Below are 62,215 nucleotides of genomic sequence, written 5' to 3'. Positions count from 1 at the left end.
AAGCAATCGCTATGGTACCGTTTTTAATGTGTTTAGGCGCTTTAAAAATAAGTACAACATACTGGTGACTAAATTTAAATTAAGAGTAACGTTTACTAGTCAGTAGCAAAAAGTGATCATTAAAGTATTTTATTTAAAAACGTACTTTTACAAGTTAAATTAAGGATAACATCTAAATTTAAAAAACTGTAATGTCCTTCTTAAGGGAAAATGTAGACTGGATTACGGAAGTCTTTCTTCTTGCATTTATATGCCGTGCATAGGCGGTGCCTCGGCCTACCTAACAGGAACAATAATTTTTTTTAGAGCAGGAAAATATCTTAACATTATTTTCTGCTTTATTTATTCAATGACCAAAGAAATACGATATGGTACAACCTTGTTCCTGACTGGTCTGGGTTTTATTGACAAATTTGGACTTTTTCATTAGCAAGGAGTACAAGGCGAATAACTGGTTTGCCTCCTTCAAACGAATTTTGAAGATGCGATTTTTAAAAAGTTTTCTCTCTTACCACTCTTTTTATCTCATTCTGTTTCCAACTACCCATCTATTTCCTACATCAAACCATGGAAGATTTTATACCTCCTTTCAACATGAAATATAATTTCCGACCTTGCTAACTAATTTGAAATGACCTAGAAATTGTGTCGCTACTGGTTTGTGGTTGGTTATACACAAAATATTTTACTTAGGAAATAAATTGGTTTGGTATCAATATCTTTGGTAATTGAAAACCAGACGAATCATTTCACTTTATTTAGCTTATACCTCACTTCTCCCTATTCTCCCTAGCTCTTTCTCACTCTCTCTCACTCTCTCTCTCCCCCTCATTCTCTCTCTCTTTCTCTCTCTTTCTCTCTCTCTCTCTATCTATCTATCTATCTATCTCTCTCTTCGTCTTTCTCTCACACCTATACTTAATACCCGATGCTCTAACCACTTGAGCTATCGTAGTCGTGGGATCGAATCCCACTCGTGACCCTAATTTTTCATATCAACCATGATCATCAACTTTACATAAAAATTATAAATTAATTTGTAATTAAAAATATTAAGAGTTGCCACTTTTTTGTCTCCCAGTGTATAATACAGACAGAGCATATTGATAGAGTATCGATTTAATATTTGAGCCCAGTAGTAAACAGTCTTATACTTTACAAATTAAAAGCCTCAGTTTGAAAAGTAGCCTTTTTTATTATTAGATAAATATAACTGTAAATAATTTTCGCTTTATACAAGAAGCTAACTTTTCGGTGAAACGGTTGATACACATAATTATTGCTAAGACTTTCCCAATAATAATTTATTAAATTTTTATTTAAGTAAATTATTACCCATAATAATTTATGGGTTGTGACAATTTTGACTTTGGAGTCGATAAGCCCGAATCAAGAATCGAATCTCGATGGAAATAAAAAGTGAAAAAACTTTCAGGATCTAATCTTCCGCTTTGAAAGGTACGTGTTCCGAAGTTTGATAATCAATTTTATAATATGTTAAGTTATACGACAGCATTATAATTACTTTAATTAAACTTACTATATCAATAATGTGAGAATATTGATTAATTAAAACTGAACTAAAGGCATGTAAGTAGGTAATTTGTACTCCAAGAAAACATAAAAATGAGAATCATAGCAATTTTAAAAATTTTCTATACAGTAATCATATAGTAGAATATAATTATGCACAAGCATTGTTTTGTTTAGTTAAAACTTATTTTACATCATTTGTTTTCATCTACAATTATATATGTTTTAAATATAATCAGCAATTGGATTTAAATTTTTGATGGTGAAGTTATGGGCATTAAAGGGAAAGCTACCCATTGCTAGCCACTCTGGCTTAATAATATGTTATTTATCATTTAAGATATGTCTTATCCACGTTCTTTTCGGTCCTCTAGGCGTTAATCGTACTTGTGTGCGCATGTGATCTTGTAATTTACTGTGCAAACATCTGTATTATATTCATTCATATTTGCTGTATTATATTGCTCATAATTGACCATATTAGTTATTCCAATTAATTATTTTTTTTATCAAAGGTTTTTGGTTGAGATGAATAATTGGTGTCACGAGCGGGATCCGTACCCACGACCATCGGCTCAATAAGCCGCTGTTCTAACCACTTTTTAGCTATCGTGACTTACAACCTCACGTCACACATAAAATATGATGAAAAAATAGTTCGTATGTGAATATCTCTGTGTAATATGACATTGTTTACCTAAGAAAGAGCAGAAAACAATTAGTTGGAAAATCTAAAATTTAAAATATTAAATTCACTATTTTTTTTGGTCCGCTTGACCAATTAATAACATTCAATTAATTAATGTTTTAAGTTGAGATAAAAAAGTCAGTGTCACGAGCGGGATTCGAACCCACGACCTTCGGCTTGATACGCCGCTACTCAACCACTTGGGCTATCGTGACTTCGATCCCCTCGGGCACTAACTTCCCATCTCAAACCCACCTTTTGAATTTTCCCTCCTTTTTGCCATTTTTCAAATGTCGTGTTATCGGATTTGATTCTCGGCGACAAATGAAATGGCCTCGGAGAACTATAGAGAAGTATACTTGATTTTAATTCATTAAAATCATCCGAGGCCATTTTCATTGCCTGAGGGGATCGAAGTCACAATAGCTCAAGTGGTAGAGCAGCGGCTTATCAAGCCGAAGGTCGTGGGCTCGTATCCCGCTCGTGACACTGACCTTTTTATCTCAACTTAAAACCTTAACTAATTTATTGAAAACATTGTAATCTTTGAATACGTAAATATTTGGCTGAACCACAAGCTTGGCACACGTACATGCAAGTAGATTTGTAAGCCAAATAGATGTGTATTTCGAAAGTTTTGATTTTAATGATTATTTCGGTCTGTTTAGTAAGTAATGAAGCATTTTAAATCGTTTTTATGTGTATGTTTTTTAATCATGTCTGCGAAAGTTAGTCTTCTATCAAATTTAAGTCCTCATTAGGTAAATTTGTCAGATTGAGGATCAGGTCATTGTATATACAGTGAAAAAGTGTTATGCTGTTACTTTAAGGTGTTAAACGTTATTTTCCAAATATTGCACCGTTTTTCAATTGTTGGTATTTGGATTTGTAACATAAGTGAAGCTTGTGTAAAAGAGAGACGACTATTTAATATGGAGCTGGCCTCTGTATGTGGCGGTAACTGCATTCTCATTTGTTGGCATATCAAAAATTAAAACTGTATAGAGAGAAGAAAAGAAAAGTTAAAAAAAGACAGTGGGCTTGAGTGTAAATATTATCTGCTTTGGATTATATACTAAGATGAAGTCTTTGTAAGACCTTGTTGTTCGCAGTCATTAATCATTCCGTCGGCAGTGGCTTAATTTTTTTTTTAATATTTGTTTTACGTCGGCGGTTGAGAATAAAATTAATTCGACTTTATGTTCATTTATTTATTTTTACTTGTAACATGTTGAAAAATGTAGGAACACACCCACTCCTTTTTTTAATACAAAAATGTCAAGCAATATAACAAAAAAACAACAACGATGAATTAATCGTCGTTATTAACCAAGCATAAAGTTCAACTGCTTAAAAATAAACGAGGAATAAAATGAATATCTTGTCGGGGGTATTTTTTGGTTGTTATTGATATGATAATTATGAATGTTATTTATTGTAAATTTAAACTCTTATTCACAAATTACAGTTTTCCCTTATAATCTAGCGCCTTTTTACTTTAAAATAATATTCTCATTAAACAGTTTAATGTGCACGCATTTGTTACGGTCTTTGATAACTGAATTTTGTTTTTGTTAAAAAAAATTTGTTCTTTGTTATCTCAAAAAGTTAAAAATTCTTGTCTTACTTAAAGGAGTTTCTTACGCAAGATAAGTTTACCAAGTTTAACGAAGAACTTTATTTCTTTTGTTTCATTTTTTTTGTCTAAGGGAAACTTTTGTTTAATTGAAAAAAAAATTGCGTGTAATCATTTAAAAGGTCACTGGTTACATTTTGTATAAACATGTATTTTCACTGTTTCAAATAACGCATTCTTTTGTTTTTCCTAGAGCAAATTAAATTAAACTTTAAAAAAATCAACTAATTCTTACCAAAACAATCGTTTAAATTTGCACTGAAGAAAAAGTTCTGCAAAAATTGTGTGTTAAAATTAAATAAAAACGTCAATAATACAATTTTTTCGTAGATTTTTTAAACCTTATGCGTATATAAAAAATTCAACTTTTTAATATAATGTATTTTCGGATAAATTAGTACTGCTGCTAAAGATTTCAGCCTTTGAACAATATGAAAATATTAAGTTTGTTAAAAGGAATTCTAGCAAAGCATTAATTACCTGGATACATTAACTTGCCGTTTTCCCTAATTTGTGTTATTTTTATAGACGTAAGCATCGTTATTTCATCATATTCAGACCCTTTGCTGATCTCGGATAAAATCATCATTAAGGCGACCTGGTGATAATCGATATATATATTTTTAAACGAATCATTGATCGTGAAGGAAAAATTTATTTTTATTAAGATTTGGCAATCTCATCACGCAAGGAAAACTTAAAGTTAAACGTAGGGAATAGTATTTTATTTACGATTTTCAATTACCTTCCAATCACGCCGGTATCTGCCAAATTCTCCTAACCTAAGTCGATTTTTATTAATTTTTCAATGTGCCATCATTAAATATAAAGTAATTATGAATTACCTAGTTAACGATGGTAATTGGAGAGGGATATAAAAGTTTGGGGTATCAAAAACAGTTTTTGCAACATATGTTGCCCTGGGGCAATAGTGGAATTTAGTGAAACGATTTCAGTTCACATAATTTGTCATTGAATTGTGATTGCTTTTTCTTGTTATAATTTTAGTGTTTCAAAGGCCGAGTGGTACTGAAACTCAAAACAATAATTGTTTGATTAAAAAATATATCTTTTTCTAAGCATATAATAAAATCTACTGGAAAGAAAAATTAATTTTTGTATTTATTTATTTGTTAATCTATGTTTTGTAACATAAAAATGAACCAAGCTTGATCAACAATAAGGATGGGAAGACAGATAGAAAGAAGAAAATATGCAATATTTACATTATATTGCAAAATTAACTTCTTCCACTTCATGATAGTTCATGATCTCGATCCAAAATTTTGTCTTAGTATAACAAAGTGTGGTCAGTTCAAAAACAAAAGTTTGAAATTAGAAAAAGAGAAGTTTCGAATAAAGTGGCAATTCCCCAATAATTTTCATTTAAAGAATTTTGCTATTTCTTGGACGCCATAACTTGTTTATCATCATAAATTTTACGCATTCCGTACAACGCACGTAATAGTTACGTGAGATCAGATCTTATCTATTATGCCCTCACGCCTAAGTTGTTTTTTTTAATTTTTTTAAAAGTCTTCTTACTTCTATAGGAAGAGAACTGTATAAATGATTTTGAAAAAAATGAATTTTGCACACAATAATTTTCGTGCTGGAAAAAAAAAATTGAAGCCTAAATTTATACTAACGCACAACAAGCGTCTTGTACTCACAACTTTAACGCAATTTAAGTTATTTGACAAACTATTATGTATGATTAATCCTTTAATATGAGCATTTTCAATTTTTTGACAAATAGTCACACGATAAAAACAGTAGGTCCCGTAAAACAATCAATTCCTACAAAATAAGTACCTAAGCATCAAGAGATTTCAAGGTTTCACATCGTTTATTGTCAACAGATTTCAGAAGAGAGAAAAATGAAATAATTAATAATTAATCCAGAATCCATAAGATCCAAAATTCGAATAATAGCTAAATCCTCCCCCCAAAAAATGAATATCGTGTGAAGAAAATTTTTTTTTTAAAATGAAATTTGAAGTACATTACAAGTAGCTTTAAGTAGGTAACATGTAACAATGACCAAGGTAATACGTACATATTAATTAACATCAATTCTACATTAGTACATACATATTAAAAACAAGAATGCAAAAAAATTCTCATTGGTTTTACTCCAATGATTCTAAAATATTGCCTGTTTAATTAATACTTGTGTCATCATTTTCATCATCATCAGCACTTCCTAGGAGAGTTAGCGCCCATTGTCCTTTCAGTCGGAGAGGAGGGTTCGAGAGAATTCGTCCGGATGCGAGGTTTCTGACGTGCTGATTTACCTTGGTTAGGAGGGTATTGTGAATGTTGCGGTAACGGAACGGATTTCATCTTGACGAAAAGGAATAATTAAGTCTGTATGTGTAGCTAGTTTACATAAAATGGAGTATCTAGTATTTTTCGTAGGATTAAGGGCAGGTTGAATGCTTCGCATGTTGGAATGTTTGGCTGAACCCCACATTTCCAGTCCGTAAGTCCATACCGGCTTAACTATGGTTTTGTAAAGCGGCCTTTTATTTTTGAGAGATAATTTAGAACGTTTCTCGAGAAGTCGTGCAAGAACTCTAAATAGTGTCATAACCTCCTGACGTTTCAGTCGCGTGTGAGCATTCCGCGTCAGGCGTTTGTCGATGTATAGGCCGAGGTACCGCACCTTGTCCGCAAATGGAAGGGGAATATTATTTAAGAAAACAGGAGGGGGAGATCTTTTTTCAGAGAGTGAAGGTAATGTGGGTAGATTTGTCTTAGTTATATTTTTTCTTTTCACAGCAAAACTGTAGTAGAGTTGCAGGTTTCGACATACAAATATATTTATATTTTTTTATAGAAATAATTTTATTCATTTTGTTCTCTATTTATTTTGTATTACTATATTCTAACATTAACTAATGTCAAATAATGCAGTACACATTCATTTAATTAGACCTCATTGTTTGGCATTTTCTTTCTGTTGTCACTTTGTATCTACTTAATTTCTCACATTCTTATTTTTACTTATTTTTATGTTATTCAGTGTTTTCATTTCATCTTTTTCGCCAATTTTTCTGTTTCATTCCTTTTCTCACTCTTTTTCCTTCGGATTGTAAGAAAAGGCAATATGACCTAAATCTGTGAATATAATAGATAAAGCGTTTCAATTCAATTCTAATTTTCACTTGCTTTCAGTTTAGTTTGCATAAATAGTTTTAGTTGCACACATAATACAAAGAATTTCTCTCTCTCCCTCTCACTCTCTCTCTCTCTCTCTCTCTCTCTCTCTCTCTATCTATCTATCTATCTATCTATCTATCTATCTATCTATCTATCTCTTTCTATCTTTCTGTGTGTTTCTCTCTGTACCCCTATAATTTTCTTTTATCCTGTTTCTCATTTATTTTGGCACTCACTCACACTTTCTTGTTTTTTCTCTTAATCCCCCTATTTTTTAATTCTTTTCTTTTTCTTTTCTTATTTATTTTCTCACTCAATCTCATTCTCTCTCTCCTCTCTCTCTCTCTCTCTCTCTCTCTCTCTATATATATCTCNATATATATATATGTATGTATATATATATATCTTTATCTCTTTATCACTATAATTTTCGTCTTTATTTATTTTTTCTCTCTCTCTCTGTTTTTGTCACTTTATCCCTATAATTTTCTTCTATCCTTTTTTACTTCTTATTTCTTTTCTCCTTCACACTCCTACTATCTCTCTTCTTTTGTTCTACCCATCTCCCTCTTTATCTCTCTTTTACTATCAGTCTCTCTCACTTCCTCACGAACTTTCAGAATATAACATTTTCATAATTCAACTCAAAATTTTGTTTATATTGACTTCTCTGTTCTTCAAGATTGTTGTCAGCATATTACGTAAGCACGTCAGGTGCTCAGAAGAAGTGGGAGACAGATATTTTTTCCCACCGCCTCAAATATTTTTCAAGCCTCCTTTCAACGACATGGGTTCAATCGTCGGCGCAATCTCATTGTACAAAAATGAAATTCCAGACAGTCGTTTCGGCAATTGCCTCAATCCCGGCTTCCCAATCAGTTTATGGAACTAGGACCGATCTTTGTTTCGCAAGAATAATTCGGGAAGGGCCGTTAAGTCCATTCGGGATAAGCGTCCTTGACATTCATCTTTTGCATGAAAAAGGAAATTTACACTAATGGTTTTACGTAGGCACTGTACCGCCCCTAATTTAAAATGCTATTAATGTTTTTTTGAGAACTCCACTATCAAAAAAGGCCTTGGACCTTGGGCATTCGCGTTCTCATCTTTACACATCTCGCCAATATAAAACTAGTACAAGCTGAGAGTACCGAATTAAAATGTAGCACACAGCATCACAGTGTTGGTTTCAAACGTGACATATCATCATCATCACCGTTTCTTTATTTGGTGAAATATTTAACCTTTTAATTTAATCTTTTGTACATCTCCCCGAATTACAAAAACGGGGAGTTGTGGGAAGGGGAACCAGCCCGCTAACTGTTAATAAACACGGCGAAATTCTAGCAACTGAGGGTTATCCAGTGGCATTTGATTTCTTACAATCAATCCGGTTGTCATTTTTAAAATTGCTCATGAAAGAGTTGCCAATTACTTTTGGTCAATCAAAATAGAGCTGTCGGTAACTGTTGAAATGAATTTCATCGTGGTACTTAAAAAAAATTATTGTAAAAACATTGACTATCACTCAATCTTCGAAGAAAAATCTATACATTTTAACAATACAATTTCAAAATCCCCGATTTAATTAAAATATTTTAACGAAAGCCTGAGTAATGAACAAATTTTTATGAGGGTTCGCAGCAGGTCATATCTACGCTGGGTTGTCGATGTTTTTGAAAAAAACATCCATTTTTAAGTACCTAGGGTTCGAATGCAGGTCCAAGGATTCGAACCCGGGAACTTTACCTTACAGTGATGAGCCCCGTGTCAACGCCTGAGCCGATGCCTTCTAATTGTGATGGTAAAATGTAACGCACACATAAAAACCTTTTAAAGGCTGACTTCGAAAATATGCAAATTTTCAAGAGGTTTTGATAGAAGGATAGGACTCAGACTTTTGGGTAAATTGTAACCTACTTAAAGTACTTCAATCAGTATTGTGTTTATTATTATCCTAAAAGGCAGAGAATATTTTTCCTATTCCAAGAAGTCTACAAAACCAGTACATTACATACATTTTTACGTACAATACATTTTTAAAATTATTTATTTGAAATAAAAACAAATAAGTACATTACCTATTAATCAAAAAACTTGAACTGATGTACTGACTTTTTAATTATTTTTATCAGCTTATGCTTAATTATACAATTACTCAATTAATTATACACAATTTTTTCGAAATTAAAAATTTGTGAAACAGGCGGGATTTGAACCCACGACTTTCGGCTAAATAAGCCGCTATCTACCACTTGAGCTATCGTGACTTCAATCCGCTTGGACACTAACTTTCCATCTCAATCCCACCTTTCGAACTTTCCCTCCTTTTTGCCATTTTTTGCCATTTATCTCAACTAAAACCTTAATTAAAGATTAATTGATTGAAAATAATTTACTTGGTATAGCGGACCACGAAGCCTAATAAATGTTATCATAATCTATCTTTCTTCATGCTGCCAATTATTTCTGTATTCTATCTTTCTTTATTTATTTGACTATTTCTCTTCCTAACTTGTTTATGTTAAGGAACATCTTTTGTCACAAATCGTGGCTTCATATAGGAACAATTTTCTATTAACGATTGTATTACTTTAGCGGGACTGTGTACGATTCACAGGTGTGATTCTTGATTAATACTAAATTTTAATTATGTTATCAGCTTATGCTTAATTATATAATTACTCAATTAATTATACACAATTTTTTTCGAAATGAATGGGAAGTTTGTGGCATGGGCGATGGAAGCCGGTAGCTCAAGTGATAGAGCAGCGGTGAATTTAGTCGAAAGTCGTGGGTTCTAATCCCGCCTGTGACACCAATTTTTCATTTCGAAAAAATGTGCTAATTAGCTTTAAAATATAAATAATAATTTTTACAATTAAAATATGAACAAATATTTTATTTTACAACAGAGTTTATTTTTTGTTTTCAACTAATTGTAAAAACTCACCTAAAACACAACTAACAACTTTCTATGATCTATGTAACAGTGATGGCTTGGCAAAAACATTTTTACACTACAAAGTAGGGACAATATACCAGGGCTAATAACAAATTTTCTCGATGGAAGTGGAGACAGGATGTTGACGGATATCCCAACATTGAAAGAGACAGTGTACTTTGAAAAGTATGTAATGTTGACCCAAATCAATCAGAGTGTTTCTATCTCAGAACTATTACGGCATGTCCATAGGCCTACTTCTATTCAGTATTTGCGAACGATAAATTGTGAACTAAAGAAAACTTATTAAGGAGCTTCCAAAGAATACTGTCTTCTAGAAGATGAGAGTTGGGAAAACACCCTTGCAGATACAGTGATTTCTCAATCATCCTTTCAATTGAAAGAATTATTTGTATTCACCGTTAAACCATCTTTCGCTACAACGATTAAGGACAAACGTATGAATATGTGTGGGTTAGATTTGCGGGAATGTTTCTCACACGGACGATTATCCGTCGGATTATCAAAAACCGGAAGTGCAGATACTCAATTTCTTTTGATTTCAGTCGGAAACAAAAGACAATATTCAGGAGCATGTAAAAATAACAAGAATGCAAGTCAATAAATAAAATTTCTGTTCATATAACGAGTTTGCAATTATTCTAACTATATTATCCGAGCGAAGCTTAGTTTTATACATACAGGGTGAATTTAACTTCTGCTACTCACAAATTTTTATTGTTATTTTTTTATTAGAGCGCTTTTGTGAAAAATCCCTACAGCAAATTTTTACTTTTTGTCTAGTTACTCACGAAACAAGAAGTATTGATCTATTTCTCCTCGATAACTGGGCGTAGAAGGAACTTATTTATTTCAAATGGCATGATTTCACTTTAGAATTTAGCGTTATAAAAGGTATATTACATTGATGATTATTTACCATTTAAAACAATTTACTAATTTATAAACAAATCATCATTATATTTATGATATAAAGATAGCTAACAGAATAGATTATCAATTGGCAAAATATTTATTCTAAACCAAAAGTATCCATTCTTGATAGTATAAACTCTGGAGTAATATATTAATTTTCTCTTGTCCGAAAATGTACATGGTAAATAAAAACATTTCTTACCTGTTACGCCGAAAGCAGCGGAAATACAATATTGAAAACAAAGAAGAAAGTGCAGGATATACGAAGCATGTTCTTAAATACCAGCATAGAGCAATTTGGAAAAAAATAGGGTAAGAGCACCACTACAGGACAAATATTTAATTTACCTCTTAACTGGTAGATGAATCCGTGCGAAAATATGGGACCAAGTAACTGAAAACTATTTGAAATTTCAAAAAAAAAATTCTGCACTTTCGGTGCATTTTTATTTAATTGATAGTTTCACAATGATTGAGGTAAAAAGTCACTGTATCACGAAGCAGGGGATGTGGACCAAAACTTGAACTTGTTTGACATTTTAGTAGCACTTATCAGTATTTGTTTAAATTCAAGAAAATTATCTATTCTTATAATAATAAAAAACTGGGAAGTTGGGCCGACAAACAGCTGAGGTCATCGCCGGGCCTCTACGTGTTTTTCTTCTTTTTCTATACTTTCGAGCATATTTTGTTTTAAACTGCAGCCATTTGAGCGTCTCGATCTAGTTACTGACTCTCTGATTTCAAATATATACTACGTTGATATCCTAGAATGCTAGCCTCCCCCAGTGTACTCGATTATCCTCGGGGCGAGGTTATAAGCAACCCCTCCCTTTCACGCTAATAAATTACATTTACTCTCCAGACGTCATACACTCACCCCAAAGTACTCGATATTCCTCGGGGTGAGGTTGAACCCTCTCCACTCTCACTAAAATAACTTACTTTTACACTCCAAACATCACACACTCACCCCAGAGTACTCTATATTCCTCGGGGCGGGGTTAAATCACCCCTTCCTTATATATATTATTTGTTAGGCTCGTATTTGTTGTTTTCGCCTTGGGCTGACCCCATGCAGTTTTTTTGAAAACAAACAAAATGCAAAACGTTTTTATAGGTTGTATAACATTATAATATTTGTAAAAAGTATTCACTTTAAATAATAATGATTAATAAAAGCAATTAAAGGGCCAAACGTCTATTACAAAAATATCTCCCAAATAAAAAATTTGAAAATAAAATATTAAAAGTTGATAGTATAATAATTGCAATAATTAAACTGTGAAAAAGACGAGCAAAAAAATAAGAAACTTTATATTTTAAAAACTTACTGTTTTGTTGTAGTTCCTTTGTGGTTTGTTACACGGTTGTAGTTTTTCCATTCATTTTTTCTATTTAAAAAATGGTTCTATTAAAATATTAGTAATATTTATGTAAAATTTGGAAAACTAATTCCTGTCATCCAGGAAGATTGTCCTGGGCTTTGTACCCAGAACAAAAGTGGGTATACGTTCTAACCTCTGCCACACGGTCCTCCTCCTCTGAAAAAAATTGGCAAGTTAAATTAACAAAAAAAAAGATATAAGTTATTATGTAAAACTAGTAGATAAACGCTTGTGTCATGAACTTCCAGTCTGGCCATCAGTAAGCCCATGAAGCACTTAAAGAAGAAATGAAAACATGTCGTTCGTCGAACGCTCCCCCATTGTTGGAATAACATAAATGTCGGAACTTGTACATTTGGATGTTATTCACATAAAGGCCGAAAAAGAAGCTCAATTTTTCACGCTCGGTTTGAACAGATATAAATAGCTTTCGAAGACTGAAGTATTACTGTACACAGAAGCAAATGGAGATAAGCAAAAGAAAATAGGAGAGTATTTGGTAGAGTAAGAGAGTGAGTGAGGAATTGAATGAACCAGCAATTTTACGCAAAGCGATTATTCAAATAAACTCTATTTGTTTTTGTGCATAATTATATTCATAAACAAATTAAAGGCTTTCTTGGAAATACATCTAATCCTAGGAATACATTGAACTAGATTGTAGAGGAATGTAGTTTTGATATTGTGAAACGATTTATGTTTTAACTAATATTTTTTTCCTTATTTGTGTTCAGTTTTATTTGTATTTTGTTCATCTTATTTTTAATATTAGATTATTAATATTATGGAACGAACTTTTCCTCTCAGCTTGTTATTCGTTTGACCATTTTACAGGGTTAGATAAAAGAAACATACAGTTTGAATTGAAAAAATTATTTTTTATTTTTTATTTTTTATTTTCGACTAGTCCTATCTTGCGAATTTCGTAAAATATAAATATAATTTTGACAATGATTTTTCTGTCAAAACGAAAAATTATCTGAAATAAACAAGGAAAACTGTGAGTCGCTTTTTGTTAAACAGGATGATTTGATTGAACTTGAATATCTCTCATGGAACAAATAATATTACTAAACCAATAAAGAAAACCAGTTCGATCACTTTGCCCGGACATCCTGTATATAGTAATATGAAAGTTAAAAATTACGCAACCACTATTAATCTCGATGCTTTTTATTTTTTGTCCTTAGCCTCTTTATTTATACGCACAGTAATATTATTTGTTCCATGAGAGATATTCAAAATTAATCATATCTTTATGTAAGGTATTGGTTGAAATGAAAAATTTAGTGTCCCGAGTGGGATTCGAACCCACGACCTTCGGCTAAACGCCGCTGCTGTACCAATTGAGCTCTCGTGACTTCGATCCACTCGGACACCAATTTCCCATCTCATCCTCCCGTTGCAATTTTCCCTCCTTTTTGCCATTTTTCAATAGCTCAAGTGGTATTGCAGCGGCGTGTTTAGCCGAGGGTCTTGGGTTCGAATCCTGCTCGTGATTAATTAACTGAAAGTTGTAATTTGATAAATCGGACCAAGAAATATAATAGAATTAATCATTTCATTCTGTTTAACAAAAAGCGATTCACAGATTTCCTTGGTTTATTTCAGACAATTTTTCTTTTTGACATAAAACATATAAAGAGGAGATTACGATTTGAACTTTTATTCTCCTCTAAAACATTAGGCAGAAAACCAGTTCGATCACTTTGCCCGGACATTCGGTATACTATAGTAATTTCAACCATCTTTTTAAACTCCCCGTCAAAAATAGCGCCACCCCTGTTAATCTCGTTGCTTTTTAGTTTTTGTCCTTAACTAGAAATTAAGAAAGAAAAATAAGAAATATCCTACTTTTGCGTCATTGTAATTTTTTTTTCTTAGGAAATAATATATCATGTACGATAATGATACATAATAATAAACTAAAGTAATAAAAATTGTAAGATAAGGCTGAATGTACACTGTGTACATTTTTTCTGAAAAAATGTCCTCAGATAAATAATGGAAGTTCTTTACAACGTCTCTAACATCACTATCCAAAAAGACATAAATATTCCTTTTGCCAACGAACGGATCCGATCCAGCTTCCAAATGTTCCAGCGCAATCTCTTGATTTATCCTATCCCGACTACCCAAACCGTTTCTCATCTCGAAAACCTGCACGTCTCCTTAAACGATGATGACCTCTTCACCACTAATCATTCACATTGAGTTCCAGCGATGGCTGGTTTCTTTAACATGTTTCCTCTGGGTGTCAGTCTTGTGATCGGGAGAAAATAAATTATGCAATGTATGTAATATACATCAACATGTACAGGATACAAATAAAGTATTTAAAAAAAGAGGATATAATAAGCCATTGGAATCGGTGCAAAAATATAACCCCTTATAATACGTTTTCATTGTTGTTCTGTTTTGCTGATTTTACTTGTCTAAATACAAACAGTGAATGTTTCTTCACTGTTGTGTCATTTAGGCTGATAATCGAACTGGATTGGGAATTGGTTTAATTTGCGTCATTTTATATACGAAAAAATCATTGTTATATATTTTTATTTGTAAAAAATTCATACATTGTAAACCAAAACTCTGATATTCATTAAGCAAAGGTCAATTTTCTTAATAAGTAATTCTGTTTTAGAAAAACAAAAAGTAGGAATATATATTTAAAAGATACATTGCGCTGGATCAAAAATAATACAGGATTTGAAAAGGCACTCAAAATTATTTTTTATTTTTATAAAGCAAAGAAAATTTATTCGAAATATTTTCCATCACAATCTATACATATTTGCCAACGTGTAATAAGGACTTTTATTCCGCTGACATAAAAATCTCTATTTCGACCCAAAATAAAACCTTGGAAGGCGTTTTCAGCTTCACCTCTCTAAAAATTTTATCCCTCAAGAAGTGGTCAAAATACATAGAAAATTGGAAGTCTGTAGGCGAGAGGTCGGGTGCATGGAGGGTGGAATAAGGTTTCTTTGTTAAGTTCTTGGCAATATTTCCCTGCTGTGATAGTTTCACCACATTTAAGGAAATTATAGTGAACAACCCTTGCAGTACACCACCAAACAGTAACCATAATCTTTTTTGCAGATTTCGGGAAGAGTTTTGGCTCTTCATCCTTGTCTAACCTCTGACCTGTACGCCTCCTGTTATCGTAAAGAATTCATTTCTCATTGCACGTGATGATTCATTGAGAAATGGATCATTTTGGTGGCGGAATTAAACGGACGAGCAAATTTTAAAGCGTCGATTTCTTTGGACTTCGGTTATTTCGTGCGGTATCCACTTGTCGAGCTTCTTTATTTTACCAATTCGCTCTTGATGGAGCACAACGGTTGAGCGGTCAACAGCTCTTCCGGAATTTCCCGTGTTCTCTGAGGTAAATTTTTTTCAATCAACGTTGGTTGTCGTCCACAGTGGAAGGCTACCGCAACCTTCCCTCTCTACGAGATCGAAATCTCCAAGACGAAATCTCTGATACCATCGCTGCACCGTGCATTCGCTCATGCTTCACTCATCCTACAACTGTATTGATGCTACGTGCGGTTTGGGCTTCGCCCACGGTGAAATTCGTGCAAATAAATTCGACGAAAATGGTGTTTAGACAGCTCTAATTTAGCAGGTGCTCACTCTTATAACGTTCAATATAAAATAAAATGTTTCGTACAAAAGATATCAGTTAAATATATTTATTACAATCCATAAATTAGATTTAGCTTTGTTTCCATGGCAATCACCTGCGAAAATAAAACATATTTTCAACACCTGCATTAATTTTGCACCAAACCAAAATTAAAATAAAAATAATCTATCTATTGCGTCTATAGTAGGATTTGAATTATACATGGAAATTAAAAGGGAAGTAAATTTGAATTTTATTTCAATCTCACACTAATAGTAGAAAAGCCCCCAAAAAAGGAACTTGTATTTATTTATTTTCCGTAATAACTTGGTATAAATTATTCAGAAATCGTGAGATGCGGCCTAGAGTGATGTAGGTTTTAGAAAAACATTTTCTTTATCGTGCCAACGTTTCGATCTTTATTGATATCATCTTCAGGGCTCAAAGTGTTTTTTCTGCGTAAGTGTCGTGTTGATAGTGCCAGTGAGATATTGATCACTTTCAACACGACACGCAAGAATGGCACACTTACGCAGAAAACAAACATTTTGAGCCCTGAAGATGATCTCAATAAAGATCGAAACGTTGGCACGATAAAGAAAATGTTTTTCTGAAACCTACATCACACCAGACCGCACCTCACGATTTCTGAATAATTATCGACTAATCGTCACTAATCACCACACACTTGGTATAAATATTAATAGTTGATTAAATACATAAACATATCGATAATAATGTCTTTTAATTTTATCGATTGTTAGATCTCATAGCCATCGTTCCTTCAACTTAATTGCAAGCATTATGGCCACCCCACTTCGAAATTGCGAGCATTCCGTTTCATCGAACTCACAATATATAGAATTCGTGACAATAAAAGATGTGATTTGATACCCCGTAATAGGAAAGAAAGTTTGAGTTTCCTTGTTCGACAAATATCGCTATTACAGCCAAGGGGAAGAGAGGATCGAAAAAAAGTGATGACCATCATCGAGTTATGAGCAATTATTATATATATTTAATATCCTCGAAATCCGCTAACATCATTTCTCTATTTCATAAATCAATACCTCAAGTTGATTTGCATTACCGACGTTGATAAACATCGGAGTAATATTTCAGTAAGATAGGCCGACTAATAAGACTAGGGGGTTGAGGTAGTTACATATATGATTGTAAAATGAGGCAGATCAAATTTCACGAGATAACTTTATTTTGCGTTGAGAAAAATTTTCAACACACCCTGGAATAGCATACTTGATGGCATATTGTGCAATGGAACAATTTGTGTTTGTTTAACAACTGAATAAATGGTAAAAGAATGAATGTCGTACAATAGTTTTTCTTTATTTTTGTGTTGATTGTTAATCAAATAAGAGGAAATTAGTATGAATACTCGCGAAGAGAGAAACTTGACAGTTCATTATTAGCACACAGCAGGACATTATGTTTCCACGTCAAGGTATCAACTTTCAACTACCCTATTTGTTATTAACATAATGAAACAATACGCCATTTTCGTAATTACTTTTACGAAAGGAATTGTAACGTTCGTGTAATAGAAGCCGCACTTTATAGTTGGAATAAAGGTCAGTCAAAGGCAAGATCGCGTATCCGGTAACTGGGGACCTTGGTCTTTCATCATCAAAAAGATATCTGGGAGAAGAAACCTCAATTTACTGCCTTATCATTAATGATTGTCCCTTCTCTCGTTGGATTTTTTCATCTCTACGCTTCCGTTTTCGACTCGCGTCATGAATCCAGAGAGAATTTGTAGCTTTTGAGTTTATTAAGGGCTTTATTCACCTGCCCGTAAAGTAAACGGCCAAAATACAGATTGGAGGAGGATGCGTATTCAATGTAAAAGTAATAACAATATACTAGAGAAATAATTTGAAACAAATTGTTAAAAAATTAACAACGACTTACCTAATTTTGATACTTAATGTGAAAATCAATTCAGAAAAAATTTAAAAGTTGTTTTGAATAGCAATTAAAGAATTGTTATACGTACATATATACCACGGTTTTCAAAACTTTTTAGCAAGCGGATCTCATTCACAAAACAATCCAGGGCGGACCCCTCGCACTTAAGTATTTAAAATTAGATACTTAATATATGTAGCAAATTAAAATTTTAAATATCACCATTAGTTGGTCGATTCCTAATTAGGTGATGGAGAGGGATATCACTATGAAAACAAGCATTATGTTGACATTGATTACTACTTGTGTGGTGATTAGTGACCGTTAGTCGATGATTATTCAGAAATCGTGAGATGCGGTCTGGTGTGGTGTAGGTTTCAGAAAAACATTTTCTTTATCGTGCCAACGTTTCGATCTTTATTGAGATCAGCTTCAGGGCTCAAAGTGTTTGTTTTCTGCACTCTCAAAACGACACGCAAGAATGGCACACTTACGCAGAAAACAAACACTTTGAGCCCTGAAGATGATCTCAATAAAGATTGAAACGTTGGCACGATAAAGAAAATGTTTTTCTGAAACCTACACCACACCAGACCGCATCTCACGAATTCTGAATAATCATTGATTACTACCTGTTTAATTTTAGAAATTTAGAACAAAAACAATCAAATTGGACGGAACGGAATCAGTAGGTATACATAACTCGAGGCAATTTCAAAATTAATAATTTGAACATTAATGATTAAGGAATTGATGAGAAGAGTGTGGTTGTTTTATTTTTCAAAATTTGGATATGTTGGTTTTATTTTTCATAGCTGGAGACGGATGTCGGATTCAGCATCTATCGAGCTTCAGTATTTTATGATTATTTGGAGATCGTGAAATGCGGTCTGGTGTGACGTAGGGTTATAAAATCATTTTCTTTAACCTGCCAACGTTTCGATCTTTATTGAGATCATCTTCAGGGCCTGGGATTTATAAACATCGTTTAAATTATACAAATGCGTATCAGATTTGAAAAAAAAAATGAATTTTTACAATGATAGAAATTTTCGACTCAATGAATTTTTACTCACTCAAAGTGTTTGTTTTCTGTGTTCGTATTGGTGGATGTATAGATAGAAATCTGGATTAAAACAGGCAAGCTTTGGCAAATGAAAGAAAAACATGTTTTGCTTTTTCAACAAGCCGTTGGTTTTTTTTTTTTCTTTTCTTTCACTTGAAGATAGACTGGTTTGTTTTGTCGAAATTGAAAACGGTTTGACTCCCAACATTCATGTTCTCGCTGCATGGTAACTCGAACTGTTGGGATGAAGTCCTCAAAGAACTTCTCCCAACTTCCATGGTGTTCACATATTTCACCAATCAATGTGCGATTCGCATGCTCCAGTTTGTTGTCTTCTAAAAAATTCATTTAACACAGGAGAACCCTCCCCCTCTTCTGTCTCAACAGATTCAACCCAAAACTAGATTTTTCTTTTGAAGGAGTGAACTTTGTCTATCAAACGTTCGTATTCACTTGAAGATTTGGTTGGCTTTGTCGAAATGGAAAACGGATTGACCAATCATTCATGGTCTTGCAGCATTGTATCTCGAGTTGGGAAGTTGTGCTCAAAGGACATCACCAAACATTGAAGTTGTTCATTATTATTTCATCAATCAACATTTTTGCAGACTGCAGTTTATTTTCTTTTATAAAATCATTTAACACAGAAAACATACAAACTAAGCTCTTTCATCTCAACATATTCAACCCAAAACTAGATTTTCTTTTTAAGGTGTGAACTTAGTAATTTGCATCGAAAATTGTGTACTTTTTCCATGCAAAGAAAGATTCATCTAATTCATTTTATTGAAAATATCTCATAAAGACGACATTATTGCTATTTCTCATCACACAAAACGTTGGCACATTTGACATTGTGGTCCATTAACGAGATAAGACTTTAGACGTAATCGAGAGACAACCACTTCTGTATGGAGAATGATGCAGGGAATGATGAAGGCTTTCTATATTGTCACATAATAATGTGAATACTATTGACTTCAAAAGCCGTGATTTTATATAATCAATCATTTGATCAGACTTATCCAAAATTTTCTTAAAATAGGCTGGCACCTCCTTAACAGCTAAAGCATGTCTATGTAAAACATAATGACTGCTGCTGCAAAATAAAAACTCTCGTTTTCAGTACTACTGTTTTTCGTTTTTATGTTTATTAATTCATTCTCCGTTTAATACTGTAATTATTACTTTTTCACGAAGTTCGCCGCGGTAACCCAATTAGAGTCGGCGTACCACGGAACCTCCGAATTATACTATTTTACATACAAAGAAGGACTACTGATGTGGATGACTGATTTTAATGATTATATTTTGGTAATACATACTACATCCAAAAATATTAGAGTTTTGTCTAATTGTCAGTGGAACTTAGGACCCGACAAAAATATATTTTCAGTAAATTATATAATTTTGTTAATATGGATTTCTGCCAATGTTATCCAAGCATATCAAGGTAGCTGATATATCAATTCATTGCTTTGCACCCTTTAAAGCACACAAATAAGATATTTGTATAAAGATTAATGAATTCATCTTATAATTCCAGCTATCCAAATATTTGTTCATTTGGTGGAGTAGAATTTTATCTGACAAAGTATATTGGAATAAGAAAACAAAGAACAATAATGGAATTGATTTTTTTTCCAAAGATGACGACATGAGAATTTTTATAGATGGAAATAATTATGCAATATGTAGCAAGCAACATTGTATATTAGTATGTGCAATTCGTATGAAAACGAAAATTTATTGCACATTTTGCTGATGTATCCAGTACGTGAAAATGACAGAGGTTATTACCTAAGTAAGCATCTCTCCTATTTAGTATCCTTAGTAGATCAGCTCTGTGTTTTACTATCTTTCTTGTGTTTTTTTAAAAGGAAGAATTAGCATTATGATCATTCATATTAAATGAATAAACTCAAATGAACGAACCGTACGTAAGTAGTAGGTCGATCGATAGTACACAGTGCTAGTTCACGTGGACGGTAATACACTAGTCGTACGACAAAGTTCGTCAAGTGCTTTTTCACCTGAAATGTAAAAAAAAAAATCGTATGAACCGTGGTCCCATTCTCAACGCTTTAGCATATATTTAACATTTTATGTTTTTTCAACTATCTGCATTTTTCGTCACTACTAAAGGAACTATTCATTTTTGGGTAAAAGCGTTAAATTTCATTTAAGAAGGCACACGTCTAGTACTTTTAATTTAATTTTTTCCACAAAAACCTCTAAATCTTACAAACACTGCTTAGTCTAAAATTTGTAACACAATTAAATTTGCAACTCTGTTGGAAAACTTTGCTGTAGAACTTGACAAATTTACTAACAACTTATTCCTTTAATACCCTTTCTTTAATTACATCAACACAAAACGCAGACATTTTATGTTATGTGTGAAAAAAGTGGTGACGTGTGAAAAAAGAGGAGTGGGATTATCAATTATTACGCTTAGTTTATTGTTATTTGCAATTATTTATTGTATTGTATTATTATGCAAGTATTTTTAGTTATTTAACATGTTTTTTTAATTGTATCCAACTATTCAATGCAATTATTATATTCTTTATTTTGATACTTGGTATATCTTGAAACATGTCAGTAAATGGTATGTAAAGACAAAAAGTTATGTTAGGGCAGACCTCCTGTAAATTAAACAGTACAATATGGCAATAAATTAAAATACGACATTTATAACAAACAAAAGCAAATTTTGGCTGGATTGGCTAGAGGGAATTTTTTTCTTGGATACCCGGTGTAATGTTCAAAATTCTTAATTTTTCAAAATTAAACCTAAAAAGCTTGATTCATTTCATTTAGCCTATGTCAGCAAGGCATGAAAAATAAGGAAAAATAAACAGAATTCTTCTGATTTCTATCTTCCTTTAAGACACTTCGTTGATTTAACAAAATAAATGAAATTAAGAGAAACATTTAAAATTAAAAATGTGTTAATATAAATAAATGAATTTAATTAGAAAAAGGCAAATTTTTGATTTCACTACTAATTTCTTGCAAAACTAAGTCTGTATGTTCAAATTGGAATTATATGTACTAATCTCGAGCTCCTTTTTATTTTTGGTTGTTTTATTAAATGTAAATAAGAGTTTACCTATTAATTTGTTTTTTCTGGTCAATTAGAATCAGGCTTGAACTCCGGAAAGGTTTGAAGATTGAAGGTTTGTGTTAGGAGAACTGCGCTCCGAAATAGCCAGAAATAAACTAATTTTGTTAGAGAAGTTCAATAAAACACCACACTATAAACGTACTATTTTCGTAACTAAAATAATTAATTTTCGTAGTTTTTAAGCAGTTATTTATTGTCGAATGTAGGCAATTCTGGAATGAGAGGTTTTAAGGTAATGCCATTGCTTTATGTGAGAGGACTTTCCATGAGAAATATTTCAATTACATTAAAGATGTTCATTTGTTTGTGTGAATTTATATTTAAAAACTATCGGCAATGTGTGATTTTATTCCAATGAAATGTTTCTGTTTTCAATAAAAAGAGTAGCCATATAAGCATATATATTTTCTTTTTTCAATTTTAGTAGTAGCAGCCCTGTAGGTGACAACATGAGGACAGAATATTTACTCTTTCTTTTTTATAAAGCATGATTTGTACTATACAGGGTGAATTGCTACTCGTGCTACAAACTTCTCCAGTAGATTCTTCACCCTAAAATGAACAAAAAAGTTCATATTGTCCATGGTCCNTACTCTGAAATGGTTGAGAATCGGACCATGGACAATATGAACTTTTTTGTTCATTTTAGGGTGAAGAATCTACTGGAGAAGTTTGTAGCACGAGTAGCAATTCACCCTGTATAATGAATATGCTGATAGTATAAACTGGATCAATATTGTCAATGGAGCAGTTATTCATATAAATCAAAATAAAACACTTAAACAGTGGTTTTATTACAATAAAAAATTTCGAAAATTGTAGAACGCAGAAAGATGGTGTGTTGTTTACTAGTTAATTATAATCTGAGGAAACTTATAATAGAGTTTTAAGTTTGTAAACTTATAATTATAACTTGTTCAAATGTCATGGGAAGTCAGAAAAGATGTGTTTGAAATTACCTAAACGAGGGCAGTTTGCATTCAATTGCTGCCTTTAAAAAACACATATACCCAGACGCACAAATTAAATGAGCAATAAATCTTCGTGCCTGCTGCTTCGAATGGAGTGGAAATCGCTTCTCACAAGGCCGCTGGGGGTGGGAATTCGAAAGTATAAAAAGAAAATGTGCATGGTGTATCTTCACTAGACCAAAGTCTACAGCAATGTTCTCCTTCAAGAGCCTTGTTAGTTAATTGCGTTTTACACTTACTTTTGATGAAAAAAATCCTAAGTTTTGTTCTTGCCTTCCAGATCGTCGCCGTCGTCCTTGTCGCTGCAGCATCCGCCGCAGAAGATGTTAGGGTGAAAAAGGGCGTTGCAGGATACACAGGTAACTGTGAAATTTTCTTTTCATTTTAACTTCAAAAAACTTCATTTTTAAATTTAGGTTTAGGTTATGGTGGTTATGGCGGGTACAGTGGTCTTGGACAATTGGGATACAGCAACCTAGGTTATTCAGGATACGGTGGCTACGCACACCCAGGATATGCAGGTTACAGCAGTGCCGCTTACGGAGCTTACCCAAGTGCCTACTATGGAGGATATAGCCACCCAACTTCTTACTACGGTGGATATGGATACCCAGGAAGTTACTATGGAGGACATGGTTACCCTGTAAGCAACTACGGAGGATACGGGCATTACTGAAACAACGGACTACCGGTGCTAAACATGAGTTATTTTTTTTAGATACATTGTATTAACTTTAAAAAATTAATAAACCTTTTCAAAATAAATGTATGTTCAAATATTCAAACAAAATCCGAATTTGCATAAAAAATCTATAAAACAATGAAGATTATTTGCAAATAATTTGAACCTGATTCAGTGAGATAAAATAAATCGGCTTTTAGCTAGTTAAATGTGGATTTTAAAACGTGTGAGCAAAAAATAAGATTTTTAGCAAACATTTACAAAATACTTTAAATACTAAATAAAACTTTTCAAAATAAATTTATTTTCAAATATTCAAACAAAATCCACGTAGGACATGAGTTTTGTTTACATACATTGTATTAACTTTCAAAACTTAATAAACCTTTTCAAAATAAATGTATGTTCACATATTCAAACAAAATCAGAATTTGCATTAACAAAGCTATAAAATAATGAAGTTTATTTACAAATAATTTGAACTAAAACCTGATTCAGTGAGATCAAAAAAATCGGCTTTTATGTAGTCAAATGTTGATTTTAAAACGTGTCAGCATTTTTATTATTTTTATAAAACACTTTAAATACTAAATAAAACTTTTCAATATAAATTTATTTTCAAATATTCAAACAAAATCCACATTCAATTTAAAAATACTATAAATTAAGAAGTTCATTTAAAAATAATTTGTATAAATAATTGATTTATTGAGATCTAAAAAAAATAGGTTTTAGTTTATACGGTTTTTAAAACGTGTTAGATGACAGCAAAAAATAAGATTTTTAGCACAAGAGAAGTAGACTGAAAGACAAGAGAAATGGACGTCTATCAGAGAACCTCACAACCTAACTACATGCACATTCAAAGCCAAAAAAATTTAACAACTGCTTTAATAATAATAAATGCAGTACAAAAGAAGACATGTGCTCCTTCAAAATTGTAAGAATATGTTAATGTTCAGTGAAACTTGTAATGCTCGAATATTGATCGACTTGTTATTTAAATTAATTAGAAGCGGGATCTTTGTTCATAAATTGGAATGTAAATTGTGTATATCTACTCAAAAGATACCAGACACTCGTATTTTGCTGTTTACTTCAACTATATGTCTTTTTTATAGTTATATTAATTACAATATACTTATTTTAATATAAACCAAATTAGACGAGATCAGAAATTCATGACTTTTCATAAAAATTATTTAACTATGATGGTTTGAAAGAAAATTTACAAAAACATCGGGAAAATCGTTTAGCGATTTGTGAAAATTGAACCAACAATTTATAGCTAGTTTTGCTCTTAATAACGCGTATTACCTACTCCTAGGCATCGAATAAATAAGCGATCGGATTTCGCCTTTCCCCATTTTTCAGGAAGAATGATTTGAAGCTGTTTCACACTTGTAGGAGGAGGGGGACGATGTCTGATCCGGCTCTTTATCATGTCCCGTAACTGGTCCATAGGCTTCATTCAAGAGAACGTGCTATCCACTACATTGTTGTACTCCCTTCATCCTCCAAAATATGGGTGACAACTCGAGCGATCGAGCATTATCATTCATTAACATGATGACCGTTTCGAGATGAACTTGCTCAAGGTATCTTAGTGCAGTCACTGATCCCTTCTGTATGATAATCAGATCGGTAGAGGCATAGAGTTGATTCCACTTCATAACATAACTGACTGCCTTTGAAAGACTGTGACACGCATGGCATATGAAGGCAAGCGGTTTCCATGTATTTTGCACAAGTAGGTCATCTGATTATCACAAACCAAACCGGCACTCATCTCTGAAGAAAACAGCCCCCTGTTCAAGTGTCCAAGCGAGATTCTGATTATCAAATAGTCGCCTTTCTACTCTATACCTCTCCAGTAGTAGAGAAACTGATCGTCTTTAGTCCTTTTTAAAAATATAGTACCTATTCACAGTAAGTTGTTTTTGCAACGATTTTGGATTTCGAGCCGTTTAGCTCATCATCAGGTTGAAGGACTTCTACAACCACATCTCTCGACATGAATTGCAAAAGTGAACCCGCTGATACCCCCGCCAACGCGACGTTCCAACTAGCAGCTGGTTTTTTAATGGCGCTCAATTTGAACGTGCGACCATACGCATAAAATCATACCACATACCATTTCCAAAAATGAACAGATTTAGTTGATTTGTCCTTTGATTTGAAAAGATTTTTTTTTCGAATTTATCCATGAATATTTTGGCACAAAGTGGATTGAAAAGATTGAACACCACACTCACTCCATCATTTATCATTTCTATCGTTACCCGTCGTACATAGCGGTCGATCATTGTCTTATCTTCGATCGAATTTGCTGAAAATAAAAGCTTTTTGAATTTACCTAAATGATAATATATAATGAAGTTGCATTGCAAAGAAGCAATTGAATTGCAAATGTTAAAATAAATATTGAGCAGAAGCGATTACACGGACGTATAAACAGAAATTTAAACAACTGGTGCTCCACCACAGAACTGTGGCTGAATGGAACCCACCAGCTGATACCCGAATAGCAAAGAGCAAATTAATTTCAAGTGATAAATAACCAAAACTAGGTACAAATATACAAAAGCGTAAGTTTAAAAGAACTTTTAAATGGAAACTAATAAAACCATCCTAATATCATTCGCAAAAATATGCAGCAAATATACCCTTATACAAAAAACATTGATATGTCGTTGTAAATTAGACGGTTATAAATAATACTATCACATACACATTGTACACACCTTTTTGTACTACAATTTCTTATAATAATTGGTATTTTTGCGAAGCACGTTTTATCTCAGTAATGTTAAAGCCGTTTATTCTATTTACGGTTCATCACTGGCATACAGAGTGGTGGTTCTGTTTGCTTTCAGGTCTTTGAGGTTAGTTTATGAAAATTTCTGAATGGCATTTTTTTCTGGCAGATCTGTCCATTTTACAACGTTACAACCTATTTTATGTTCCACTGTGTTAACGACGTTACTATTTCTGTAGTTGTCTAACTCTGACTGATTGAATATTTTCAAATTCCTGTTGAAGACACGAATTGACGAACCTTGACCTATTCTTACCCAGGCCATTTTACTTTATTGTATCTATTTAACCTTAGGCTCGAATTACTTTTGATACCCTTGTAATGGAAATTTTTCGTAATAACAGACCCCTGTTTGTGTAAAACCTGCCTTCTCTATTAAAAAGTTTTTTCGTTTTTGTGAGCAGTTCTATAGAGGGAAGGCGGTATCTACCATCAATATCTAATATAAGTTTCCTTTTGGCCGCCTTATCCTGTTTTATCCTTCCCTAGCGATCCACTGTATGGATCTTAGACTGGCAACCTTACATAGCTTTCGGATTGTAAGCTATGTAGTTTTTGAATTGACCAATAAACGGTTCTCTAGCAACAACTTCGTAAATAAGTTTTTTGGTCTACTAGACGAATAGGTCTGACTATTAGTTCGAATCAATAAGGAATGTGCGACCAGAACTGCCAACTGCCTTGTCATCTCATAAAATTCGCTAATAAAGAACTATCTAAAAACATACGAGCAATATTAAACAATATTGTTGTAGACCGCTTAAAAAAAAGAAAGGGAGAAAGTAGAGTTAACAATTAACGAGGAATCAGGTGAATGTAAGGCAGTAAACCGTGTATTTTTAAGAACATACATTAAAACGGTTAATAAGTGACATAGTAGGATTCAAAGACTGTATAGCAAAAGGGTCAACGAAGAAAAGCCATCGAGAAAATGCTGTCATTTAAAACACCTAAGTATGAACAACGATGTTAGAATAATCTAAACAACTTAGGGTTCTCAACATTAGCCCATTGCCGGGCTAGGTCTCTGAAGCACAAACACAGTCACTGACGCAAAAAACCTCTCATTAGACCGGAGTTTGCACACAAGTCCATGACAAATAACATTTCACGAATTAAAGGAAAATTATGAAATCAGAACGAAACCGCAATTTTAATGAGAAAAAAAGCCTTTAATGTAATAACGTCCTTTGAAAACTTGGAGAGAATGACATACTGTAAAAAATATTAAAACTGAAACGGTTCTTGATGGTAAGGACCAAAAAAGTACCAAGGACGAGGATGATAAATCGTGATAGCAAGCAAAATACACATGATTAGAAAGTGTTTCATCACTAAAAATATGAAATATTAACAAAACTTTCAACAACTCCATTCTGATCGAATAAGTTGATAACTCGTCAAATATTAGATTGAACTGAAATACTTCCATAAATTTGAAGAGACGGGAATTCATTCTCACAAGGAACCGTACGTGATGGCACGAAATCGATGCTGGGGCAAATGGTAGTTGGAGAAATTGAAACGATCACGTTGACAGCATGACGTTATATGACTTCTTAATGCAAAAACCCGTTTTGACCACGTCATTCGGGCAAACAATATTTCCCGGTGTTAATTTAGACAACGGCCATTGTTTAAAAGTACCACAGCTTGATTTAATTTTAAACGAAAGGTCTGATTATACCATAGATTTGGTTGAAATGGCTAAATACATGTTATTTCAAATCCATTTTTCCTCCTTTTGCCATTTTTCAATTCGAGAGGTGAGGTTGAGATGGGAAGTTAGTGTCCGAGCGGATCGAAGTCACGATAGCTCAAGTGGTAGAACAGCGGCGTATTTAGCCGAAGTTCGTGGGTTCGAATCCCGCTCGTGACCCTGACTTTTTCAAATAATTGAACGAAAGTTATTCAAATTCAAATTCCCTTTCAAAAAAGTTATTTCAAATAATTGTTCTAAAGCTTAGAAACCATTGAAACTATTAATTTACTAATTAATCAATGAAATGATGAATAAGTAAATTCGTGTTTGAAGATGTCGTTTTTCCGCAAATCATCGTCAATAATGAAAATCGATATAGATAGTTCGTTGCGAATAACTTGAGAAAGGCTGCTTCAAACCAAAACCTGTTTGCACCGTTAGAATAAATGTTGAAAAATATTTCAAAAAGGGTATATTTCTCAATATCTTACCATTTGACAATGTTGAGCCTCTATTCGTATCCAGCTATTCTGTAGAGTTAAATGAAAACTTTTTGGTTCGTGAGAAACTACAGGAATAAAGTATACGTGTCTCGGGGGTTTTCTCAAAAACGTTGCAATATAAAAATAAAGCTGGGGGAGGGAACAAGTTAAACTCACCGTAATGGTATGAACAATTATTGGCGAAGCAATGGACCGTAGACAATAAAACGAACAAGGCAACGAAACTAACAAACTGAAAAAGAAATTATTAAAATTAAAAAAAAAACCTCACTTTATGGACCTTTCGTCCTCGGCTTCGACGATCCCATGTACTGTTGGGCTAAGATGCAGGGGTTGTTCAGGAAGTCCCCAACGATCTGAAGGGAAGTCAATAGGATGGCGAACCCTTACCTTTCTTCTTCGGAACACGAGACCTCGATGGATCATGGACGATCCACCGGATGGGTCGACGACTCCCGTTAACCCGAGCAACCACAATTAGAACGGTTGAAATTAAAATGATATAGACCAAACAATCGGCCACGAAAAAGTGGGCGTCAAGAAGCGAACTGCGACTGGCTCTTTCCGGCTGAGCCGGTCTTTTTCATCGCCCGATCGGCCGTTATCGCCGTTAATCCTTTTGGCGTAAACAATTATAATAAAAAATATATTTTTTTTAAACTGTGAAATTGGTTAAGCGTAATGATGAACTTCTTGTTTCATCATTTTCCGATCTTGTAAGCGGGGAACACACATACCTTATGCAACGGTATGCGACGCTAGCCGATTCTACCCGACGCTTTGTCGCGTTTCGGTAGGGTGTGAACATCTATTCGACGTCAAGCGGACGGCACGTACAGTCACACAGCGTGTATCACAATAATCACTATCACAACGCCTCTTTTGTTCTTAATGCACTATTTGGAGCAAAATCTTGAAATAAATTGTTAGTTAAATCTTATGAGCACAACCATCTAATAAATTTTTATTAAACTTGTTTTAAATAAAGTTATTTAAGTGTTTTGATAAATTTTCTTCCTAGCCATCATAATTAAATAATTTTTATAAAAACTCATGGATTTTTGATCTCGTTTAATTTGGTTTGCATTAAAGTAAGAATGTTTTAATTAATATAACGGCAAAATTACATATACATAGTTTGAAATAAACTACAAAAAATATGAGTGTCCTGTTTTGACGCAACACGACGAAAACGGTGTAATTTTATGAGCAAAACAATGTAATAAATTGTTAGTAAAATTTTAAGAGCACAACCATGTAATAATTTGTTTGTTAAAATGACTTGTTTTGAATAAACTTATTCCGGTGTTTTGATAAATTTTCTTCCTAACCATCATAATTAAATAATTTTTATAAAAACGTATGACTTTTTTATTTTCTTAAATTTGGTTTACATTAAAATACGAATGTTGTAATTAATATAACGACAAAATTACAAATACTTAGTTTGAAATAAAGTACAAAAAATAAGAGGGTCCTGTTCTGAAGCTTCTCGACGAAAATAGTGTAATTTTATGAGCAAACCCATGTAATAAATTATTAGTTAAATGCATTATATCAAAAAATGTATTCGGGTGTTTTGATCAATTTTCTACCAAACCATTAAAATGAATTTATTTTTAAATAAACAATAATGAATTTTTGACTCAGTTAATTTGATTTATATTAAAATAAGTTGTTGTAATTAATATAATGACATGTTGATTAATATAATACATGTAGTTTGAATAAAAATATGAGTGTCCGGTTCTTTTGTCTTCGACTGTACTCGATGCTACCCGACGAAAATTCGGACAGTGAGGATCGCATAGCGTATAGTAGGGTAGCGTTGCCTGGCATCAGGTAAGTGTGAGTATTCCCATCGTTTTTGAAGCATCTCGACTTCGCGCCATCTTCCATTTGCTATTTTACCACTAATGAAATTTTCATAAGTTTACACGATAAAACTCACGCCTAATGACGGTCAACTAGGGAAACCGACATGATGATAAAGCGATCACAGGGCAGACCAAACTGATAAGCAACCACTTAGCTAATTGCAAATATTTATATTTTTAATGTAATTTATTCCGATTATTATGTATAATGTGAATGTATTATCATGTTATTTTATTATTCTATATTTATATTGCTTGCAATATGTTTATGGTGGTGCCTAGGGCCACTGGTTAAGCCCTTTGATGCCCATAGCCGTACCATTTTTCGTCTGAATACCAATAACAATAAACAGACCAAGGTTCACAGTATATGCGTTTACTTTTAAATATTTATACTTTTCGTTCTCAGATAAATCTATATTTTGAACTTTGTTAATATTAATCCATTATGTTTAGTGGTCTAATTCACCAAATTATTTCTTTCAATTAATCCCGCTCGTGACACTTTTTCATCACAACTAAGACCTTACATAAAATGAATAATTTATTTGGTAATATTATTACAAATGATTATTGGACGTCGTAAGATGACGTCTGGTGTGACCTAGTTTCAGAAAAACATTTTCTTTATCGTGCCAACGTTTCGATCTTTATTGAGATCATCTTCAGGGCTCAAAGTGTTAGTTTTCCGTGTAGATGTGTCATTCTTGCCCGCCGTGTTAAGAGTGTCCATTATTACAAACATTTTTATTTTTTGTTACATAGGTTGTTTACATAGGCGTTTTATTATCTGTTTACTATTCATACAACCATGTAAAAATTAGACACATAAATACAATAACTTTTACGATCATGCCAGCACAAAATGCATTAAAACAAAAAGCCCTCGACGTCTACATTTATTTGGTATTTATTATCTAAATGACCGTAACTGACTTACTGGCATTCTCCGGAGGTTCTTCATCGTGAAGCATTTCCATTTAATTTGTGCATGCTCATCTCTGTATGAAGTTCCCCTGAAAGCGTCACATTACGCCTTAATTTCTCTCGAACTTTATAATACAGTACGTACTAGCCCCCATTAATCTTCTAGTACATTTAGGAGCGCCTTAATTATACGATTATTATAAGTTGAGCTACATTTACGTTTATGATTGATGTTTTATTAAAATTCCATTCAACATATTAAAAGACAAATTAAATTTTACTATATGGCTTGAGATTATTTGGGTAGTTTGCATTTTTTAGATCAGAACAACCAAGTTTACCAAATTAAAATTAATATTTTGAGCTTATATAATCTTTAAGAAAAATTTCCGTTGGATTTTATTTTTAGCATAATTGTAACAGAAAGTGATATAGTAGGGTTATTCACGATGTTTGGTTAACTCTATTAGGTCTTGTTAGATCGAGAAAAATTATGACGTAGAGTTGTAAGAATCGGCTAGATCTATTGCTCGATCTAACAGGCCGAAGCTAATGTTAGGTGTTAGGTCGAATATGTAGTCACATTGCTATCCGTTAGGGCATAGGTAACCAACATGGCAGCCAAGAATTTAACAGCTGTTTTTTGTTTAACGTATTTTTATTCTGAAATACGCGTTAATTAAATCGGTCCAATACATTTCTTTCATTAATTTCTGACCTGTCCTTATACTCTCATTCATAATAGATACATCCCGTATCATATAAATTTGTAGGCTGTAAGACGTTAGGATACAGGTTAGGTATGTCGGCACGAATTGAAGCGTGTCATGTGTTAGTACTTTTCGAATGCATAGATAGCATTTTGAATGAAAGAGTTGATTAATTTTCCTTTTAACTAACATATGGCATCTTACAATTTAACTCACAACAAACCAAAGCAAACAACAACAAGCCATCAAGGAATGTTACAGACTGATATATTCGATTCTACCAGTCGCCACGCGCAGTACTGCGAAAAAATTAACGTTTATCTTGCTAAGAAAAGAAGGTTAAGTTCACGATCTTACTGGTCATTTTTCTATTCCAGTTAACACGAATTAACATCTAACAAACATCGTGAATACCCCTAATATATTTACAAAAAACCAGAAGGCTGAGTGCCGGGGGAGCACAAAACCCGCTGCCTAGTATCTTCATCATCATCACCAACAGAAAGTGATACCAGTTTAAATAATAACATAAAAATTAATATAATTAGATCTTACTAAGAGCTTAAATTTATAAAAACGCGTACTTAAATATAAAATTAGCGATTTCACACGACTGCATCCTTTTAAATATTTAGTTCTATATTTCTCAAAATATATTGTGCTTACTTTACATTTATACTGATTTATTTTCGCAATAACAAAAACATTATTCACTTGACAAACTACAATACATTGTTAGATTTAGTTTTAATGGAGAATAATTTGAAAAAGTATAGTCAAGTAGTTCGATCCTTCATCCGTCAAGCGTAATTGGACGATAACCACTCATGTATAACAAGAATTACTTTACTTTTTTACTTTAATTGGACAAATTTCCTTTTCGACATTAGTCAAAGAAAACTATACGTTTCAATCAAATTACCTAAGTCTGCACGATTTTTCACTGATTTAAACAGTACTGCCAGAAAAAGCAAGCTTAATCCTTATGAATAGTGAAATTTCTCCGCGCAGGGTAATGAGCCTGAAATTTGGTCGTGACCGATAATTTTGGTCTGTCAAAATCTTTCCTGCGTTGGTCAGACGCGTTTTTTCATTTCGACATTTTTGGTATGTCTGTCCTACCGGCAATCTGAAATATGGCAAAATGCTGATACGCGTCTGATAGACATAAAACGCAAGGATAGAACAAAATCAACTTTCAAAATAAATTTAATTTTAACAATACCTATAATACCAACGGTTGATTTTGTATTGAAAAATTAATGATAGAATAATTTGAAAGGAAAAAAAAACTCGGTTCTTTTGTCTGGGAGTGATAGGTGTAGTCCTTTGGAATGACTGCTACAAAATGTAGAATCAATTCAGAATTATTGCATACTAAATTCTACCATAAAATTAATGGAAATAATAATAAAAATTTTTAGCCACTCAAACGTCTTGTTTGGCGACAGTTTTGAACATGTAAAAAATTAATTTTTTTTTTTACCTCGTAGCGATCACGATAGCTCAAGTGGTAGAGTAGCGGCGTATCTAGCCGAAGGTCGTGGGTTCGAATCCCGCTCGTGACACTGATTTTTTATCTCAACTAAAATCCTTAATTAATTTAAAAGTAATGATAATAATTTTTTAATTTTTTTAAATTTTTGTTTGATTGCGCATGGCATTTGCCAGCTTGAATTAATTTCTTAGCTCTGTGTTATCTTTTTTATTATGCCTTTTGTCGTGCGTAGTTTAAAAAAATATTAGTTTACTATTATAAAGAATAACAGTATAAACTTTACTATTTTAAAAATAACAGTATCAACAAACAAAATAATAGTATCAGTAGTACTGTTAGTTATATATATATATATATATATATATATATATATATATATATATATTTGTTTTACGAGGGTTCACAACAGCAGAGGTTATATAAACCCTCGGGTGCCGGTGTTTGTGTTGTAAGTATCCAGCGGCCCTGCATTCGAACCCGGTACCTTTACCTTACAGTAATGAGTGCCGTGTCAACGCACCGTTGCGGCCACCGACGACCCCTAGTTTTGAATATGTGAGTCTACTTAATGTATTCAAATAGTACATCCTTTAGTCCTTCTCTAATATTAAAAATAATCCTTTTACAAATCTTATCCTAGGGAACGCTTGCTTTCCGAGAAGATTACAACGGTTCAAAATCATTAAAATCATAATTAATATTCTTCAATCCTTTTAATAAGGAAAAGAGAATTGAACGTTACAAAGTATTTTCAGAGATATATAGAAAATAAATTAATTACACGTGACAACCAGGAAAAAAGCTAACAGTTAATTAAAAGTGTTAAGTTAGACATAACGAGGAACAAACAGTTTTTTAGTGGAATTTCATAGTACAATTGATTTTTCATTTTATTTTTTATGTTAAAACAATTTAGAAATTTCTGTTAGTTGATTTAATGCAACAATTATACGTTTATCATTAAGTTTTTTAAATAAAATTTAATTTAGGCTTGTATGTGACAGCTTTACTTAGGTTCTTAGATTTTTTTTATTTAAGAAACATCTCTTCTTAAGTATATTCAGCTGGCGTCTTAATTATTTTAGTATATCCTAAAATTTGTTTAAATTTATTTTACTTACTGTTTTTTTTGTTGTAATAAGTTGAAAAAATGTTGGCTATATTTACAAGACCAGGAAAAAATCAGGAATTAACTTTGAGCCACATGGAGACGTTTCAAAAATAAAAATAAATAATCGTACATGGCATAGAATTTCCTGGTAATCATAATCTTGGCATAAGAATACTTTCATTTCATAGTTTTATCATCATGCAAGGTCAATTGTATGACCAGGTGGGGACTATTGTGCTTATAAAAACCAAGGGGTCGATAGGAATCTTCACCAGTCAACTCATCAACGACAATGGCTTCCCTCAGAGTTCTCGTAAGTGACCAGTGAAATCTGTCATACCTAATGGTATTTTGCAACCGTTTAAATTTATAATCAAATTTCAGATTTTCATTTTTGCTGCCGTTTTGGCCGTCGTCTATGCCGAAGAAAAGCCGCCAAGAGATAAGAAAAGTGTTGGATACGGTACTATATACACTAAGCCATACCTTTTCGGAAAATTGTTCTTTAACGGCGGTTTTCTTGGTTCAAGGTCTCGGATACGGCGGCTATGAACTGGGCTACGATAGCTACGGTCTTGGACAGGGTGATTATGGTCTCGGCTATAGTGGTTATGGCCTAGGTTACGGAGGCTATGGTCTCGGCTACGGCGGTTATGCCGGATACCATGCATACCCCCACGCCGGATACGCTGGATACGCCGGATACGCCGGATATGCCGTTCACCCCTATGCTGCATTTTATGGGTCATACTACTGAACTATTCTTTGCGTCTTGTCAATTTTAAAACAATAAATAAGTAATTTTAATTTTGTATTTATTTCAATTACTTCTTGAATTTATTTTCTTTTTAACAAAACCATATTTATATGATATTAACGCAAAACGATGTTATAAGAGTGAAATTTGATCAAATATAAAATTGTCTGATGGGTTTCTAGAAGAATTCTGATATATGTACCCCTTTGCTAACTGTAATTAATTTATTTAACCCAATAAATTATATTTCTGGCTTAATCGAGAAGTAAAAACTGTAATAAATTTTTCTTTTCTAAAAACCGCATTTTATTTCTGAAGAACAGCGGAAAATCTCTTTTGATGCTTTCATCTGCTAGGATTGCCCAGTGAAATCAGATAAAACCTGAAAAATTAAAGGTGTAGTGAAAAATTAAAAAACATAAACTTGTTTATTCATTTTCATGAATATTTGATAAAAGAAAAATTAAAATGGAATGTCTCTATGAGCTTCCCGATTGCCGAACGTGTAATTAATTAATTACACTAAATTTATTATGATTGGTGCGATAATTTTTAACATTGAAAGTAGATTTTATATTTGTTAACCACGTAAATCATTAGAAATAGGTTTTATTGATGAATAGAGTAATTTCTTTGAAAGCCCGACGAAGGAATTGTTTTATTATCAAATTCGTTTTAATTTGATCTTCCATATACAAAATATAATATTAAAGCTGATACCAGTCACATCAAGTTCATATGTAAAATCCTGCCAAAAATATGATTTCCTCATTCAAATTTTTAAAACCTAGCAAATAGCCTTCTCAATTTTTTTCCATTTGTAATTGCTCAAATAAAGCATAAAAATTAATTAAGTATAGCCGTGGGCAACTAATAACTCGACTTTTTTAAATAATTTTATTAGAAATCAATTTTGGGAGCATCTGCTTCCAGTCGTCAGTCTAGAGTTTCTAAATTAAACAAAATTACATTCTATTTTTCAAACCAATATTTTTTACTGTTATATAACATATAGTTTATATATATAAATTCGTAATAATTATGAAGTTTATGATGATTAATTGGGGTGAAGAAGATTTTTTATAAACATAGAAAATAACAGTATAAATATTCAACAAGATAACAAAATATTTTAACAATGTATAATAATATTTTAAGATTAAATTAATAAACATGTAAACATATAAAAAGGTGTAATTTAATGCTATAAAAGTAATTAATATACATACATAACACCTCAGGGAGAACCTACCTCTTTATGCTTCTCGATCTTAACAAAATTAATGACCGAGCAATTGTTAACATAATTTAGTGATACTTTTTAGATAATTGACTGCAAAAAGAATGTAGTTTTGAAAAATAGTATGAAATTTTGAATATTTTATAATTACAATAGTGATCAAGGGCGGCGTATGCCGAAATCGATCTCTAATAAAAGTATACACACAGACGAGTCTTTTTAGATGCACACACCCCTACGTAAATGAAATTCCCCCCCCCCCAAAAAAAAGCAAAAAAAGATTAAAACATAAAAAGTATAAATTCTTATATATAAATTACAAAACCTTTGTTTAACACGAGAATCACGACACTGCTATTTCCTTGCAATCAACTATGTAATTTTCATCTGCCTCAATAAAAAACAAATTACTCGTGCTCTTATCAAAATATCTCAGCCATTTGGTTTCGCACATCTACCAGAGAAATGTGTATTAGTATATTATACATTATCATTTAATCTCTTTTTTCTCATTATAATGTATTCAATGCGCTGCAAATAAATTTCTTTTCGTCTTAGTTTTATAGCAATGTGTTTGTGGCACATTTTGTAGGGGAGTAAAAATAATTTGTGAGCTTAATAACATTTCAAGTAAAAAAATAAATCGATTATATTTCGTGGGCCGATTGACCAAATAAATTCTTTCAATTAAATAACCTTTTTGTAAGGTATTGTTTGAAATGAAAAAAGTTAGTGTTAATAATAGTCATTCGGGCCAGGAAATACAATCGATTTAATAAGTAAAACGAAGTATATCATCACTAAAGCTCTCCGTCGCCGAGAATCGAATCCTGATTACACGACATTTGAAAAAAGGCAAAAAGGAGAAAAAATTCTAAACGTAGGTTGTGATGCGAAGTTAGTGTCCGAGTGGATCGAATTCACGATAGGTCAAGTGGTAGAGCAGCGGCGTATTAACCGAAGGTCGTGGGTTCGAATCCGGCTAGTGCCATTTACTTTTTACTCATATGCTTAATACCTTACATAAAGATTAATTAATTAAAAAAATAAATTTGACATACCTATTTTAACAAGACTCGCTTAACGGCCTGTCCTGCTAAACGAGTTTTCCGAAGCAGCTTGTATTCCATTAACAATAATTATCCGGGTTATTAATTCGAGTGTCACAAGTGCAAAACAGGAGTATCCGGACCTGGAGCCAAATTCTCAGAACCCATGGGAAAATACACCAGTATCTTCCAAGCTGAGATTCATGCATTCGAAAGATGTACCCAACTCAACCTAAGTAAAGGGTACAAAAACAAGACTGTAGATATCATGTCAGATAGCCAAGCAGCCATCAAAGCACTAAGCTCAAATATAATTAGTTCAAGGATGGTGCTGAATTGCAAAACCAAACTAAACATATTAGGTACGCAGAACAAAATCAGCCTCTGCTGGGTCCCAGGACACATGGGAGTAAAACGCAACGAGAAAGCGAATACCCTTGCAAGGCAAGGAGCTGCTACAACGCTGACAGGACCTGAATCCTTCTGTGGCATAGGAACCGACTCTATTAACGAGTATCTCAGACAGAAGGACAAAAAGAAAATGAGGGAACTATGGAATTCACTCATTGGACACAGACAATCCAAGAATCTTCTAGCGAATTTTGGAAGAAAAGAAATTACTGAATGTGTCGGGGAAGCAGGAATAAACTGCAAACGCTAATAGAATTCCTAACAAGACACTGCAAGTTAGATGGACACTTAAAGAAGATTGGAATAATCCAAAATGGCACATGCAGATTCTGCTAAGAGGCAGAAGAGACAACACATCTACTAACAAACTGCGGAGGTATTTGTTAGTAGCTCGCAGAAGGAAATGTTTTGGGATGTATAATGGCCATAGAAGAGCTTCAACCACTGAAACCGGGCCTACTAATCAAGTTTCCTGATGGAATAGGACTCATCGATGTGCTTTAGGCAGAGAACGAGGAATACAATAGCTCTTAAATGGCGCAGAATACTATACCCTGAAATTACTTCTACATCTATATCTACAAGTGCAAAACTAATACATAAATTTTAATTATAACTGCTAGATAGAATTTAACTATATATATTTTAAATAAATGATTACTCGTTGAAGTATGATCAGGCCACGTGGACATAGATTTGTTTCTCACAAACTTTATTATTTTTATTTTAAAAAAGTATTTACTGTGGTCATTTTTCCGTTTTAGTCATCCTTGTTTTGTTTTTTATAAAGATTGTATACTTTTATTTATTGTTATACCTTATTTATTTTTTATGAGGGTTTGCTACAGCAGAGGTCACTTCAACCCTCGGGTGCTTGTGGATTTGAAAAAAGTCCATTTGTAAGGTCGGGGTCGCGTGCAGGGCAGCTGGATTCGAACCCAGGACTTTTACCCTTACCCCTAGTGACGAGCACATGTGTGTTAGTCTTTGTTTGATCACTTTTAAAAAGATCTACCCAAAAATAAAAAAAATTAAAACGTATACACTTATCAATTATTGTTCAAGTACCCAATAACATATACAGATCATTTCAATAGTATTCTTATTTCATTCTATTTTTGTGTTTGATCATTACAAGTGAATACGATTAGATAGAGCAGGGCTCCCAAACTATTTAGCCAGCGGACCACTCGTATTCAAGTATTTAAAATTAAATATTTACCTCACATGTAGTTAATGAAAGTTTTATAAACTAGGCAATCCATTCCTAATTAGGTGATGGAGTTGGATATCATTATGAAAACAAACATTAGATTGACATAGTTAACTTTATTTACAAAATCAGGAGCACAAAAATCTCATTGGACAGAACTGAATCAGTATGTAGGTAAAAACCAAGGCAAATTAAAAAATAATAATTGCAACATTTATGATTAATGAATTATGTGAGTGAGGTTGTTTCTTACCTGCACAGTTTGGATATGTTTGGGTTTAATTTTGGCATGCTGGAGACGGATGTCTGGTTCAGCTTATCAAAGCTTCGGTATTTAATTTTCGTGTCTTTGTTGGTAGAAAATCCGGATTCGCATAAATAAGTTGTGGCAAATGGAAGAACACGTTTTTTCAACGAGCGGTTGAATCTTTTGATTGTTTTCCAGACGTAGTCAAAAATGGGGGCAAGTATCAGACTCGAAAGTAGGTTTCAAGATGGTATCTGAAATAATGTCTATAGAACATTCGTATTAACTTGAAGGTTTGGTTGGCTTTGTCGAAATTGAAAACGGTTTGACCAGCCATTCATGGCCTTGCAGCATTGTACTTCGAGCTGCTGGGAAGTTTTGCTCAAAGGACTTCTCCAAACTTCGAATTTGTTCGCATATTATTTCATCAATCAATTTTGCAAACTCCAGTTTGTTTTCTTTTAAATAAACATTTAACATAGGAAAATACTCACTTCTTCCTTCTCAGCAGATTCAATCCAAAACTGATTTTTCTTTTGAAGGCGTTAACTCTGTAATTTGTATCGAAAGTTGTGATACTATTCCTGTGCATAGACTAATCGTATTCATTTTGATAAAAATATGTAATAAATACGACAGTATACATAGCTATTTTTCATCATTGAAAACGTTGGCCAATTTGACATTGCTGTACATCACAAATAAGGATTCAGAACGTAATTCCTACAATCGTGAATGTTCTTTCCAACGAGACAGCTACCTCACTTCTGTATGGTGAATTATGAAAGCTTTCCATATCGACACATAGTATTGCGAAAGTCTTGACATAAATGGCCGCGACATGATATAATTATTAATTTGCACAGCCCCATTTAAAACTTTTATAAATGACGCTGGCACCTGTTTCACAGCTAAAGCATGTCTATGAGACACACAATGACTGCTGCTGCAAAATGAAAACTTTCGTTTTCAGTACTCATTGTTAATAGTTTTTAATTTTATTTATTCTACGTTTAATAATGTAATTATTACATTTTCTCGAAGTTCGTCGAGGACTACAGTTTGGGTAGCCCCGAAATAGATTAAACTTAGCGGATTGATAGGGCTCAATACCGTTCAATTGCATCTGACAAATACCATCACAATACGGGCCTATTCAAAGATGACCCCATTTGTACGTTGCTCAATAAAAAGGAAGAAAATGTCACCTACATCATCTTTGAATGCGAAGAAAATACTCAATAGAGACATGATTTAGAGTACCAAAAATGATCCGGCAAAACGAGTTGTAGTAGCGACAGTCAATGACCTTCCCCTTCTTGCAAGAAAAAACGAGTCAATTGAAAAAAAATTGCGGAACTAGGACAAGTACAATGAGCCAAGGCTGAAGTGCTTAAGGACCCCGTAATCCCCAATCATCATCAACACTACAACTGAATTATTGTTTTTTTTTATGTCAACTGTAGTTTAATTTCAGAACTGAACGAAAAACTAACAATTTCAGTAAACAATTGTTTAAAAAATTATTGTGTCCAATAAACAAAATTATGCAGTTAATACCTTTTATTTTGTTATTGTTCAAAATCCCTTAATTAAATATTCTTTCAGAAAAACACGTAATACTTTCTAATAAATTGTAATAAAATTTATAATAAAAATAAAATAAAAATACTACGAAATTGACAATATCCCTAGTCATTTTCAAGCCGTTTATCTACCCAACACGTGGTATATCCCCCTATTTGTATTAATGTATTTATTTGCGTGAGTGTCGAAGTATGCACGGGTGTGGCTGCGACGGAATATCGAGTACTCACAGGCCCACCAAATTAGTATAGGTACGAATATATATTTGTAGTATGATGTGACGGACGTGTCATTGGCATTTCGTTTGTACTATACTTCCGAAGTGTAGTGGCCTGCCCAGAATGTATGTATTTATTAGCGAGAGTTGTGATGCGTGAAAGGACGTGGCTCAAGGAATATAGAGTATTCTACAGGCCCGTAAAACAATTTAGGATAGTTTAGTGAATGAGTGGAATTTGTACATACCGTTCGAATGTATTTATTAGTGTGAAAGAAAGGAGGCCGCAAGATCAAGATAACCTTCCGACCTCTAATTTAGGTGCAGTGTAGGTTAGTAAATTAGTATGAATGTGAATTATGAAAATATGTATAAATATTATATATATATGTATTTTTATTTATCACGTGTGGGAAGGTAACAACAAATAAGATAACGAATCTCCTATTAGGTGAATCGGAAGGCAACAGTCGTTTTGTTGGGACATAAGAAGACTTAGATAAGAATGTACACATAAGATAGCTAAGAAGAAAAATATGAGAAGGCTATATACATGAGCCGCCGGCGATGACCCTGGTAGTTAGCTGGCAAAAAAAATCATTTTATACTCTTGATTTATGCATAATATATATCACTAACAAAGGCAATAGGAACACCGATTTTAATGAAACATTTTGTGGTAATTCTAGGTTGAAAAATATTAGACACGTATCCAACCGTTTTTTCCAATGAGGTCTAGGATCACATAATTAAAAAATAGAAATAAATTATATAGTTTTTGAAATATTTTTTCTATTTTTGTTGTTCATTCGTCATTTTTTATAAAATAAATGAATAAATTTATTGCCGCAAAATACAAAGTACATAGCTAGTCAACAAAAATGTATAATTTATAAATTGCCTACACGTAATACTGTGGATTAGAAAATTAATAACAATTCAGAAACACCGCCATACTGTAAAAAGCTTTCTTAAACAATAACTCTTTCATTCTGCGCTTAAATGCAGCCATATTATCAAAAATTTTAACATCAGGTGCAATGGTTATAAATTATCGCACATTTATAAAACACATTTCTCACACCATCTTCCTGCATGTTACCAGGTCATCTGCGTATCCTATGGTATGATATCCTAACTCGGTAAGTCAAGTTCACTAAGTTGGTTCAGATGGGAGGTTCGTTCTTAAGAAACTGTTCGCAGTGAAGGATACGAATCTAATCCCTCGAAATTCCCTTTTGTGTGAAACTCTCATTTAGTAGTACTTAATGAAAACTTATCCCACGATTATTTACTTCCGAATGTATTGCTCTGGAAGAAATACGTAGTTCAAAATAAAATAAAACCATAAACGTAAATTTGCAGGTAGACATGACTTGGCAAATTTGGCAAGCCCATTTTTAGATCACTAACTAACTACATACTGGTTTACAACATGAAAGCTTACGTTAGCCTTCCTACAATCATATTGTTATTTTACAATCATTCCTGCCATGGTTACTTTTGCCATTACAAAATTAGCTTATAACAGGTTAAAGAACTGAAAATTAGAATCAAAAGTTGATTATTGAGCAAAGCGGTTCAATTAAGCAGAAATAATCTCCAGTGACAGCAGTTTAACATTACTCAGTTTATATATAAATGTACGCTAATAAGTCAAAGTTTAACTCTTGATTTCAAAAGGTCCAAGTCCGAAATGGCTTTCATATTCATTCATATTGTGAATTTGTCTTTATTGCAAACTGCCGACATACCTATACAATTTCCGAATAACAGGAACTAAATGATTCATCTTAAAAAAAAACAAATGTGTAATTTATGCAAAGAGAGTTGATTTTGGCATTTATAGCTCGTATCTGGTTTGATGAGGACTAGTCGAACCTTGAGATTATTTTCCGACCATGTATATTTCCTACTTTATGTGTTACTCCTTCCTTTTTTTATCGCCTCGTGTCAAGAAAATATGCCTACTTTTATTTTACAGGAAATCTCACGCCAGGTTTTGTCCATAGTTAAATTTCCCAGTAAGATTAGGACAGACATAGGGCAATTTTAGTCTAAAGCTCTATTGTTAATTGTTTTAAATAGTTAATTTCTTTCTATTCTAGTTACTATTGTCATTAATAGTTTATTTATAAATATAAGGAAAAGGGTTTATTGTGCTTTGTTGGTAACATTGGCATAACCATATCTTATCTCTTGGAGTGCTAGTTGTTTAATCTAAGTCCACACGTATGATAAAAAAATTCTTTTGATGGTATTCGATTTTATTTAAGTTAAAGATTGTCTTGTATTTTATCAATATGCATACATTTTATATATAACGGCAATAATTGTTTGTAGTAGAGTTCTGATGAAGGTATTATGTAGGCCGAAAGCATTACTACAATTTTTTTTTCTTTGATGATTTCCTCTCCTATACTCGTACAATATATGCGACATCCGAAGGCCGATAAAAAACATATAAAAAACTTTACTTACAGTAGTGAAACTTATTGCCTCAAACATATTGAATTTACGAGTTGATAGTGGAACGAGATCAAAACCTGTCCATTCTGTTCGGAATTGTCTAAAAACTAAACATATATTATACTCAGTCTTCGTATAATTTATATGGTACAAGATCTAACATCTCTGTTTAAATATTATTCGTTTAGTTAGACTTCTGCCAAATATTTGACACAGATGAGATACCAACCCAGTGGCCTTTGTTGTGTACAAGATCAGATAGATAATCTATTCTTTATTGCTTGGATAGGCCGTAATATTTGGAATCACTAAAAAGAGAATTAAGTTTATATATTACAGTAAAATCTTGTCCTGGCCATAACTAAAATACAAAACCAGTCTAACCACAACACAAAGCTCACACACCCCCTCTATCGACCAACGGTTTCATATTTCTGACTAGACAAAAAGCAGATGATCCTCGAAATATTGTCGTAAATTTTGTTGACCCTGACATAACCAGCAAGGTCGATTCGTCAATTCTAACAGGCATTAGGATATATAAGCACGAGCTGAATCTTAACATTCACGACAGTTGTCATTTGGCCAGCCATGTCTTACAAAGCTCTTGTAAGTTTTCATTATTTCAAATTTTTCTAGTCTATAAAATGTAACATTTTAATCTTTTGTATATAGATCCTTGCTTTTGTCGCCATCTTCGCTTTCGCCCTGGCTGAAGAAGCAGTAAGGGAAAAGAGAGGTCTTCTTGGATTCGGTGGATTCGGTGGATACCGTGGATTTGGTGGATACGGTCTTGGATATACCAGGAGCTTCGGTCTCGGATACCACGGCTTAGGTTACGGAGGATATGGGTACGGTGGATTTGGCAGGGTTGGTCATGTGTTCCCCGGCTATGGATTAGGATACGGCTTCCTCCACTAAGTCTAAACACGACAGAAAATTTCACCATGTAAATAAAATTAAAATAAAACATTTGTGGTAAAATTCAGCATTTTATTACTATCGATTCGAAAATTGTTATGGTCATTTTTGTTAAATACGAATCTAGGGGTAATAAATTTTTGTCCACTAGGAAAGCAAAATTGATTTTTAAAAATTCTTTAAACGCTGTGGGAATTTAAGGAATGCGCTTTTAACAGGCAAGTGATTTTTCTTGTTTATTAAGTATATTTCTTACTGTTTGAAAAAAATACTGTATACTTATATACATTAATGATGCTTTACAGTAACGATTACATTTAATAACAAATATACTTATTATTACATACTCGTTAGCCGTTCATTAAAGTAAATATGAAATGGCATATCATTGTTTTTATACGAAATATCTTAAATTTTAATCATTTGTGTTCAACGTTGGTAAAATTGAGCTAAGGAATCAATTCAATAAAAGGAATAGGCTTCTTGTTCCGTTTAAGAATGGACCGTGTGAGGCTGACACACATTTACTTTTGGGCCAAAACTTACTTTGGGTATGTGTGCCCGTCATGTTGAGAAAGGGTGCTTGATCTGCCCCATTAAAATGAATGGTACATATGGAAAGCATGTCGCCTTAAGCAGCCTCTGCATGCATTTGGATGACAGAGCCAAGAAAGCGTATAGTGTGAGGATGCTGAGTCTACGCCTACCTACTCCCTCGAGATGCGTTAAGGGAGTTGCTGGTTTGAGAGCTGGCTGTAGTAGAGGCACACGCGGGTTACCAGAACCTGTCTAAATTTATATTTTGAATATATATACGTACGGGGGAGGGTGCATAACAATCTGTACTGCGGGGCACCGTATTTTCGTTCCAAGTTCAAGCCCAGCTTCATGGGTAAGGACTCGCAGTGGATAAGTGGTGAGACCCTGGCGGGTACCTAAGAAAATGCTGTGTTCCATTCGTGGCCGTGGACCGTAGCACTTGCGCATGACCTCCGAATTACCTCCCGATCTCGCGGGAATCAGAAGTATCGAATTGCCGAGAGCATATAGCTGCGAGGAGCTATGACTAGGTGCCGGCGTCCATCAAATACGTGAGGAATGGTGGACGGGGTCGGGTGCTTGTCAGTGGTGGCTGTCAGAGCTGCCTTTACACAGGACCGTAGGCATGGTCTCTTCTAGGGGGTTAGAGATTCCACTAAAATCGAAACCCCGGCAGGAGCGCATCAGGAAGTTACGACGCTGGCGGAGCCCCTACAGCCAGGGAGATAGAGTTGTCTTCTTTATCTAGGGAGGCGTGAGAGACTTGGAGGGTATCCCTTTACGCGGGCACATGATTGAGTGCACGATATTAACTCACCCCCTCGGAAGGGTCAAACGGGAGAAGTCAGCATGCCCATACGATTAACCTGCGGATTTGCGTGCTTCTACACCGAACCTCACGGAATAAACAGATTTTCCGGGCGCGGAGGTGAGTCGCTCTTAAGAATTTAAACAAATGATAAGGCCTATGTGCCAGGTGCGCACGCTAAAGAACTTGAAAAATGACATTGCGACCCCAGTGGGAAACATAGATATCTTAACTGAGTTAATAGTACGTAAACAGGAAAAGGTAGGTAATTAGATAATAGTCAATCTATGTGTACACAAACACACACACACACACACACACACACACACACACACATATATATATATATATANATATATATATATTTCTTTTGTCTCTGTTACAAGCCAAAAATAATGTTGAGGCTGTTTGGATAGTGGGATTTAGTATAAAGGTTTGACAATTTGTGTGAAAGCTTGCAATTGGGAGGATTCGATGCACTATGTGTTGGATGAGTATGAATTGCATACACAGTTGAGTTTTGACGATAAAAATATATTTAAGCCCCAAAAGCCTTCGTAGTTGTGAATGGCTTCGGTTATGTTGTTTTCTCTTAAACCTTGTATAGGGATTCGACGTCGGTCATCCGTCTAGGCATAGGCCAAAGTATCAGCCTTGATTGGAGGTCGGCAGTCCATTGTTTTTTATGTAAAGCGGAGCGAAAAAGTTTATTCAATTTTAATGTACATTGAGGACATATTGTTATTATTTATACCTGTTTGAAAGAGATTTTTGAAAATATCTCAAAATCGTGTTGAATCTTCTTATTGGAAATGATTTCTACGAATTTAGTTTCAAGAAAATATTAACTTTGTTTTTAATTGATTTTGTTCTAAAGTTGCTGGTTCTTAGAGGTCTTGTAGATTACGATTTTGTTGTTGTTAAGAACGGCTTCAACCGGATGCCTTTTTTTGTTACGATATTAATAATATAATTTATATAACCAAAAATATATTCCGAATCATCCCTGAAATATTGTAAGGGTTTTCTATGCTGAAGAGGAATCAGGGTTACTTCGAAATAAATACATTTAAAAAAAGAGAATCAGTGTAACTGTTCTTGTCTATAGAAAAGTAACCTATAACAACTCAAAAGTTTATTGTCATACATTTCTACCATATCTATATTTCTAGCATAAAACAAAGGTATAAGGCAAGCATAATAACCCAAAAAACTTATGAATTTTGTCCAAAAGTTTTTAAGTAATTTTTATTATATCGTTGGCAGAACCAAATTTAAAAAACTTATAGCTAAAAAACATTAAACATAATAAGGTCAAAGAAGAAGGACCATTAGAAGAGCGATAATTACTCTGTTTTATTTATTTTATTTATTTCAACAAAATAATTTAGTACGATGATGCTTTCTTTTGACACACATCATTTGAAGAATCAATATTCCTTGCATAAAATAAAGTTATAAGACAAGCCAAAAAAGTTTATGAATTTTGTCCAAAAGTTTTTACTTAACTTTTATTCTATCGTTGGCGGGACTAAATTTGCAAAACATTATATAATTTAAAATTTTTAAACGTGATGGGGCCAAAGAGGATCGTCCAATAGAAGAGCGATAATTACTCTGTATTTACGATATGTTTCAACCACATAATTTAGGAGGATGATGCTTTCTTTTAAATACACCTGGTATCTGAAGGATCAATATTACTAGTCTAAAATAAAGTTATAAGACAAGCTATATAACTTATATGACTATATATATAACTTAAAAATTGTAAACATAGTCGGGCCAAAGAGGGTTGTTCAATAGAAGAGCGATAATTACTTTATATTTACGATATGTTTCAACCACATAATTTAGGAGGATGAAGCATTCTTTTAAATACAACTGGTATCTTAAGACAGGTTGGTGAAGTTATCGAACGTAGGAACTACAAATCCTCGTCTATAATACCTTTTGTTTGAAGTTTTTTACCATTACATAGAAATTGGTTTTTATATAACATGGATGAAACCTGCAGATATAATTTTGCACAAAGGGTAATGTATTAAATAGACAAGTTGTTGTAATTACTGAAAAAACGCTTAAAACTACAAACTCAAATGCTATGTCATTTAGGGAAATTGGTGTTGTACAATAAACAAGGTTCATTTTAAACAATAAAAAAGTACACTACACGATCAAACATTCCTAAGGACATATTAAATAATTTAAATGTTCTTGGAGTTTCTCTGAGTGGCGTTTTGGACCTTCACACGTCTTCTGGCAAAAAGTCGCCAGACCGCATGTCTCTTATCTTCTTATAGATATTTTGAATCGACCCACTTTTAACATCACCAGATATCTTTAGGAGGGGGAAGAGTGTCAATCCTACAGTGGGAGTCTATATTAAGATTATGATGTGGTTCGGCGAGATTAAAGAAGTCCTTTTTTTAAAGGATTTTGTTCATCATAATCAAGCCTTGAATTCCAATACGGCTGTTAAAGGTTAAATCGACTTTAGAGAAAATATCGGAAAAAGGTGTATTTGACAAGCAAGTAAAACGAAAAATATTAACTGAAATATACCATATGAAATAAAATAAATTCACACCCCACCTTCAGATTTTCACGTATTTGTGAGTTATAACATAAAACTGGAATATTCTTTGGATATCTTCCAAAACTAGATTGAGACCATCCTTGATTTTACAGGCTAATATATTATTGTACAAATCAAATGTCAATAAAACCAACAAGAGGTACGCGTACGATTACGAAATGTTTCATAATATTTTAAAATTTTCTGTTTGCATAACCCTACAATACTGCAAAAAGTGTTATAAACATGAAGAATAAAATGCTTTAAAACCAGCAAAATAAAAGCCTCTCGCTCGGCCTCTTTCTATCTCTTTCCCTATTTGTATCTATCCATCTATCTATTTATCTCGCTCACCCACTCTGTTTTTCTGTTTTTTTTTCAATCGTTCTCAGACGATCTTTTCTCTTCTTTTCTCTCATTCACACCCTTTTACTATCTGTCTACCCTTTATTCTCAATAGATTTTGTTCTCTCTAGCTCGCAACTTCATTCCTTTCCTCTAACTATATTTTTCTCAGTTCGTCAGCGTTTAATTTTTTTTATACAATATGATATCTAATAAGAAGCAGGTTCATCGTTTGGTATTTAATTTTACTTTGCTGTAAAACTTGTTTGTAAATTTTATTAAAATAGTTTGATAGCACCTATTTTTATCAAATATTATTAGTACTATTGCATTTTATTTTACTTTTTTTCCTTTGGAAGTAATGCCAGATTTGTATATTTTACGTTATAAATAAATTACGCATTTTTTTCCCAAAAAAAAAGAGGTTTATCTAATAGACATAAAATACTCATATACTAATTATGTTCTTTGACCATTTCTAATTTTAAATAATTGAGATGTGGAGTCTGGAGAAGGAATCTCTTTGTAGAGGAAATGAGTACCGAAGAAAAAAATGAAAACTGATCTGTATCACATTCTAGGCCACATAAGTGGTCGGTCACACTAACAACATACGACATTTAGCTTTAAGCAACGTCCGAAACCAGTTCAACTCACAATTTAGACTCGCCTATTCTTAAAATTTAGTATGTCTTACTTAAAAAGAAAAACTTAAAATTACACCTTACGTATACATTTATAATCATAAATTTGCTTAAAATTAACCTTTATTCTCCCTTAAATGCAATTGTCAATCACTTTCGCCGAACAAACAAGATTTAATTTTAAAACACATATTGGAAAAACATCTGAAAACTGTAACATTGAAAAGGAGGGCTTTGGCCAGCTAGAATGGAAATATTCAATTTCTTCGTCAAGCTTTCGAAATATACCCCTTTGTCAGGACTTTCAAACTACTATTAATAAATAATTACCAAATATAGGCATCTAATTAAATATTAATACTTTATGTTTCAAGCAAAACGGAATTAACAATTGAGTTTGCATTGCACGAGACAGCAACCTGTCCATTCTAAATCAGAATTGTAACCTCCAAAATTATAATTAGATTAGTTATAATATCTATATAATATAGAATGAAGAGGTGTTCCAAATCTTTTATGTTTTCACTACGAAACTTGTATTTTTTTATTTATAAATTAAAACAAAATACAAAATAAATTTTCTTTATCGTGCCAACGTTTCGATTTTTATTGAGATCATCTTCAGAGCCTGGGATTTACAAACATTGTTTAAATTTATCAAATACATGTAGGATGTGGAAAAAGTTAATTTATACAAGGCAAAAATATTTTTTTATATTCAGTCAAAGTATTTCTACTCACGTTGGTACGATAAAGAAAATGTTTTTCTGAAACCTACATCACACCAGACCGCATCTCACGATTTTCGAATAACCATCGACTAATGATCACTAATCACCATACATTTATACAAAAGAAAATTAAATTTAAATTTTGTCATGAGTTTTTCTTTAAAATGGCACATCCCCACGTTTAATTTTAAGTTTCGACCTGTATTTTATAACGTCCAATCCTCCGACTCTTATTCCTGTTATTGCGCCATTTCCTTACAAAGTTTCACATTTTCGTGCCCCGATTTTAAAGGGCTGTTTTTTCTGATGCGATCCACTTTCATCCGGTCCGTTCAGGAAGCGTAAAAAGTGGTAGGTCGTCCAGCCTTTTTTATATTTTAAATGTTAAATCTGCACATGCTTTTTAAAACATAAAACGGTCTTTTTTCTGGCAGGGTTAAATGCTCCTCGTAAGTTCTCATTAGCGATTTATTTTAGCCCACGCCATCAACATTACGCCTTCACTTTAGGATTAATCCTTCTTACGTTATTGTTCCAATTGAATTAATTTATGTTAAAGGAATTTACATTTTTCAATAATGTTTAATGTATTTTGCCTAGTACAAATTGTTGATATTCGGGAAGAAGTCTATAAGTCTATTCAATTCATGTTAGTCTAAACTTCATAATTCACGTAACATTTGAACTTAACCTAAACCTAGGCACAATATATTTAAAAACCTTTCCCAAGTTATCCAGAAAAATATAGTATATTGATACAAATCCTCAAAGCGTTTGAAAATTGCTACAAGAATTTTAATTAGGTAAGTAGTTGCGGATATGTGCGCTGCTCATTCAAGAGGGAAAAAATTAATATTCATTAGCTTAAATATAATTATGATAATTAGTATTGTATTATGCTAATAAGAATACAATCCAGGAATTATGAAAAAAATAATGAGGGTACTCACGATAAAAACATTACAAATGCAAATATTTGTTAGTGGATATAAATTATGTCCAATGACTCAAACCTAATCTGTCAATAATTTTATGTAATTAACGCGTGGACAACACATGCTTTTAAAGGGCAAGATCATGAGCAAGCTAAATTCTTCAATTTACATCACAAATATTGTAATTTAAAAAATAATGCAATTCTTACATTCGTACACCTTTGATTTTATAACTGTCTGTGTATCTTTAAATTTGTACCGATTTTGATGGACAAAAGTCATACTTTATAAAGAATTAACCATTGAAGTTTGGGATCAGGGATGTAGTGCAAAAATGACAATTATTCCACTAGAGAACAAAATAAAATAAATGTATATAAAACAGAAAGTACAAATAAAATGAATAGCGATAGTTAAATATGTAGGTAAATAAATAAATGGATAAATAATTACATAAATGAATAGAAAGCATAAGACAATAGATAGGCTGTAATCAGTCCTTGGCAATATTGAAACTGAGCCCGTATTCAATAAAACTTGAGAGAGCGTAGAAAAAAAATTAAATATGTCAATCTGTAGACATATTTAAGATGGGTTTGCCCTGATGATGACCCTATAATAGGTCGAAAGCTTGGCAGTAACAACTAAATTCGCTTTCTTCTTAAGACCATACCTTGATACAAAGTTTTCGTGTGTGAAGAAGTATTCGGTATTTCTAATGCAGATAATCTGCCCCGCAGACCATCCAAGATAAATTAGTTGTAACATAATTATAGAGTTATTGTGGGCGAGGCTTAATAATATCGTATCAAATACCACTGTCGCAATTCTGTGCATATGAACAAACAGTTTTGTAGGCGAGTAATTATTAGGACGAAAGAGAGTGGTCTTCTGTAAAATATTGAGTACCCTGAATACCACCAAATTTACATGAGGTTGATTGTCCAAATAATGCTCCATTTTTCAATTGTTGGTATGCAGTTTTGTAACAGAAAGAAAGCTTGTGTAGAAGAAGGGTGACTTGTTAATATGGCAGTGTCACCTGAGGAAAAAACAGTTTCTTCGCACTATCAGCTGCAAATTTGAAAAATCAATGAAGTGTTTTACACAAACTTAACATCACAAAAAAGGTCATTTAGTTCGCAGTCAACAAACCACAGCCTTAAATTTAAGTCCTAATTTTCCATGTGTTCTTGTACTTCGAAAGTACTTGATTTATATTTTTTTAACTCATCCTCACTAAGAGAAATAAGTGTAAAACATCTTGGTTGTTAATAATTTTAATATACTTTTTCAAAGAGTAAGTATAATTTACATTTATGTTATGTTTATGATGTTCTCAATACTTTGACGATGATGTGATATGTTCTGAATATTTTATAGTGTACTTTAAACGAGGTTCATCGGTATTTTTATCAAATCAATCACAATTTTGGAATGTAAAATTGTTTATTTTTTTAATGTATTTATATTACAATTTGAGCATAGTTTTGTGAATCTATTTATACAGAAGGTGTATTTTGCTTCATTTTTTTGTGGATGATTGTTATAAGACAGATTGTACAATAGGTTTAGTGATGGAGGTATCCATAACCTCCAAGTCCGTGGTATCCAAGTCCAGAGTATCCAAGTCCATTGTATCCAAGTCCTGAGTATCCGAGTCCGGAGTATCCAAGTCCCGAGTAGCCAAGTCCAGAGTATCCGACTCCGTGGTATCCAAGACCGCCGTATCCAAGTCCACCGTATCCGAGTCCATATCCAAGGCCTAATTGAAAACAAAAATATTAAAGTTTGCCTAAAGTTGTTTGTAAAAGAATTGTTTATGTACCTGAGTAGGCGACTCCTCTCTTCTCCCTTGCCTCCTCAACGGCAAAGGCGACGGCGAAAAGAGCAGCGAAAACGCAGATCTAAAAATTAAAAAATAACAAATTTAGAGATGTATTTAATGTAAAACTAAAAATTTAAGTTAAATTGGCTTACGAGGGTCTTGAAGGAAGCCATGGCAACTTGGGTAGATGCTACAGTAAAGAACAAGGCACCCCGGGTACATATATATAGCAGGGGATCCTACCCCACTCAGAAAAATGAGAGTGTCCTTGTAAATCCCGTTTCTACAACTCGACGAATGTTTCCCGCACCCGTTCCACACCATTCAAGGGATTGTCATTAAAGGTGAAAACAAAAAATAAGATGAATGGATTTTTTTATTGGAGAAAAATAACTTAATGTACAAAGGTTTCAGCAAAAGTAAGCACAAAGAAATAGAAAAAAAACCATAAACAATAAGGTTTTGTCATACATTAATAAAAANTTTCTTGGCTTTAGCAGCATTTGAATTGTTTTCTCCACTTTTTAACCAATATTTTCAATAACGTCCATCAAATTAAATTATACAATAACATTGTAAGATAGCTAAAATTTACTGCACTTTTTTTCTTATATCTAATATTATAAAAGTTTTCTAATTATGGTTAGCGTCCGTTTTTCCAACCAAAAGGTGCATTTTGTATTTTTTTTTATCAAACTATATATAATCTTTGTTGGCTTTAGCAGTGGTTCAACTAAATTTTTGAAAGTTACCAGTCAAGTGTTCTGGCGTATCTTGTCTTGATCATCTTACATCTCACTATCTCATTTAAAAATTTTTGTATTTTACATATATTTTGTTTTAAAAACCACCTTTCCAACTAAATAATCGTCTATCGACTCCCTACCGCAAGAAGACTGGATTTGTTTAATGGCGTAATTGGATATTGAAAAAACTGAAGCTCGTTGGGAAAACAGCTTATCATAAAAATTTGTATTGTCTCAACTTTCGGTAATACGACGCCTGTACCAAATTGGTTGTTGTGCGAGGAACGTCTCTAACTTCACGAGAGGTACTTGCAAGCCATGATCGAAGAATATGTAGTGCCATTTGCCCACATCTGTGAGAGATTCTTGCTAATGCAGGGCAATGCCAGGCGACTTAGAGCACGTACTGCGGATTACCTGAATGAGGTAATTGACATCTTGATGTGGCCAACTCTATGTTCAGATTTGAGCCCGATCGAATACATTTGGGACCAACTTAAGTGGCGAGTACGACAGCAAAATCCAAGTCCTAACACCCTAGAATGTTGGAAAAAAGAACGTCTGATGAATGGGAACGTAATCTTCAGGATTTATAAGTAATGCTTTCCTAGGAATGCAAAAGCATTTAACAACTTGATTTGCGCCAGAGGTGGAAATTCTCGGTATAGAAGGGGACAAAAAAGTTTTTACATTTTGATTTGTTTTTGAATTTTGTGATTTTTTGTTCTTTAGGTAACAACCTTTTTCTTTTTAAATGTGTTATTTGTACAAAGAAACATATTTTTGATTTGGAAAATATGAAGAAACCTAAATGAATTAAAATTTATGGGCGATGCGATTAAGTTAAGAAAACCGGAATAAAATAGACAGAGGGTCAGTGAGAAAAATGGCGTAATTTTATTCGTATTTATTCCGTAAGTCATTGAAGTGCTATAAAGCAGCTTTTGGTTTGTGAGAGGTAAGTCATGGTTAGGGATGGTGAGGGATGAGCATTTAAATGCTTATAATCCGGATAACTGCCAAAACAGTCTGTGCGAATAACTATGCTATTCAACTGTTGTAAGCCAGAGCGTTTATCAAGAAGACGTGAACAAACCCTGCCAACTGTATCTTGTCATAACTTTTAGACGTTATAGTTGTGTGTGAGGATTCCACGATGAATTGTATTAAAGGGGACAAAAGGTCTGTTTTTTATATTTTTCGTTTTAGTTTTCAATAATTGTTTTTTAGAATTAGGTAACAAACTTTTTCTTTTTAAATGTCTTATTTTTTTCAACCAAACATATTTTTGGTAAGTAAATACATTCTCGTGTCTGCCGGCCAAAGCAATAATTGCAGGTGGACTTCGGTAAGCGAATAGTCCATGTTTGTAAGTATGTGCGGATTTGTGCCTATATAAATCCAAATCATAATAATAATAATTAATTATTTTCGATCTTTTCGTAGAAAGTGTGAAATACTAATGAAGTAATTAATAAAGAAATACTCCTGTGAAAATTCAAAAACTGTGTGATGAAGTTGCCGAGGCGTGACGAAACATTAATTTAGTGATTGAGGTAAGAGACCGCATAAGTATTTCATAATTTTGTTAATTAGTATTTACAATACAATAAAATAGTGCGTGCGCGTGGGTTTTAAAGTTAGATTTGTACATGACATTCCGATTCTATACGTGAAGAAATATTATAAACTTTAGAACAAAAGAAGAAATAAATTTTACAATTGTCTCAATCTTTCAAAATATTATTATCAATACAAATCTTCACATCATTATCGCAAGAAAACAGTTTTAAAATGATTTTGTTTAAATTAAATCATTTTTTGAAGTGTTACAACAATGGGTTTTGGGAGAAAGAGAAAAATGCAAACTGTAAATCTTGTTTAATTCAAACATATTATTTATTTCGTGAAAACCAAATTATCTCTCAAATTATAATGGTTACTGGGTAGAACATTAAAGTTTTTTCTAGTTTTGCAATTTTGTCAAGGAAAGTATGTTTGGTTTTATGAAAACCGAGCATAGCTTGGTTTAGAAGTTTTTTTAATCATGACAACATCATGACAAATGTTTTAGGTTATTTTACTGTTTCCTTCCTTTATTTATAAAAAAATCAGGTTTAAATCCCTCACAATAAATATGTGAAAACCCCGGTAGAGTAATTGTTACGGCATCCGTATTTTCCACGCTAGCAGTTCTGGGATCGAATCCTAGCATAGTCTTTGGAATTTTATTGGATATTACTTATGAAACAATAATGTTAAGTATTATGTCCCTTGTAGTATTTTGTTCATGACACTCAGCAGGTACGTTGGGATGTTAAGCTCTCATTCATTACAGAAGTTAATTAATTCACTTTGTAGTTTTTAGTATGTTTTAGCTCCATTGACTTTTACTTTACTGTAAATAGAAAATGGTTTTCATTGTCATATAACATACGTTACTTTACTACATTTTATCTACGGAGAGCGAGAGCATTAGACACAACATTAGAAAAGTAAATTATAACTGTTAATGGTGGTGCAGACGGTATTTGCAAAGTTCCTAACTTCTCTACTTTCATCAAGCATCCTTTAGGGCGGAAATTAAATCAAGAGTTAGAATGAGGAAGTAAAATAGATTTGAGTTTGCAGGTTTGAGAAATCATATCTGACTCCGACTTCCTTCCATTGTAAAGGAAGCAATCATTTTGAGAGTGGTTCTTGAGAAGAAACCGTCAATCTCGGTATCCTTCTCCATCTCCGAAAAAATGCATAAGTTAAACACAAATTTTTGTCACAGCAATATATTCTTGTTTGAACTATATTGTTTACCTTGGTTGATAAGCATTATAGGTTGTAACATAAAACACAATATTGTATAAAATAATAATATTCTAAAACATTTTTGTATATTAAAGATTAATGAGTATAAAGAAATATTCCATTTTACGAACAAAAATAGTACACACATATGTTACATAAACGTATTAAAATTAGTATATATATATATATATATACACTCTCTCCCTCACTCTCACTCTCTCTCTCTCTCTCTCTCTCTTTCTCTCTCTCTCTGTCGCTCTCTCTCTCTTTCGCGCTCTCTTTACCAATCTATCTATCTATCTATCTATTTACTTTCATCCCTCCCTATCTACCTATCTATCTATATGCATATTTTTTTTTTATTATTATTGGCCTTATGATCTTGCATATTAGCCATAGTACGAATTCTTGTGTGTTCAAATTGGGGGTTATCGGGAAAAAAGGGCCAGAGGCGACGGTGGGAATCGAACCCACGACCGCGGCGTGAGATTATCTCATGCTAACCACTCGGCTACCGCGGTCCCCTCTATATGCATATCTATATATTTTTATTTTTGTCTCACACACTTTTCTCTCTTTTTATTTCTTTCTTTCTCCATCTTTTTCTCCTTATTAATATCTTTCCCTCTAAGTATGTTCACTCTCTTTCGTGTGTTCATAATCGTATCACACCATCAATTGTGTGTTATGATTTTGGCAACCTGAAAACGTTCGATTTACACAAATTGATTTACCCAACAATTGTATACAACTTGTTGATTACACAATCAAGGAGAAATGGGATTTTATTAGTTTGACTGTGATGAGAGGATAAAAAGTAGGCTTCATAAGTCTCGCCGGATAATGGATGCAGATTGAATATCATTTTATAAATTGACATAATTATTTCAAGTAAATGAAGATATTTTCACGATGAAATGACATTGTAGACATTGTAGAGTATTGCCCGTTGTACAACTTGAGAGCTGGGCTTTCCTTTGATGGTTCCTCTTGCCTAACATCTGATTTATTGCTGCTACGTGATGATCCGAAGGACATGTCACCAAATTAAATTTTCCCCTCGTGATCACTGTCGTACGCGGTATCAACGACAATGCGTAAGGAATTGTTTCCCGTACTATTCGTCCTTTCAGATTGGAAATTTCTGTGTTTTGAAAGGTACACGGATTTTGAAAATGGGTAGATTTCTATTGTTCAGAAAGGTTACAGTAATAATTATTGCATTGTTCCATGAGGTTTTTGTCCATAATGACCTTATTTACAATAATTAAATATATGTTTATTTTATTGTAAATTTTAGAGATTCATCAACTTGTTAATTTTAACTTCGACCAACTGCGATCAACCTGATTTGTCTATGATTCCGTTTTGGCCAGGCACGTTTCATAACGTTCATCTTCAAAAAGAAAAGCACAGAAATTTTCGATGAACTAATCAAATCTGTAGAAATGATAAAAGTGAGGCAAGTATGTTGTTTAATCGTTTCTGAAACGTTGGATATTATTTACAGTTTGAGTGAGACATATGATTGGTCCAACTTTAAAAAAACAAAAATCAAATCTGTCCTTTTATTTATGTCTATACATATTTGAAATGTATAAAATGTACACAAAAATTATGTTCATACATATATTGAAATTATTTTTATACATTAATCGGCTCCATTCACATTAACAAACCAAAAAGGTTTTTAAAGATGCTGAAATACATCTAAAAAAACACGAAAACCTTGACTTCGGGATGAAATATTTCATGACATTTCTACAACAGGTTGATTAAAAAAAATAAAAACACTTTTTTTGTCATCCAATACTGTCAATAACATTACTAAAAATTCACTAATGATAAAATATTAATCATTGACTATCCATAGTATTCCGTATTCATTTCCATTTATTTTTGATTATATGCGTTACCTTTTCTAAAAGTCAACAGATCCAAACCGGTTGAAAAGGAAGCTACTCGTGTGAGCCTGTTTGAAAGGAAAGTCCGAATTGATCGTCGGCTCTAACATGTCTTGAAATAATTTCAAAATGATTCAGTTCTTGTCTTGCCAAATTCAGTCCAAATGCTCCAACTTAAAAGTTGTTCAGATGTCTAGACATTTAGACTTATGTAACGATTAGTTTTTCGTTTGCTTTGCCAATGTTTAAATCTTTGTCATTTTTTAATGCCCTAAGAGGCATGACTGATACATGCAACTTGAAGGTGAAAAATTTCACGAAGATTTGAAATAATAAAAATTCATTCAAATCAACAATATTAAGCATACATTAGCAAAGAAAACACAGTCAAAATATTCATTATTTAAGAAATCTTAACATAGATGGATTCAACGTATTTAAATAATCGCACTAATAAAACATTATGCTAATATTTATGTGTGGGCATGGCAACAATTCGCATTTAGATGAAATAAAAAAGTCGAATAAGGTAGAACTTATTTTCGGAACATGACATTTACAATTTGCAAACAGCACCTTATTAAATTTTTGTTTTAAATTAATACTGCCATATTGAAACAAAAATTAGGTTAGTATTTTTTTTGCTTCACCATTTTTGCTTAATCGATTTTTTGGAACCGGGGAGTGCGCACGAGAGGAGCTATTGCGAGATGGGGCAAGAAGGTCAGACCAAGGTTAGGTTATAGTCAGATGTGGTCAGGTTGGTTTAAATGAATGTTAGGTGGAGTTAGGGTTAAGGTCAGGATTAAGGTAAAGTTAATCTGTGTTATGGTTTGGTTAAGGCTAAGTTAAGGTAATATTATGAATAAGTCAAGTTAGGTTTGCATTTAGCGGTTAGGTTTTAGTTTTAGAGAGTTTTATTAGGTTAGATTAGAGTTTAGAGACGGATTGCGCTTGTTTTTCCGTGAAATATGTCAGTATTAATCACGAGATTCAATCTGGAAACAACACAGTGAGGACTAAAGTGCACTACTTCAAAACATCAATAGGAAGTCGGGGGTTCTTTTTCTCTATTCGGTGCCTGGTTTTACGACCTAAAACAAACATTTTTTTTTAAATTATTTTCTTTGAAGAATGTGTTGATGTTGATGTTTGTTGATCGACCTGCAGATAATCTATGTAGAGTTTCAATCTTCGTAGAGATCATTAGACAGGTGAAGAAAGAAGGAGACTAATTGTTGGGTTCACCAAGCTTTCGGTAGCTTATAGTGCCATCCTCTAGGTTTCCCAAGAGTGCAGGAAACGATTAACATGGAAAACTATTGTAACAGCGTTTTGGGTTTAAGATTATGAAGCACATGGCCAGCACTCTACATTTTACATGGTGAAAATAGACATCTCGCTAATAAAAATTCCATATGAATAAAAGTCCAACGATTTTGTTCTGAGTAGCAATTCCTTGCAAGTAACATTTATGATCACAGAGAGGATTTTGACTAAAATTATAGCAATTTCAGAAACTATGTACAGAGGATTAAAATTAATGAGAAAGAGAGCGACAACACCGTCGCCTCAGGTTGGACTGTTATGGTCGTCATAAGTTGCCGAAAGCTTGGTGAACCCAGCAATTAGTCTTCTTCTTTCTTCACCTTTCTAATGACCTCTACGAAGATTGAAACTCTACATAGATTATTTTCTTTCTTAATAACTTTTTGATTACTAATAATTAATGTAAAAAACTTATTTCTTATGAAAATTTGTATTATGTTTTCAGTAAAAAAAGAAGAAAATATTTGTATTATACTTACTACTTTACTTTTGTAATTGATCATATTAACGGCTGTTAACGGTAACAATTTAAACAGTTTTCATTAGGTATTTTGATTTATTTTCGTATGTAACATCGTCACTACATACAAACTCACAACACTTATCACCACCTCCACACCACAAAGTTTTGATCAATATTAATTCCTCTATTAAAGTTTTTAGTACCAATGGAAAAGAAATAAATTATAATAATATTGATTCGGATGTTTTCTTATTTATTTGGGTTTTTGACAGTTCCTAAATTTTATGTTGTTGTAAAACCTGTGTGACAGATTTAATGTTATTTAATACCACTTTATTTAAGAAATCTTATATTTAATCGTTAGCCGTCAGAAAATCAGATTGATACGTAGGCTGATGATTTTTTTTTTAACCATTATTCCTATAAATATTCCGAGAGAGCCGCCAAATATGAGCATATGTATGCAACAGGATATATTCAATGTCAAGGAGGGCGAGTTTTCCTATCACATCGAGGTACAAAATGGCGAATAAGTAGTATTTTATCAAGCTCAATCTGGGCCTTCCTGTTCAAATAAGACGGTTTACTTCAATAAATTTTACATTTATTCAAAACTGGAACAGTCATAAGATGACATTTGCTGTTCTTAAGCAAGTAGGGTTTTTTTATTAAATAGTTATTTATATTCTGACCTATAGATTTAGAATTAGCACAGTTACGGTTTTCTCCATATAACATCGTTACGAAAGAGGTGCGTATATTTATTAGGGTACTAATAGTACACATTTAGACAATGTCGAAAATGACAAATATCTTCAATACTATCTACAACTGATACAATGAACCATTTAAAATCATTCAATAAGTATTTTTTACAATTACGCATTTACATCTATTAGTGCTGAAACGACCATCAAAATTAATTCCTTAGAGTTCGTGGTCAGATTGACCAAATAACGTTTTTCAATTAATTAATCTTTATGTAAGATATTGGTTGAGATAAAAAAAGACAGCGTCATTAACGGGGTTCGAACCCACGACCTTGGCTAAATAAGCCGCTACTCTACCACTTGAGCTACATAAAGATTAATAAGTGAAAGCAGGTATTTAGTCAATCGGATCACGAAATATAATGGATTTAATAAGTAAAACGAAGTATTTCTTCACTAACAGCGCTCCGTGGCCACTTCATGTCACCGAGACTCGAATCCTGATTACACGACATTCGAAAAATGGCAAAAAAGAGGGAAAATTCGAAAGGTTGTAGGTTGAGATTGGGAGTTGGTGTCCGAGTGGATCGAAGTCACGATAGCGCAAGTGGTAGAGCAGCGGCATAATTAGCCGAGGGTCGTGGGTTCGAATCCCGCTCGTGACACTCCTTTTCTATGTCAACTAAAATCCTTAATTAATTGAAAGTTTTATTGAATTGTAACCAAGTCTAATGCATTTATAAATAAAGTTTATTAGAAACAGTTGGATCTGGTCTCACGCTTTAGTTAAAAGAAAACAATAGAAATAATATAAATCCTTACAAAAATGTAGAAAATAATACGTGAAATATATAAAAAAAATTGCAAACTAATATAAAAATATGCTTAACTCCATT

At 33.0% G+C, this 62,215-nt stretch overlaps 4 protein-coding genes across 4 annotated transcripts; 3 read left to right on the top strand and 1 right to left on the bottom strand.

The window, feature by feature from the left end:
* Nucleotides 1-23,134: 23,134 nt before the first annotated feature.
* LOC106668970 (prisilkin-39-like) lies at nt 23,135-23,782 on the top strand. Its single transcript, XM_014398193.2, has 3 exons — nt 23,135-23,230; nt 23,298-23,376; nt 23,434-23,782. Exons 1-3 carry the CDS (start codon nt 23,210-23,212, stop codon nt 23,691-23,693), a joined length of 360 nt encoding a protein of 119 aa, XP_014253679.1. The 5' UTR covers nt 23,135-23,209; the 3' UTR covers nt 23,694-23,782.
* Nucleotides 23,783-35,070: 11,288 nt separating this feature from the next.
* Nucleotides 35,071-35,669, top strand: LOC106668969 (shematrin-like protein 2). The gene is made up of 3 exons (XM_014398192.2): nt 35,071-35,158; nt 35,230-35,308; nt 35,376-35,669. Exons 1-3 carry the CDS (start codon nt 35,138-35,140, stop codon nt 35,600-35,602), a joined length of 327 nt encoding a protein of 108 aa, XP_014253678.1. The 5' UTR covers nt 35,071-35,137; the 3' UTR covers nt 35,603-35,669.
* An 8,864-nt stretch (nt 35,670-44,533) lies between these two features.
* Nucleotides 44,534-45,019, top strand: LOC106668980 (cuticle protein 6.4-like). Its single transcript, XM_014398206.2, has 2 exons — nt 44,534-44,644; nt 44,711-45,019. Exons 1-2 carry the CDS (start codon nt 44,627-44,629, stop codon nt 44,954-44,956), a joined length of 264 nt encoding a protein of 87 aa, XP_014253692.1. The 5' UTR covers nt 44,534-44,626; the 3' UTR covers nt 44,957-45,019.
* Nucleotides 45,020-52,967: 7,948 nt separating this feature from the next.
* On the bottom strand, nt 52,968-53,626 carry LOC106668965 (lamprin 0.9-like). Its single transcript, XM_014398189.2, has 3 exons — nt 53,518-53,626; nt 53,366-53,444; nt 52,968-53,302 (listed from the first exon to the last, which is right to left on the bottom strand). Exons 1-3 carry the CDS (start codon nt 53,536-53,538, stop codon nt 53,109-53,111), a joined length of 294 nt encoding a protein of 97 aa, XP_014253675.1. The 5' UTR covers nt 53,539-53,626; the 3' UTR covers nt 52,968-53,108.
* Nucleotides 53,627-62,215: the final 8,589 nt, after the last annotated feature.

Source organism: Cimex lectularius, unplaced genomic scaffold, assembly GCF_000648675.2.
Source record: "Cimex lectularius strain Harlan isolate CLEC.00 unplaced genomic scaffold, Clec_2.1 scaffold247, whole genome shotgun sequence".
In the NCBI taxonomy this organism is placed as follows: domain Eukaryota; kingdom Metazoa; phylum Arthropoda; class Insecta; order Hemiptera; family Cimicidae; genus Cimex; species Cimex lectularius.
The sequence above is the reverse complement of the archived record's forward strand: the minus strand, read 5'-3'. Positions and strand labels throughout refer to the sequence as shown.

Coding starts and splice junctions, on each gene's coding strand:
- LOC106668970 (XM_014398193.2), top strand. CDS start 23,210: ATGTTCTCCTTCAAGAGCCTT. Junction 23,231..23,297: donor TGTTCTCCTTCAAGAGCCTT/GTTAGTTAATTG, acceptor CTTGCCTTCCAG/ATCGTCGCCGTCGTCCTTGT. Junction 23,377..23,433: donor GGGCGTTGCAGGATACACAG/GTAACTGTGAAA, acceptor TTTTAAATTTAG/GTTTAGGTTATGGTGGTTAT.
- LOC106668969 (XM_014398192.2), top strand. CDS start 35,138: ATGGCTTCCCTCAGAGTTCTC. Junction 35,159..35,229: donor TGGCTTCCCTCAGAGTTCTC/GTAAGTGACCAG, acceptor ATCAAATTTCAG/ATTTTCATTTTTGCTGCCGT. Junction 35,309..35,375: donor TAAGAAAAGTGTTGGATACG/GTACTATATACA, acceptor TCTTGGTTCAAG/GTCTCGGATACGGCGGCTAT.
- LOC106668965 (XM_014398189.2), bottom strand. CDS start 53,538: ATGGCTTCCTTCAAGACCCTC. Junction 53,445..53,517: donor TGGCTTCCTTCAAGACCCTC/GTAAGCCAATTT, acceptor TTTAATTTTTAG/ATCTGCGTTTTCGCTGCTCT. Junction 53,303..53,365: donor GAGAGGAGTCGCCTACTCAG/GTACATAAACAA, acceptor GTTTTCAATTAG/GCCTTGGATATGGACTCGGA.